The sequence below is a fragment of the Papaver somniferum genome, chromosome 8 (genome assembly GCF_003573695.1).
Source record: "Papaver somniferum cultivar HN1 chromosome 8, ASM357369v1, whole genome shotgun sequence".
Taxonomy (NCBI): Eukaryota; Viridiplantae; Streptophyta; class Magnoliopsida; order Ranunculales; family Papaveraceae; genus Papaver; species Papaver somniferum.
In genome coordinates this window covers 148,209,490-148,281,578 of record NC_039365.1, presented here as the reverse complement: position 1 = coordinate 148,281,578, position 72,089 = coordinate 148,209,490, and the positions used below count along the sequence as shown (strand labels likewise).

At 35.0% G+C, this 72,089-nt stretch overlaps 5 protein-coding genes, 1 non-coding gene and 1 pseudogene across 6 annotated transcripts; 3 read left to right on the top strand and 4 right to left on the bottom strand.

Moving 5' to 3' along the window:
* Positions 1-41,386: 41,386 nt before the first annotated feature.
* On the bottom strand, positions 41,387-46,651 carry LOC113303435 (annotated as a pseudogene).
* A 3,529-nt stretch (positions 46,652-50,180) lies between these two features.
* LOC113306176 (mavicyanin-like) lies at positions 50,181-52,968 on the bottom strand. Its single transcript, XM_026555146.1, has 3 exons — positions 52,917-52,968; positions 50,708-50,848; positions 50,181-50,617 (listed from the first exon to the last, which is right to left on the bottom strand). Exons 1-3 carry the CDS (start codon positions 52,966-52,968, stop codon positions 50,181-50,183), a joined length of 630 nt encoding a protein of 209 aa, XP_026410931.1.
* A 2,761-nt stretch (positions 52,969-55,729) lies between these two features.
* Positions 55,730-57,022, top strand: LOC113306175 (peroxidase 40-like). Its single transcript, XM_026555145.1, has 4 exons — positions 55,730-55,951; positions 56,092-56,283; positions 56,368-56,533; positions 56,619-57,022. The coding sequence occupies exons 1-4, from the start codon at positions 55,730-55,732 to the stop codon at positions 57,020-57,022; spliced, it is 984 nt and encodes a 327-aa protein (XP_026410930.1).
* A 492-nt stretch (positions 57,023-57,514) lies between these two features.
* LOC113303434 (zinc finger MYM-type protein 1-like) lies at positions 57,515-60,381 on the top strand. Its single transcript, XM_026552466.1, has 2 exons — positions 57,515-57,631; positions 57,761-60,381. Exon 2 carries the CDS (start codon positions 57,763-57,765, stop codon positions 60,253-60,255), a length of 2,493 nt encoding a protein of 830 aa, XP_026408251.1. The 5' UTR covers positions 57,515-57,631; positions 57,761-57,762; the 3' UTR covers positions 60,256-60,381.
* Positions 60,382-60,692: 311 nt separating this feature from the next.
* TRNAQ-CUG lies at positions 60,693-60,764 on the bottom strand. The gene has a single exon. It is a non-coding gene; the product is annotated as a tRNA-Gln (tRNA).
* A 3,922-nt stretch (positions 60,765-64,686) lies between these two features.
* On the bottom strand, positions 64,687-67,399 carry LOC113301752 (putative poly [ADP-ribose] polymerase 3). The gene is made up of 4 exons (XM_026550558.1): positions 66,119-67,399; positions 65,265-65,774; positions 65,126-65,183; positions 64,687-65,052 (listed from the first exon to the last, which is right to left on the bottom strand). The coding sequence occupies exons 2-4, from the start codon at positions 65,481-65,483 to the stop codon at positions 65,042-65,044; spliced, it is 288 nt and encodes a 95-aa protein (XP_026406343.1). The 5' UTR covers positions 65,484-65,774; positions 66,119-67,399; the 3' UTR covers positions 64,687-65,041.
* Positions 67,400-68,114: 715 nt separating this feature from the next.
* LOC113306174 lies at positions 68,115-69,900 on the top strand. The gene is made up of 2 exons (XM_026555144.1): positions 68,115-68,264; positions 68,635-69,900. The coding sequence occupies exons 1-2, from the start codon at positions 68,115-68,117 to the stop codon at positions 69,898-69,900; spliced, it is 1,416 nt and encodes a 471-aa protein (XP_026410929.1).
* The last annotated feature ends 2,189 nt before the right edge of the window (positions 69,901-72,089 follow it).

The window sequence follows — 72,089 nt, the reverse complement described above, 5'->3', positions numbered from 1 at the left end:
ATAGAGTCAGATCGCTACAAGCACAGACTTGTAAGGTCCTTAAACATGTTTGCCTGCTCTGATACCAATTGAAAAGGCGGGGGTCTAACAACCACACCCAATATTTCGATTAGCAATCTGTATGAACTAACTCCAATATACTTTTAAGAGAATCAATTAGACAGTCAGACTCAATCTTAATAAAAGTATATGAAAGAGTTATATCTCTCTTTCTCGATTCAATACTTACTCACGCAAATAGAAATCTGCAAGTCTAATTGAATACAAGATAAATCACTTGAACGGTACCAAATACCAATGTTCAAGTATCAATCAATTTCAATCAACAACCAAAAGTTGGATTTACCAATTGATTGATTCAAACGCACAACCTGTGATATTTCAATTATATAACAAAATATAATGCGGAAAAGAAATAACACAGACACCAGAAGTTTTGTTAACGAGGAAACCGCAAATGCATAAAAACCCCGGGGCCTAGTCCAGATTGAACACACATTGTATTACGCCGCTACAGACACTAGTCTACTACAAACTAACTACGGTCTGGACTGTAGTTGAACCTCAATCAATCTCACACTGATCCAAGGTACACTTGCGCTCCTACGTCTCTAATCCCAGCAGGATACTACGCACTTGATTCCCTTAGCTGATCTCACCCACAACTAAGAGTTGCTACGACCCAAAGTCGAAGACTTTAATAAACAAATCTGTATCACGCAGAAAAGTCTACGGTAATAGATAAATCTGTCTCCCACAGAAATAACTACGAGTTTTTGTTCAGTATTTTGAGAAATCAAGGTGAACAAGAACCAATTGATAAACCAGACTAACATTCCCGAAGAGCATCTCACTATTATCAATCACCTCATAATAATCTAAGTCTTATGATGGCGAAACTAGATATTATGGAATCACAAACGGTGAGACAAATATGTTTGTGGCTACTTTTATATCTTGCCTATCGGAGAAATCAATCTCAAGTCAATCCGTATGATTGTACTTAGTACGATGGAAATAGCAAGATCAGATCACACAACTACGAGAAAGTAGTATCGGTCTGGCTTCACAATCCCAATGAAGTCTTCAAGTCGTTAACCTACAGGGTCTCTGTAGAAACCTAAGGTTAAAGGAGAATCGACTCTAGATAATACAACCAGTATCACACAGGAGGTGTGGAAATTAGGTTTCCCAGTTGCTAGAGTTCTGCCTTATATAGTCTTTCAAATCAGGGTTTGCAATCAATGTTAGCTTAGTAACAAAGCATTCAATATTCACCGTCAGATGAAAACCTGATTAGATTCAAGCTAATATCTTTCAACCGTTAGATCGAAACTTATCTTGTTACACATAAATTAAATGCATGTTTATCTAGGTTTGTGTAAGTGTACCCAAACATGTACATCTAGTTGGTTCAACAGTAGTTAACCAAATGGTTAGCCATATGAGCACTTTCATATCAACCATATTCTTCTTTACCACAACTAGTTCAAATGACTCAAATGAACTAGTTAGAGAGTTTTTCAATTGCTTATAAATTTATAATAGACACAATTGAAAAAAAACGATTTGATTCACTCGAATCGACTCATGAACTTTATAGTCACGGTTTGCAAACTTGCATACCTTAGTTTATATAAGTTTAAGTTCACGAATAATCGTTTTTAGAAAATAACAAACTTTAATACGTAGACTGGTATGCGGACTTAAGTACCCGGAATAAGTTTGTAAGAAGTTCACAAACTCCAGCAGATTTTCTGGGGAAGAGAACCTCCGACAGTACGCGGACTGGGTTTGCGGACTGAGTTCGCGGACTCTGTTCCGTTTTTCCTGAGCAGCAATGTACGCATGCTTGGGTTCAAGGAATAAGTACTTATACATGTATGAGTTACCACACAATGCTTATATCCAACAATGGTTATATAATCTAAACTCTCATCTCAATCATTGAAACATTCTTAGAGGACGTTATATAGTTGTTGTTCACAAACCATTTTTCGTCAAAGCCATTTTCAAGTGATTGAAACTTAACATGACTTTCGTCACTAGTAAAGATGAACTTGGACAAAGCGGAAGCTTACCAACACATATTTCTAGAAATAGATAAGCGAGATAAACTCGGCTCGAAATAGCAAATGTGTATAATCAAAGTCTATATAGCAAAACGACTTTTGTCTCAAGATAGGAGATAGAGTAGTTAAACTTTTGAGTGATAGATAAGTTCAAGTATCCACATACCTTTTAGTCGATGAAGTTCCAACAGTTCCTTGAGTAGTTCTTCGTCTTTGTATGATGATCTCCATGGAGTCTTGAGCTCAACTACACTTTTTATCCTAGTTTGAGACTTACCTAACAGCAGATTAGAAATCAAGACTTATAATTTTGATCACTAACATTGACAACCATGCTTGAGATAGCAATGCATGCGAGTTCGACCGAGTAGTGTTCTAACACCTTCATAATACTGAAGTAGCTAACAATATTATCTTGTAGATGAGTGACTGGAACAGAACTAGAGCTATTCAATATAATAACATTGTTGAGTCCAATGTGATTAACAAAAATTGGGCTCCTCCAGTCAATCGTGTTTACAAAATAAATTTCGATGCTTCTCATATAGATAAATATGTGTTTTCAGGATGGGGTCTAATATATGTAGAGATTTTGCAGGCATCAGTAATGGACTGCGAGGATGTGCATCTAGCCGTTGTTCCAAAGCAAGATGTAGCAGAATCGTTACTGGAAGAAGTACTATGGGCACAAAGAAATGGTTGGAAAACCATACATCTGGAGGGTGATTGCTTGAATGTGATATCAGCTATTAATGGAAAGACAACGTCAATAAAATGGACAACATGCAATCTAGTCCAATATACCCTTAATATTTTGAATTCTTTTGAATTTTTGGTTTGCACTTATGTACACAGATATGCAAACCACTTGGCGAATTCTATAGCTAAATTTGCATGAACTCATTCTGTTTGCTTTAGTTGGATTAATAATGAGCCTGACTGGATTACATCTTTGATTCAGCAGGACAAAACAAATATATAATCTTTCGTGATTAAATGAATTATATTTTCCTATTAAAAAAAAAATCTAAATACCAACCAATCTCTAAAGTTGCGCATACAAATCAACATGATGAAGATTAACAAAATTCCAGAAAGCATTAGTGGAACTAAATTGAGGATAGCTGTAGGCGGAATGCAAAAGATATTCAAACATACTTTCAAAGTTGAAGAAGGAGAGAAACTATTGAAGGCATCCCTATGTTATTTATCAACCACTGCTGGTCCGATTATGGGTTCACTCTTCATATCAACCGAAATAATTGCATTTTGCAATGAAAAATCTCTCAAAACGGAGGATTTATTAGAACACCTTACAAGGTAGTAATACTAATAGAGAAAATAAAGAGAGTAGGAGAAACTCAGAATATTGGAAAACCAAATCATAAGTACATGGAAGTAGTCACAGTTGATCATTTTGATTTTTGGTTTGTGGGTTTTGTTAACTATGACAAAGATTTCAAAACTCTTCAAAAATCCATCAACATATCTCAACAACAGCAGTTTTAACGAGGATGTCATGTTTTTGTACATATATCATCACGGGTTTAAGTAGTGAAACATATACTAGCTACTCAAGTAATTGCTTGTATCAGTACAAATTTATAGTCCACATTGTATTTTCATCCCTTTTTAATAAGAACATTTTATCATGTTTCCAAAATAACGATTTTTTTTTATTTTTCAGTTTCATTAGTATAGGTATAAGAAAATGAATAATTAGACAGATGAATCTTAGATCCAATATTACTCACAAACAAATGATTCATAAACATATAAACAATCTAGCTAGAGCATTTTGTAACATTCCTCGCTAATTGGCATTAGGAACCAAAGTCTTGCGAGTGAAACTATTGATCATCCACGGATCATACTACGGAGGAGCTTGTTGGCTCAAATTTTCAATTTTTTAATTCTCAAACATCGTCCACGCATTAGATTTGGCATGAAAATGTTATTTAGTAGCTACAAACATTGCGATGAGGCGGTATAATTTGGTAATGGCGAACAAAGAAAGAACTTGAGAATTTTTGTTACAGTTTGACTAACCCTTTCAGAAATAGAGCTGATTTTTTGTAAAGTGAGTCATGAACTGAGTTTTTCTTGCCGCCCAGTTGTCACCGAGACTCACCACCAATTAAAGCATGTGACCACCATTCCTAGTTGGCCACTATTTTCCAATAGTCTTGTAGCCATTAATATTTGACAAATTTCAATGCTTTTATTTTATTTATTTTTGAAGCAGCTTGAATAATTATCTTATGTTATGACATAAAAAAATTTCAAGGGGAAATTGATAAATTTGGTGGGAGAAGATCTTTGAATTTGATGATCCCCGTACATTTTTATATTCTGCAGCCCAATACGAAATCTTAATAGACAAAGAAAATGATGATTCAGATTCATGGTTGGCGTATCTTCCATATCTTATCTGTATTGACACTGACTCAAGATTCTCGGTTTATCTGTATTTAGGATTAATTAATATGTATCTATCGATACCGATAATATCTGTGTGGTATTAATTTGTATCTGTACGGATATCTCCTGATACTTACGATTACAGAATATAAATGACATAAAAATGAAAACACAAACGAATTGGAAATACATACAACTTGTTAATTGGGGTATATCTAGACTAATCGGGGACTGTAGAAATTTATGTGGACTTAGAAGAAAGGTTAATAAGGGTAAAACATGGTAGAATCACCTTATTTCCCTTTACCTAATTATACTTAAAACTAGCCCTTATTTTCTTAAATCATTTTAACCTATAAGTAATACTTGTCCTCTTCTTCTTCATTCCTTCAACTTCCATCATTTCTCTCAAAATCGTAGTATTTTAATCTCCTCAAAATGAGTGATCGTGAACAATCAAGTAACAATCTAATAGAGACTACTGATCCCAAAATCTCCAAATCAACAGAAAAAGGTAAGAGAAAAGTTGAAATCAATGAACCTAAGTATGAAATCCCTGAAACTGTTGAAATAAACCCATCATCAGCGAAAATAAGATTGTAAGTGATGATGTAAACTATATCCCGTTACTCATTATTTATATTATGATTGTTATATTAGATTAGATTATTGAAAATGGTGATTTTCAGAATGTAGGCCGTCATGGTTTATGTATTATAAACATGTGACGTTTGATTTGATGTCTACTAGAAGTCATCATGGTCTCAATATGAAGAATATGACGACTTTTGATGGGGTTAATGGTGACTGATAAACCAATACCTAGGGTCGTCATGGCAATAATCAATTAAACATGACGACTATTGATAGTTGGTTTGGTCGTCATGTTTTGGTTACCTAGAACATGATGACTTAATGCCACAAAAATATTATTGGTTATGTGTAAATTTTAGCCATACTCGTCATGGTATGAAAAATTAAGCCTGACAACTGTGTAGCAATGGTGGTAGTCGGCGCTGAAGATTCAAATACACTGGGACAATTGATACAACTTCAACTCTCTTTTATGTGTTTATAACTTGTACTTGTGTATTGATTTATTATTTAGGTTCCAACTGAATAACAAAGGAAAAATAAAGGCTAATCCTCCCTTAAGATCTCCTCGCAAAATAACTTGAAAGGAAGCTATAGATGAAATTATATTTAGGATGGTGAATAATCCGGAGTTTGTATGTTGGTTGAACAGTGATCAAAATCCCCTCGACTATATTGAACAAGAGGAATAATAAGGGGATTATGAACCGAGAATGTTTTTCAGGGAACCATACTTTTCAGGAGTAAACCCTTATTTCAACGAAAATGGTAACTACATAGGTCAAGACAAGGATGATTTAGAAGAGCAAGTTTTTGAGAAGAAGTTGGAAGAAGTTGTTGACAAAAAGGTGGGAGGATGTGATGATGATGGCGACGAAGCTGGAACACGAAGATGACGTTGATGGTATTGATCCATTTTAATGACTTTGATGTGTTTGCTTGAGTAAGTAGATGTTGTTAGGTATTTATAAGACATTTTAGAAATTGTTATGTACTCTCATATTGTGGTTGTGGTTTGAGATATTTTAGCTTATATTAATTTCAGTTTCAATCACTCTTGAATTTTAGTAGTCATTATAAAAATTAATTGTAATTTGAGACAATATTAGATTAATATTCGTTGTCATCTTACCAAAGTAACTACCTTGACTATTGTTTCTTAGTCATATTGTTACTAAAGGATATCCCCAGACGACCTCATTTTAGTTGTGAAGATACAAAAGTATCCACCATGACGAGGGTAGTAGTGTTTTAATTAGAAAGTATATTGAGTACAATGCTTAACAACTAGTATTTTCTAATATTATCAGTTGAGTATTTTGTTAGTATAAAAGTAACTTCAACCTAAACTTTAAATTTATCGTAACCAAGATTTAAGAATGGCAGGTTCAACTCCACCATTACCAATTATATGTAGTCTTTGTACCTTATCTAGTCATTTTGCAAGTAATTGTCCTTTTGAAGGCAGAAAATACACCATTACTAATTAATTGTAAATGGTTCTTATTTCTAATGAAAACTGCAAAAGAAGATCCATATAAACCGTATGCTTCAAATGCACATCTTGTAGATTTTCTATTGGGTAGATGAGTATGTAGCTTAGAATGAATATGAAGTTGCTAAAAATCAACATTTTATCATGCACGTATCCATTTTGCGATGGTAAGATGAAGTTAGTTATCTAACCAAAACAAGTTGTTAGAGCATTTCTCGGTTGAACCCGCCAATCATTGGTATGTTTAGTTCCAAAACTCAAGGTCGCTTGATTAGATTACCAAAGTCAACTTCGTTAGGTTAGACTATGAATTCTAGAAATTTTGAGAGAAATTGGTGTTACACTGAAGAACTTGAAGACGTATCGACTTCAACAAAAACATCATCCCTCTGTTCGAAGTTAGTAATACAAGACTAGACTTGTTCCAATTTCTATCTACGTTACTTTCAAGTCATTTATATTGAAAACATAACATATAAAGTTATATTTATGGATCTCTAGTATTAGAGGCTTGATCATTCTATTATGATCAAAGTGTCAAGGAAGAATATACAAGTTGTATATAAGTGTCACAAAGCTTTATCTTATATATCAACATTATGTTTTGTTTGTTTACAAATTAAGGAAAGTTAAAAAGATACTAAATAGAATTTTAAATATACTCGTTATGTTTAGTTTCTAAATTAATGTATTTGATAACCATTAGTCTATGGTTCAACATGTTATTTTTTTCTCGTATAATCATCATAATAATTCGCATTAATATCACCACCTATAATAAACACAAAATTTTGAGATTAGAAACATTTAATTATATTTTAATAAAATTTACCCATTTTTTGAATAACATAAATCGACTTTCAACTAAGGATTTTCCAAAACCCAAACCCACTTTAAAATTTTTGAAGAAAAATGGCGCACTAAATGTTAGTTTATATATGCGAATTGTATGATATGAATCTTCTATTTTACGTAAAGTTATTTACAAAACTATTATTTTTTTATTTTATTTTTGAAAATAAGTTTTATTTTATGATAAAACTTTTTCTGTTTTGCCCGTGATTATTTGGTAATAGTATTTGTGTTATTATTGTACTAAAAGAATATTTTAAAAAATAATCATGAAAAACACTAATGATGCATTCGTAGTATCTTAATATACAAACTTAGAATATTAATACAAACTTATTATGAAAATGTAACTCACGTATTGAAAACATAATAAAAAACCAACTAACAGAAGATTAACAGAATTCCAGAACGTAATAAAAAAATCAACTAATAGAAGATTAACAGAATTCCAGTAAGCATAATCGGAAGATGGAGGCGAAATGCAAAATATTTTCAAATAAAATTTTGAAGTTGAAGACGGAGAGGAAATACTCACGGTGTCTCGATGTTATTTATCAACCACAGCTGGCCCCATCACAGGTTTACTCTTTGTATCAACTAAAAAGATTGCATTCTGCAGTGAAAAATCTCTCACCATATAGTGAGAAGATAAAAAGAGTAGAAGAAAGCCAGAATATCGACAAACCGAAGCATAAGTATATAAATATAGTCACAGTTGATCATTTTGATTTCTGGTTTATGGTTTTTGTTAACTACGACAAAGCTTTCAAGACTCTTCAAAAATCTATCAACATATCTCAAGAAAATCTCATGTTTTTTTTTACATTTAATCATCATAGGTTTGTTTAAGTAATGAGAAACATATGCTAGTTAAGAAATTACTTGTATCAGTAAAAAAATCCACACTGTACTTTTCATCCCTTGGTAATGGAAACATCTTATCATGTTTTCAAAATTACAATTTTTCTTTTCTCCATTTTTCTCTTTTCAATTTCGTTAGTATAAGCAAATGAACAATTATCCAGATGAATATTTGATTCAATATTACTCACAAATAAAAGATTCATCAGTCATAGAAATATAAACACTCTAACAAGAGCGGTTTTGTAGCATTCCTCGCTCATTGCTGTTAGGACCCAAAGTCTTGTGAGCGGAACTATTAATCATCAATGTATCATATTGTGGAGGAGGTTGGTGGCTCAATTTTTCAATTTTTAAATTCTCATACATCGTCCACACATTATATTTGACATGAAAATGTTATCTAGTAGCTATAACCTTTGGGGTGAGGCGGTATAATTTGGTAGTGGCAAACAAATAAAGAAAGAAAATGGGAACATCACCTGATTCCATGAAAAGAAGTACTTGATAATTTGTGTTACAGTTTGACTGATCGATCTTTTCAAGAACGGGTACGGATTTCTACGTAAAATGAGTCATGGACAGAGTTTTCGCCTTTTTTACCGCCCAATTGTCACCAGGACTCACCACCAGTTAAATCATGTGACCTCCATTCACATAATGGGAAATCATAGTCGGTCATTATTTTCCAATGATCTCTGTTTTATGTAGCCATTAATATTTGTTGATTTTGATTGCTTTTCTTTTATTTATTTTTCAAGCAACTTGACAAATTATCTTATCATATGATATATATATATAGGGCAGACTAATAAAGTTGGTAGGAGAAGATCTTTAAATTTGATGATCTCCAGATATTTTTGCTATTATGCAGCCCTACACGAAATTTTAATTGATGAAGAAAATGTTAATTCTGATTCATGGTTGGCGTATTTTTCATATCTTATCTGTATTTATTAACACTGATCCACGATTTTCGGTTTATCTATATCATAGAATAACTAATATATATTTACCGACGGTATCTGTGTGGTATTAATTCGTATCCGTCGATACGTACGGAAATCCCTCGATACCGACGAATATCAAATATAAATGATGTATAAATGAAAACACATAATAATTGGAAATACAAACAAAATTGTTACACCTATGTTAATATTACTAGTCGGACTGGTGTATATCTAGCCTAACTAGGGACTGCAGAAATTTATGTGGACTTAGAAGAAAGGCTAAGCGGAGATAAAACAGTGTAGAGTTACCTTATTTCCCTTGACCTAATTAGGCTTAAAAATAGCCCCTATTTTCTTAAATTATTTCTTCCTAAAACTAAAAAATTTCCTATTCTTCTCTACTCCTTCAACTTCCATCATTTCTCTCAAGATCGTAATCTTTTAATCTCCCCAAAATGATCTTTTAATCTCCCCAAAATGAGTGACCAGAAATAATCAAGTGACAATCCAGAAGAAACTATCGATCCCAAAATCCTAAATCAACATAAAAAGATAAGATAAAAGTTGAAATCAGTGAACCCAAGCATGAAATCCTTGAAACTGTCGAAATAAACCCATCATAAGTGAAAAGAAGATTGTAAGTGATGAGATAAACTATATCCCATTAATCTTTATTTATATTACGATTGTTATGAAAATCACCATTTTCATAATGTAGGTTTTCATGGTTTGTATATTATACACATGCCGACATTTGATGTTAACTAGAGGTCGTCATGGTCGTGGGATGTAGAATATGACGACTTTTTGTGGGGTTAATGGTGACTGATAAACCAATATCCAGGGTCACCATGGCAATAATCCCTTAAACATGACGAATTTTCATAGTTGGTTTGGTCGTCATGTTTTGGTTACCTAAAACATGACGACTTTATGTTACATAAATATTATTGTTACTGTGAAAATTTTAGTCACACTCGTTACGGTTTAAAAAATTAAACCTGACAACTATATAACAACACTTGTAGTGGGCGCTGCCGATTCAAATACACTAGGACGACTGCTAAATCTTCAACTCTTTTTTATGTGTTTATAACTTGTACTTATGTATTAGTTTATTATTTAGGTTCCAACATAATAACAAAGGAAAAAGATACTTGTGTATTGCTGCATTATTTAAGTTCCTACTGAATAAAAAAGGAAAAAGTAAGGCTAAATCCTCCCTTAAAGCCTCCTTACAAAATAACTCGAGAGGCAGCTATAAATGAAATTCTAGTTAGGATAGTGAATAATCTGGAGTTTGTACGTTGGTTGAACAGTGTTCAGAATCCCCTCAACTATATTGAATAAGAGCAAGAAAAAGAAGGGGATTATGATCCGAGACTGTTTTTCAGGAAACGAGACTTTTCAGGAGTAAACCCTTATTTCAACGAAAATGGTAACTACATAGGTCCAAACGAGGAGGAGTTAGAAGAACAAGGTGCTGAGGAGAGGTTGGAAGAACTTGTTGACAAGAAGGTGGGTGCTAACAAGAATGTGGGAGGAGCTGATGATGCTGACAAAGAAGATGGGACAAGAAGATGACATTGATGGTATTGATCCATTTTAATGTCTTTGATGTGTTTGCTTGAGTAATATTTCTCAAACATTTTAGAAAATGTTATGTACTTTCGTATTGTGGTTGGGGTTTGGGACATTTTAGCTTATAATAATTTCAGTTTCACCTTGAATTTTAGTAGTCATTATAGATATTAATTTCAATTTGAGACAATGTTAGATCAGTATTCGTTATCATCGTACCAAAGTAACTACCTTGACGATTGTTTTTAGTCGTATTGTTACTTAAGGATAGCCAGTGACGATTGCATTTTAGTCGTCATGATACAAAAGTATCGACCATGATGATGGTAGTAGTGTTTTAAGTAGAAAGTACATTGAGACTAATGCTCAACGACTAGTATTTTCAAATATTATCCGTCGATTTATTTTTTTTAGTATAAAAGTAACTTCAACCTCAACTTTACATTTATTATAACCAAGATTTAAGAAAGGTAGGTTCAACTCCACCATTACCAATTATATGTAGTCTCTGTACACTATCTAGCCATTTTGCAAGTGATTGTCCCTTTGAAGGCAACAAATACACTATTACTAATTGTAAATGGTTCTTATTTTTGATAAAAACTGGAAAGAAAAAAAAGATGCATATCAATCGTATACTTCAAATGCACATGTTGTGGATTTTCTATTACTTAGATGAGTATGTAGCTTCGCATGAAGATGGAGTTGCTAAAAATCAACTGTTTAGCATGCATGGATCCATTTTGTGATTGCAGGATGATGTTACTTATCTCACCAAAACAAGTTGTTAGAGCATTACTGCTCGGTTGAACCCTCCAAGCTTTGGTATGTCAAATTTGGTTGCCATATTTTAGTTGCAATACTCATGGTCACTTGATTAGATTACTAGAGTCAACTTTGTTAGGTTATACTAGAAATTCTAGATCATTACTAACCTCAACGGAATGGTTGATGCCATCATTGATGTCGATACGTCTTCGGAATCTTCAAAGTAATACTTGTAAGTCTCAACATTTCTGACTTCCTAATCTAACCTAACGAAGTTGACTCTAATAATCTAATCAAGCGACTTATGAGTTTTGATACTAAAATATGATACTCAACATCGAAATACCAATCCTTGGTGGGTTCAACTGAGCAGTGCTCTAATACATATATCATCATAGATTTGTTCAAGTAGTGAAACATATACTAGTTAAGCAATTGCTTGTATCAGTACACACATCCACATTGTATTTTCATCCCTTTGTAATGGCAACATCTTATCACGTTTTCAAATTTACGATATCTTTTATCCATTTTTTTTCCAATTTCATTAGTAACAACCTCCTCACATTAGGGTGGGCCCCGCCGTCCTTGGAATTAGCAGAGGATCCACTTTTGGGCCTCACAATTGAAAGTTATGCAAGAAGGTTGTTTTGGGGTTATTTAAACAGGCGGTATATTAAGAATTTTTTCTCTTATAGCAATGAGATTGCTATTTTTTAAAGGATAAACTAGGAAAAACGTAAGAAAATTTTTCAATTCTTATATGAAACCAAACAAACCTATCTTTTTGAAACAAAGGAGCATTGATCTATTTCTTTGATCCTAGACTTCCAAGTTCCAAGGATGCCTTCCTATCGGGGCTTATGTCTATATACACCTGCTACGTACTTATACACATCAACTTCCGAATCCAACTCATCATATCACTCGAAGGAGACAAAATAAAATGATCGATATCCTCTTTGAGGCTAAGTCTTATGGGCTAGATTTGGCCTCTAGATTAGATAAAAAGCTTTGCAAATTCTTCTCAAAGCGTTGTATATTCTTCAACACTACTTCTCTCTCCAGATATATCTCGAATGTCAACTATTAACGAAATAGTTTCGTTGTTCCATTCAGCGCAACCAAAATTCTACTTTTCGCGGAATGGTTCAGCAAGATTGTTTTATTTTTTGATCGGACGGCTGAGACGGTTGCGTTGTTCCATTCAGCACGACCAAATTCTACTTTTCGCGAAATGGTCCAGTGCATCTAGATGCTAAATTGGAAGACCATAAGACTTGTATGGGTATTCTATCTGACGTGGACTTCCAATCTAGATGCTAGATTGGAAGACCATAAGACTAAGTCCAAGGCACCATTTAATTTACGTCCCTGCTTATCTCTTATCACAGATAAGAACTTGAAAAGGAAAAAAAGAAAAAGTTATGAAAGAGCTGACCATGAACCTACGCAACTCAGCTGCTGCACCCACATGTTTGTGTCTGGTTGAAGGCTTGCAAATGGTGTTGGCTCTAGGCTCCGGCCCCAAGTAGGCAATAAGACACCTTATCTGCTCTAGCCTTTTCCAAATCAACACCAACATATTTTTAACAAAGAAAAACAAAAGAAGGCCCATGATTCATCGAAGAATCGCTTAGTATATGCCGACCAAACTTTTGTGACCAATACTAATTATCTTTTTTATTTTCTTTCGTTTTAGACACATCAGATCATGTTATGTTTCTTTACTTTATGCCATGTTGATGACTCATGGATGACTCTTCAGAACACCTAGGAATTGACGTTAGTGCATCACTAATGACCAAACCAAGCTTTAGTGTCCTCTATAAATATACCCTACTCATTCAATCGTTTCGTTCACCATCATCCATAGTTTCAATCTCATTTCTCTGCATAATATTCCCAACTCTTAATTAGACACTAGGTATACTGGTCAAAATATACGACCATAAATCAATATGATGAAGATTAACAGAATTCCAGGCAGTGTTATGGGAATTAAATTGAGGCTAGGTGGTGGCGGAATGCAAAAGATCTTTAAACAAACATTTAGAGTTAAAGAAGGAAAAAAATACTCAAGGCATACAGATGTTATTTATCAACAACAGCTAGTCCAATTGCTGGTCTACTCTTCGTGTCGACCGAAAAAATTGCATTTTGCGGTGAAAAAGCTATCACCATCTCTTCAAAGAACGGAGAATTTATTAGAACACCTTACAAGGTAGGGATACCAATATAGAAGATAAAGAGAGCAGAAGCAAGTCAGAATGTTGATAAACCGAAACAAAAGTACAATGAAATAGTAACAATCGATCATTTTGATTTCTGGTTTATGGGTTTTGTTAACTACGACAAAGCTTTCAAGACTCTTCAAAGATCCATCAACATATCTCAGCAACAGTCACAATGAGGATTCCTGAATTTGTACATATACCATGGGTTTTAAGAAGTTAAAATTTGGGTTAGCAGTACAAATAGTCTTTATTGTACTACACAACTCTTTGTAATGAAATTATCTACATTGTGGTAGTAATTCAGTAATCGTACTTCTGTTCTTAAGACAGATCGATTAGCATACGACATAGTTTCTTTTCTTTCTCTCTTCTTGTTCATTCACTTTTCGAAATGACTAATGATTACCAAAAATGAGCGAACTGGGAACCTGGATTTCAAAAATACACTTGAAAGCAAACTATATGTACCACAAACATACTGAAATGCCTAGCTGTAGGGATTGCATCTCCTCCTTATTGCTATATTGTGAATGAGCTTGTTGGCTGGAAAGGTGTTAGGCTTAAAGTTTTTATTAAAAGGAACATTTTTTTCGAATTTCCCAAGATTTAGCATAAATGAGCAGACTCCGAGTGCAATCTTTTGACAAGGTTTTTAACGTGGTCTTCTTTTGCTGAAAAGAAAACACGAGCAAACTCTGCTGAAGTTGTCTTGGAATATCATGAACATCATATAAAGCAATAAGAAATTATTTGGGCGTGAAATTCACAGCTCTGCCAAGAAATTTAGTTACAGACCTGACCTATAATAAGTGCGCTATTCATAAATTATAAGATACATATGTTAACCATGAAAAAAATAAGGAAACCAGATAAGACAAGTGAATTGCAGAGCAGAGTGCATAAATGACATCTTTAATTATTGCAGCATACCCATATCTGAATAATTCTTAGAAAACTGGTAATATCAAAAAAATATGTTGGATGGTGCCATCATCGCTCAGGGTCGTCTTACACTTTCTGGAGGTTCCAGGCGTGCCTCTAAATTTGAGTCTTTTAGGCACACCTATATATTATAATCTTTTCTAAAAGAAATTTAATAATCATATCTATAAGAAATTAAAAATTAGTATTTGCACACGGAACGACTTTTGAAGCATATTTACCCCTATTCTTGTATGTTATTGTCATACATATCACTAAATGTAAGGATATGTAATATTTTTTACGAAACAACATTTTAATTTTACACTCTTATGAATATTTATCTATATATAATATAAAAAAAAATTGTCATCTTTGTTTCTTGGGATTAGAGAGAATAAACAATATTTTAAATTGATATTGTTTTTATATAGATTATTTGAAATTAAAGAAAATTATTTTTTTTCTAAATGTTTACCAAAAAGTCCATAATAATGTTTAATATGAAAATAATGTTTAAACGAAAATACAAAGAATCGGCTCCGGATCGTCTAGACCAAAAATTCACATACACCTCTGCCCCTGCCAATAAATGGACGCCACATGTTCATTTTCCACCGTACCAAAATAAGATCTTCTCAGTATATTAATGTTGTTAAAACTAAAAGATTTTCACAAAGATAAAAATGAAAAATGTTTATCTTCCCTTAATTATCTCTTCTCACTACCGTATCAAACTGAAGGAGTCTATAAGCGATGATCTCAATTCTCAAACATAACTCTCCTTTCTTAAATCACTCAACTTTGATGTTATTGAAAGTGAAAACGAAAAGAGCAGCTACATGATATATTTGCTGAAACTCATTCTTCCAATACTATAAACAGAAAAAACAAGAGTTCCAAAGTCTTTTGGCTGCATAAAAGAGTACCAGCCTGTGAGATCAACCATTTTTTTTGCATACTATCATCTCTATAAATGTAGAAAACTAATAGTTACAGTAGCCGATTTCTATCAGGCAGCATTTCGATATGCAAGTCATTAACATAATTTTCATTATAAAGCATCTAATGCTCATGCCTTCACAAAAGAGAGGAGCATGCTAAAGGTTAATTGTTTACAGAGAATAAAACAAAAAAGTTCTTCATTATGATGACAAAAGACGGAATGTACTAAAATTTCGTGTTGATGGTTTGCAACCATCAGCACCACTGGTATTTCCGTATTTGGTATAATCAAACAGTTTAATAGGCCCCTGTTATCTTCTTTATTCGATCTCTTGAACTTCGTCCATAGTGTTCGTCAATTATCCTAAAGACTACGGTACAGTATACGGAGATATTTAAGGGAGGATAATCATTTCCTATTTTTATTTCGGTGGAAATCTTTTAGGTTTGACAACTTTAATATACTGAGAAATTTAATTTTAGTATGTTGAAAAACGAATATATGGCGTCCATTCATTGGAAGGCGCAGAGGTGTAGAGAATTCTTGGTGTAGACGATCCGGAGCCCAAAGAATCATATTGTACTAGAAAAATTATATGTAATAAGATTTTATTACAAATTGCGTTTTTAATACATGGGAAACATTTTGACAATTAAATTAGTAGTAATGCATATAGTAAATACTTTAATGAAGATAATTGAAGGCATTATCGATTACTTTCTTCATTTCTGTTTTAATTTTTTATTTTTTTGTAATTAATATTAATATTTACATAGTAATAAATTTTCAGCAGCAACTATTTGTTTATATTACCGTCTACGAAATTTATTTAGTTAAATTCTCCGTTGAAAATATTTGCAATAATTGGTCTTCATGAATCTTATATGTATTGTTTTCCATGATATTTATAATCTGCCATTTTTTCATTGTGGCCGATCTCATGATACTCTTCAATAGTTATGGTTATAACTCTCATGTTCTTCCATCAATAACTAAAGATGAATATTTTTGACGATTAATCCATGTCTTGTATCTTCTAGTGAGATTTTTTAAAATTAGATAAAATTATTTTCTAGTAAACAGATCGCCTTAGTTGTTCTATTTTGAGAATAATATAAATGGAGGTGAGTTCTTACAATTGAATTGGCGTTTAATTAACATATATTTGGAGGGGAGTGTGTTTGTGGAATTCAGGAGAGAAAAGTACCGTTAATCTCTTTAATGTGAAAGAAACTAAGTTGTGAAACTTAGTGGAATCATCATTGACGATATGATAAACTCTTAGTGTCAATTGTTCTCCTAATGGCTCAATTCAAGAGAAACCGAATTCTCATCACCTCTGTCAACTTTGTGACAAAGAGGGTGAGAAAAAATAATAATTTACTACTAATGATATATGACTTTTTGAAACATTATCTTAAGGGGTGAGTTAATTAATATGTGTGTTCATCGTCCTATCTAGCAAAAATTGACATGTAAAAGGCTACGGGGGAGTACATATAAAAATAAGAAGTAGTATCTCTATATGTTTGAAAAAGTATATTGTGCTTAGAAGTGACAAACGATACTACTCATTGGGATAATAATAATAGTGAAAATAAAAGTCATCCATATGAAAATTCTAAAGGGTAGGAATATTAAAGTTGTTATCTATCACCGTCGAATGTTCAGTTGCTTGTACTCAACGAACAAATGAAGAACCGTAGAAGAATAAAATTGAACTTTCAAGAAATCAAGAAAGCATCATGGCGTTTGTACTAAAAGTAATACTTGTCAAAGTCCATATTATTTCAAAAGTTTTATCACCAAAATTGATAAAAGGGATATTGTTAGAGAGAATGAGGTTGAACCTCCACGCATTGATATGGGAAGTATGTTGTCAAATTTTGATGCCAAAATTATTTTTTAATTAATAACCTACTAAAGTTAGATTCGGTCTAGATATATTAGGTTCTAAACTCTTAGGTTCATCCAAGCTACTCGCAAAGATTAAAGATTGAAGACTACATGAAGAACTTCATCAAAGGTTAGTAAAAAAGATTGATTTTTCTTTCAGATTGCTTTTCCTTCTATCTATCTATCATAACAAAACCGAAGACTTTAACAAAGATGGTTCTTGTCATAAACTAGATGTTCGGCCAAAGTTTTGATGCCAAATTCATGTTGTCGTTTTTTTAGAAACTAACATCAAGTAATTATTATCTCATGAGTTTCGAAAGTATAGGTTCACAAATATATTCAAGAAATTTATTTGAAATTTGAAATTTATACATATTAGATTGCGTACCTATTTTTTAAGTTCGTAAAACTTGAAGAGAAAGAAATTTTCCTGAACTCGGCTTGGTTTGAGTTCGTGAACCTATATTTTGAGTTGGCGAACCTAGTGGAGAAAGAAAGATTCTTGAACCTAAACTTACTTAATTTCTCGAACCTAGTTTTTGAGTTTGCAAACCTTGATTAGAAAAGATTCTCCTGACACTTTTCTAATTGAGTTCATTAACCTAAAATCTTAGGTTCGTAAATCTAAAGGTACAAAATGTCTAAAAACTTCTTTTGACAATTGTTGTACTTTTACTTTTAGCATGGCGCATGCTAAACGATGCGTCATTTGAATGAGATGAAGCGTCATTTCAATATAATCTTGCGAGCTAAGAGGAATATTGTCCAAGGGCCAATATCACATCATCATGGTGCATTACGCAGGTTATATTGACCAAGAGATAATATCGCTCATGGTGCATCACGTCAGTGGTGGATGCCCGAGGAAATGTTGCACCATCATGGCGCATCACTCCGTTGGGTGACTGGCCGAGTGCGATATTACATCATGATGACGTGTCATTCAAGTTGGCCGTCGGGCCAAAACTGGATTTTGCACCACCATGGCGCATTTCTCAGGATGCATGGAGAAACGACCATCAATAGTGAATCAAGAATGTCAACTAGTTCCCAACTTTTTAGTTATAAAAATGTCAATAATACATATATAGATAGGGGTAGTTGGTTGAAGGTGCATATAGCGTAGATGCACTGGTAAGATTCAAAACTTAGTCGATAATGCGTATATGATGCGAAAGCATCATTATGGCGCGTTACTTACTCGAAAGAACTTCTTGATGCTTAAGCATAATTATTGCGGCATTGAGAAACTAAGGATCCACCATCACGACAAAATGAAGAAAAGGCCAATGATGCATATTCTTGCTTAGCATTTTCAGAAGATCATTTGGCATAAGCTGACTAGGCTATGCTTGGACTTTGGCCTTGCAATACGATTTGGATTAATTTAGTTGCTTGTCCCGAATCCCTTCTTTGTAGGTTACGTAGGCAGCCACAATTAGTTGCAGCACCAGTGGTCCAACATTTTGTCGCCCATATCATCTAATTGGGGATATGATTGGGATATTTCGGTAACTCGTATCACCTGGCTCGGTATTACGATGCAATAGATGATTATTTCCGTGCTTGATGAGCCTGAATGATACACCCTTGGATCGAGCAAGACCAGTGTATGCTTTCTTCTCAATGCCAAAGCGAAGTAAGGAAGCCGAAATAAGCTTGCAACGGTCTTTGCGCAAGTCCAAGGCATCCATTATGCCTGGACGTTACTCGGAAGCCAGTGATGCATGCCAAGATACATCAACACCATCCTTTAAGACATTACACCCTTCGTGGAACAATGGTAAGTTACAACGATGAAAAGCTAAGTATGGAAATACACTTAAGGCAACATGCTTGGGAAGCATGCTTGCAAAGGAAAATGAACATGCATTTTTCTGGTGCAATCCTTGAGTTCAACCTACGATGGTGTCCCCGTCAAAAACAAGCCCTAAATCGCAGTTAAAATAACCTATTCATCCAATTCTTGATGGATTGATCTCATATTTACTAAAAGCTCTCTAATAGCATAAAGTGTATCTCTAAATACGAAAATAAATCAGATAAACAAAAAAACTGTGTTTTTCTTGTTCCTCTTAATTGCTTTGATATGCATCACAAAGTACTTTTGATCTAAATGGATGACCAAGTTCAGTAATCTTTGTTCAGTTGCGAGAAAGAGATCTTGATTTCAAATACTTGATACTTGACGTTTTGGTTTTTTCTAATTTTGATAACTTTTATTGTACATATTTTTTCTTTTAGTTGTAACATCAAACTAATAGTGAGAATTTTCTGCAGGAATTTCTCAACTACCATGATCGTAGCCATGTCACAACCTCTGGGAATAATAACTATTTTAGTTGAGATATATGGAGCATACTTATGGTGGTTAGAACAACAACATACGATAGACAAAAATCTGACTCAGAAAAGCTAGTCAATTTCATCATCAGAAGGATCAAGACAGAATGGTATTTGTGGCATATGATCAAAATGAGAGACATACTGCAATCCTTTCAACATCATACAACACACTACATGTATAGAGAGGCGAACTAGGCGGGCTTTGCACTAGCAAATAGGACAGTAGACAGAAGTTATCGGGGATTATTTGAAACCACCTTTAGGAATATCATTCTTACAAAAACAAATGTGTTTTTCCCGATCCAACGGTCTTGATTGTGTCATTTTGAGGGATCGACGGGTTAGGATTTATTTCAAATTACTCTCTTTGCAAAAGACAAATGGTGGCTGAAAATGTTTCCCTTTTTCACGCGCTGATCCTACGTCTCAGCAGTGCTTCGGGTAGGTTTCACTTTGGTTTTTTCTTCATTCAATTTTCATCAGTTATGCATATCAAAAATCCCCATTACCATTTACCATCTAATATCTATCGGATTTTCATACGTTATAGAACAAAAAAAAATCCTCATCAACAGGTCCATTATTTCTCTTAATAAATTTCTAGAGATGTTAAAAAGAGGTTATTCTTCTGAGGGGTCTTAGTTTCTTTCTAAATCGTTTTCTTTCAAGATTACGTTGTTGATGCTTCGTGAGTTTGATTTTCTGGACGTTTTTATTTTTCTTTGGTTTAGTTGTTTTTGCGAATTTCTTGATGTATAATTGCATATTACGCTGAGAAACCATTCATCTCAGGTAAATCATTTATATCAACATCCAACTACCCATATTTGATTAATGTGTTACTTCACATGTGTAAAGCTTATTTGTGCAGGTCTTTAATATATGGCTTTGTATTTTCATTTTTCAGTATTAATTATTTGGTGTTTGGGTTAGAGAAATTAATCAAAGAGGATCTTCATGTACAGGTAATTTACATTGTGATCGAAGACTTTTGCTTTCGGTTGCATCTTATCATTAGTGAATTCTTAAGTTTTATCAGTGTAGTTATCAATAAATCCATGAAAGTAATCTACCTATGTACTAATAAAACCTCAGATTGGATGCTAAGGTTTCGGTGTGTTCTGAGTCTCTGCGTATTTTATTTGGAAATTCCAAGAAAAAATCTTCTAATTTCGATTTTTATGTTGTACATTTTGTTAGTTTTATTTGGTGCTTTACCACAAAATATTCATTGATTCTGATTTTGTTTTTGCATATTTTTGTTGGTGCACAGCAAATCATCCCATTAGGTAATGTCAATTGAATTCTGGCCTAATAAAAAAGGTTAAGATGTAGGAAGTAAAACACTGATGAACTTTGGTTTCAATTTGATTCTCAATTTCGTTGATATAACATTTAAACCACTCACATACTATGAGAAAGTGGAATTGAATGCAATAGCTTAAAATAGAAATGAGATTTCAGCGTATAAGTGGATGCAATCAAAATAATTTCTTCCTTTCAGGTATGATTAACTTCTGCAATCTTAATACTTTGGCTTTGATTCATTTCTCTTACAAATGCGCTTCCGTTATGTAACTTGAAGATTCAGAAACTATACCTTGATCACGATTGATAGAATTCCTTTAGGAGAAGTGATACTGCCATTAAATAATTTTCTTTTGTTGATGGCAGAGCCCTAGATTGTGTTGTTTTGTGCTACTCGCATCTAGGGCTTTTATGTAACAATTACAAGGCATAGTCTTAGTTTCTGTCATTACCATTTGCTGCCCATATTTTTTATCATTGGTTTTTTCCATATATTAATGGAGAATATCTATTTTGATTTTGGAATAATTTTCTCGCTCACCAGTTATGCTTTAGTGGGTATAGTGGGTATACTGAGATAGAATTTTATAGAGTCGAATTGACCAATTAATTAATAGATCCAAAAGTGTTGTTTTGTTAATAAAGTAAATTTGAGTTTGTTCTTTATCATCTTTTGAAGAGCAAAGTTGTGTTGGTTTGTTAATTTCGGTAACTAAAACTATCTTCGATAAAAGTTGAAAGAGGATGGCAAAGAGATTGTGGTCACTGCTCCAAAGATTTTAATTTTGAGTTGATTTTGTGTTCAATCCAAATGTGTCTTTCTTTCTTGGTATTGTGTTCTCATAATGAGACAATTTTGGTTTCTTCATAACAAAGGTTAGTGTAATTACCTTGATGACAAGTTATACTTGAGACGATTTTAAGCTCTTCCTTGCAACGATCGCACACCAAATTTTACGATTATTTCTGGTGAAAAATATAGTATACCTCATTCTCAAGATTTCCATGGTTTCTTTTTGCAGATTTTGTATAACGTGCCTTACTCCATTTGTGAAGGTTATATGCTCAATTTTCCCAGGTTCATTGTCCCATTTTCATTCAAAGGCAAACTAAAAATAGCATTCATAGATTGACTATGGTGAACCAGAAAATGCCTTTGAGATGATGAGTTCAGTATCTTGTGAGAATTTTGAGGATTACCATGCATCACCATTGTCGAAATTCCCATCTACTAATTGTAAGTAATTAGAAGCTCATGCAAAACAACGATTTTCAGGAATATCGAGCAGTATCACAGGGCCTCCAAAATGGTATTCTGATCGTGGGATGTCACGTAAGTAACCTAGCTACATACTTGAGTCATTTGGATATCTATGTTCTACGCTCCATGCACGTTCATATATCACCGTAAATATTATCTTAGATGATCCTTATATGAAAAATATGTACAACAAAAGAACCAATATGTAATAAGCATTGGAAGTTTGATTCGTATAACTTCTCCATAGTATAACTTTCATGAGGTATATAAATATCTAGAGATCTCTTTGAACTTTCGCCAAGTGAAATATGACTTCCATAAATGATGGTTTTTAATTTTGGTTCCTGTAGGTTTTTTGGTATAATTGGGGAGATGAGCTAATAAATTATCTATTGCCACAAATTTCATGGACGATGGTTGGTTATTGCCGCAAATGAAAATAATTCGTTACACTTAAAGAGAGGTTGTTTGTTTGTGCGAGGGTTAATGCATCTTGAATGGTGGCTGATGTTGGGGTAGAAAACAGGTCCTCGTATTCCAATTATCCAAGCTAAACTAACTTCAATTTTCTATTAGTTGGAAATAATTAAAACAACCAGGTGGTGGTGCTGCATCCCATGATCATACTTGAAGCGGTTAGTTGATTTCTAATCCCAATAGAGACTTAATTAGTAATATGCTTATGTTTGATGCATTTTTGATTATAAGATGCATTATTTGAGGAATTTTATGTTGTATTTCTTATTTGTTACAAAAGTATTCCAACTGACTACTCATTGATTTAGTTTTTTTTATTGTGCAGTCTATGTAAAACCTTTCTTTGATGTTTATAGTTTGAGGTTTCATGGAATCGGAGGAGTTAGACAATTTGGATTTTATGAGATAGTTTCTACAATTCGAATATTGCAATACGAGGGAAGCTGTGATAGGACTGGAGGGAAATGAGAAGAGTTGGGAAATTCAACACCTTAAATGGGTTGCGGTAATGTGGGTTTTCTTTCACCATTTTCCTTTGCTTTTTCCTTTAATCATCAGATGTCGGGTTTTATGTGAGTATGTGAATTATTTATATACCGTGACTTTCACTTATTCAGGAGAGAAGTTGCACATAGTTATCCCCAGGAACATCACATTTGGAAGTTTAATAAGCAAATTTGAGAAAGGAGTTTGTATTCTTTTGACAAAGTGCATTTGAGCATTGAATAAATTAATTTTTGTCAGATCAACAGTGATTAAAGGGAATTTTGTAGGTAGAAAATAACTGTGAACTCTTTGGATCCCTATGTTGCATGCGTTCCCCTTACAAAATTCTGTTTCACCCAGTTTACAGACTTGGAGTTGAAACTGCAACATCTATCTTGCCAGTTTGAAGACATGTTATCGATACCCGACTCAAAATCGATTCTAAACCCACATTATCACCATCATCTATCTATGTTACTCTGCAATAAGTTTTGCCAACAATTGCAAGCTTTTTTTACTTAGTTTTCCCGGTAAAAAAAGTGCACAAGTTTTGTATTTTTCTAAGCTAATGATAAATGATCAATGGTCACCTCTTAGTTCTTCTACTTCGCATCTTCTTTGTCAAATAACCGAAGTTTAACTGATTCATTTGAAAAAGTTTCCTTAAAATCTGTCGCCACAAAGTTGATTTGGTCATCACATGTCGGCATTTTTTTTTAATCTTTATTGGATGAAATCTGTCCTCAAGGATATATAAATGCAAGTTGATATCAGCTGTAAATGCACCAGTTCCGAGCCGTTGAAAGACTTTTTTTATACGTATCTGAAAATGGGAAGAGAAGATCTATAAATCTATACAACGGATTTAAGTGCACCCTAATAAAATATAAAGGATTATTCCACCATTATGACTGCTTTGGTCCCATATGGCTAGCCATTATTGCATTATCTTTTTGTATGTGTACGAATAATACCTGAACTGTATAGTGTTATGAACACATATACAATTTCTACATTAAACAAGTAATTACAAAGGAACAAAAGGCATTTGTTACAGATAAAAACGTGAATGAGTCCAAATTGGCCCATTCAGTGATGCATCGTGCATGTTAGGAGTCTAAATTGAGTGAACTGGGTGCATGTTAGGAGTCTAAATTGTCCTTAATGTTGAGGTTTACGACTCTGTGAGCATAAACAAAGGAGATAACATCTTATGAGTCATATTTGTTCGCATGAGTCATTTAATTCTCAAAAAAAAAAGCAACACACCAACACAAGAATCAAAACCCGTACCATTACGGCACGGGGAATATCCTAGTATATATATAAAAACGTGCTTTTTTAATACTATAAAAAGAAGTGGTGTTTGTGTAGACTGATAAATCCTACCATCGATTTCATCATCCTACGGGGCGGATCGATTTGTTATATGTTCTATATAGACGTCCGTCGGATCCTTTAGGTTTCCTATGAAAACTCACAGCACTTTTATTTTAGAGCGTTGGATTGGAAGACAAAACTCTGTTTCTTAAGAAGGGCCGAACATCCAGTTTCCGTTTATTGAACAAACACCGAAATTAATCGTATTTCCTAATCCGTGCTTTGGGTTCTTTGGTCCACGCTCTATATATATATATATATATATGAAGTCTTTCCATGTACGACTACAACTTGATTGGCATCTTCTCCAGTTCTTTGTTTCTGTATCTATCTTTGCTGGCAGTAGATAAGGAAGAAGTGTGAGTCCTAAAATATCGATAGCCTGATTAAGCCATTATGGGTTTGTTTTGGGTTCAGATTCTCCATATATGATCGAGAGATATGGGGGGATTGCTTCGGGTGCGAATTCTTTGCAGGGGAATCGATTTAGAGTAACTTAATCGAGCCATAAAGAGATAAACAATACAACCAATTGAAATACACACAAAGTGTTTGAAAGAAAGCCTGAACCGTTACCAGCTTACTTCCACTCCATCGCTGCCATGAGTACGGTTGTTTACAAAGGGTTAGAGGTAGAATTTGAAGTGGATATGGATATTCACTGAACTGGAGATCGGAATTCAATTGAAACAAAAAACTGGAGATCGGAATTCGATTGAAGTGGATATGGATGACAAGTTATTCTTGAGACAATTTTAAGCTCTTCCTTGCAACGATCGCACACCAAATTTTATGATTATTTCTGGTGAAAAATATAGTATACCTCATTCTCCAAGATTTCCATGGTTTCTTTTTGCAGATTTTGTATAACGTGCCTTACTCCATTTGTGAAGGTTATATGCTCAATTTTTCCAGGTTCATTGTCCCATTTTCATTCAAAGGCAAACTAAAAATGGCATTCATAGATTGACTATGGTGAACCAGAAAATGCCTTTGAGATGATGAGTTCAGTATCTTGTGAGAATTTTGAGGATTACCATGCATCACCATTGTCGAAATTCCCATCTACTAATTGTAAGTAATTAGAAGCTCATGCAAAACAACGATTTTCAGGAATATCGAGCAGTATCACAGGGATAATATCGCATTACGTAACCTACATCATTATGGTGCATTACGCAGGTTATATTGACCAAGAGATAATATCGCATTATCATGGTGCATCACGTCAGTGGTGGATGCCCGATGAAATGTTGCACCATCATGGCGCATCACTCCGTTGGGTGACTGGCCGAGTGCGATATTACATCATGATGACGTCCCATTCAAGTTGGCCGTCGGGCCAAAACTGTATTTTGCACCACCATGGCGCATTTCTCAGGATGCATGGAGAAACGACCATCAATAGTGAATCAAGAATGTCAACTAGTTCCCAACTTTTTAGTTATAAAAATGTCAATAATACATATATAGAGAGGGGTAGTTGGTTGAAGGTGCATATAGCGTAGATGCACTGGTAAGATTCAAAACTTAGTCGATAATGCGTATATGATGCGAAAGCATCATTATGGCGCGTTACTTACTCGAAAGAACTTCTTGATTCTTAAGCATAATTATTGCGGCATTGAGAAACTAAGGATCCACCATCACGACAAAATAAAGAAAAGGCCAATGATGCATATTCTTGCTTAGCATTTTCAGAAGACCATTTGGCATAAGCTGACTAGGCTATGCTTGGACTTTGGCCTTGCAATACGATTTGGATTAATTTAGTTGCTTGTCCCGAATCCCTTCTTTGTAGGTTACGTAGGCAGCCACAATTAGTTGCAGCACCAGTGGTCCAACATTTTGTCGCCCATATCATCTAATTGGGGATATGATTGGGATATTTCGGTAACTCGTATCACCTGGCTCGGTATTACGATGCAATAGATGATTATTTCCGTGCTTGATGAGCCTGAATGATACACCCTTGGATCGAGCAAGCCAATGTGTATGCTTTCTTCTCAATGCCAAAGCGAAGTAAGGAAGCCGAAATAAGCTTGCAACGGTCTTTGCGCAAGTCCAAGGCATGCATTATTCCTTGACGGTACTCGGAAGCCAGTGATGCATGCCAAGATACATTAACACCATCCTTTAAGACATTACACCCTTCGTGGAACAATGGTAAGTTACAACGATGAAAACTAAGTATGGAAATACACTTAAGGCAACATGCTTGGGAAGCATGCTTGCAAAGGAAAATGAACATGCATTTTTCTGGTGCAATCCTTGAGTTCAACCTACGATGGTGTCCCCGTCAAAAACAAGCCCTAAATCGCAGTTAAAATAACCTATTCATCCAATTCTTGATGGATTGATCTCATATTTACTAAAAGCTCTCTAATAGCATAAAGTGTATCTCTAAATACGAAAATAAATCAGATAAACAAAAAAACTGTGTTTTTCTTGTTCCTCTTAATTGCTTTGATATGCATCACAAAGTACTTTTGATCTAAATGGATAACCAAGTTCAGTAATCTTTGTTCAGTTGCGAGAAAGAGATCTTGATTTCAAATACTTGATACTTGACGTTTTGGTTTTTTCTAATTTTGATAACTTTTATTGTACATATTTTTTCTTTTAGTTGTAACATCAAACTAATAGTGAGAATTTTCTGCAGGAATTTCTCAACTACCATGATAGTAGCCATGTCACAACCTCTGGGAATAATAACTATTTTAGTTGAGATATATGGAGCATACTTATGGTGGTTAGAACAACAACATACGATAGACAAAAATCTGACTCAGAAAAGCTAGTCAATTTCATCATCAGAAGGATCAAGACAGAATGGTATTTGTGGCATATGATCAAAATGAGAGACATACTGCAATCCTTTCAACATCATACAACACACTACATGTATAGAGAGGCGAACTAGGCGGGCTTTGCACTAGCAAATAGGACAGTAGACAGAAGTTATCGGGGATTATTTGAAACCACCTTTAGGAATATCATTCTTACAAAAACAAATGTGTTTTTCCCGATCCAACGGTCTTGATTGTGTCATTTTGAGGGATCGACGGGTTAAAATTTATTTCAAATTACTCTCTTTGCAAAAGACAAATGGTGGCTGAAAATGTTTCCCTTTTTCACGCGCTGATCCTACGTCTCAGCAGTGCTTCGGGTAGGTTTCACTTTGGTTTTTTCTTCATTCAATCCCCATTACCATTTACCATCTAATCTCTATCGGATTTTCATACGTTATAGAACAAAAAAAAATCCTCATCAACAGGTCCATTATTTCTCTTAATAAATTTCTAGAGATGTTAAAAAGAGGTTATTCTTATGAGGGGTCTCATTTCTTTCTAAATCGTTTTTTTTTTTTGTTCGTTTTTTTTTGGACGTTTTTTTTTTTTTTTTTTTTATTTTTCTTTGGTTTAGTTGTTTTTGCGAATTTCTTGATGTATAATTGCATATTACGCTGAGAAACCATTCATCTCAGGTAAATCATTTATATCAACATCCAACTACCCATATTTGATTAATGTGTTACTTAACATGTGTAAAGCTTATTTGTGCAGGTCTTTAATATATGGCTTTGTATTTTCATTTTTCAGTATTAATTATTTGGTGTTTGGGTTAGAGAAATTAATCAAAGAGGATCTTCATGTACAGGTAATTTACAATAAAAAATTATACATTGTGATCGAAGACTTTTGCTTTCGGTTGCATCTTATCATTAGTGAATTCTTAAGTTTTATCAGTGGGGTTATCAATAAATCCATGAAAGTAATCTACCTATGTACTAATAAAACCTCAGATTGGATGCTAAGGTTTCGGTGTGTTCTGAGTCTCTGCGTATTTTATTTGGAAATTCCAAGAAAAAATCTTCTAATTTCGATTTTTATGTTGTACATTTTGTTAGTTTTATTTGGTGCTTTACCACAAAATATTCATTGATTCTGATTTTGTTTTTGCATATTTTTGTTGGTGCACAGCAAAGCATCCCATTAGGTAATGTCAATTGAATTCTGGCCTAATAAAAAAGGTTAAGATGTAGGAAGTAAAACACTGATGAACTTTGGTTTCAATTTGATTCTCAATTTCGTTGATATAACATTTAAACCACTCACATACTATGAGAAAGTGGAATTGAATGCAATAGCTTAAAATAGAAATGAGATTTCAGCGTATAAGTGGATGCAATCAAAATAATTTCTTCCTTTCAGGTATGATTAACTTCTGCAATCTTAATACTTTGGCTTTGATTCATTTCTCTTACAAATGCGCTTCCGTTATGTAACTTGAAGATTCAGAAAGTATACCTTGATCATGATTGATAGAATTCCTTTAGGAGAAGTGGTGGCTCTCTAAAAGAGTCACAGAAATGATACCTGCAAGTGCACAGGGTCAGTTGCAGTGAGTGTGCAAGCAGGGTTTGTCCACAGGGACAAGGTGGGCATATATTGCTATTTTTGGTTTCTTGCTTCTTTTGCTAACTTGTTCTTAGGGGCAGTGAACAGTGAGGTTGTGTGGTGTTATTAACACCACAGTGGACAATTGATGGGCTGTAGAGACAGCAATGGAACAAGAGAAAAAAATTGAAGGAAAACAGAAAAATAAAAGTGGACAGTGAAGGTGGATGAGTGAAGATGTTATGGATGAAATAGGTGAGAACTAGGGGTTTGAATTCACCCTAGCTTAAGCTATGCATTCTCCTATAGACATGTTAAACTCAACTATGTTCTATTATTTCCAAAGCACTAATTGTCTTTCTAAGGTACAACTAGTCAAAAGATTATGAATTCAGCTTCAGTTGCAGCTTATCAACAGCTCATGAACCTAACTACAAAGTATACTAGGCATACATTGTGAGAGTGATATGTCACTAAACTAAGTTCATTCAAACTTGCTTAACATTCAGGAATACTACACAACAGGGCTAGGGCCTCGTCAAGTTTTAAACAGGAAATTAAACTAACTAACATGTGAGAAACAAAAATTGAAAGATGGAATTAAACAGCAAAGAACAAACATGAACAGAAATTGAAGAACCCTAAATATTAAATTGAAAATTAAAACTAAAATTAAACAGTGATTAACCCAAATTTGGGGGTATCTCGGCTAACCAAGATCACCCCGAAATTGCTCTACACACTCTCTATTTATAGCATACAAAATACCCAATTTTTGTGAACCCTAATTTTGAAATTAGGGTTTTGAAAATCCGAAATTTACTCACCAACTCTCTGATTTCGCCTTGACCCATGCTTCATCTCTGTTTCCTGTTCTTATCCATGCGCCTATTGATGCAATTGCTCCCTAATTTGAGGTGTTTTATCAACCCTCACCTAGGTCAGTTGGTGAGAGGGGTTAAAGCACTTCGAATTAGGGGGATGGGTCGTGTCCGGTTTGGTGAAGATGTGATAGTACTGCAGAGGTGAGGTGGGAGAGATGGTGGAGTTGATGGAGGTGGTGCAGTTGCAGACGGGGTATGGGGGTGAAGAAGATGAAGGTCGGCTGGAGAAGAAAACGATTTGGGTTTTCTTTTGGTTTTGTTTGGGAAATAGGGTAAGGTAGATTCGGTGTGATGCGGATCATCAAGTTTCGATGTCTTGCGATTCTTAGCCGTGGATATGAAGCTGATAGAATGATCCAACGGCGATAAATGATGAGGCTAGTAGCGACCGTTGGATTGTGTGATACAACGAAATCAACGGTGCGAGATGGAATTAGGTGATGTAGTGTTAAACGGAAGTATCGAGATTTGATGCACATGCATAGGAGCGACCGTAGGATTCAAATGCAATCTAATCTGAAGGCTTGGAATTTAAGAGCTATGGTGTTTGACAAGGACTTCAGATTTTGATGCATGATGAAGGAGAGACCGTAGGATTTCTATGTAATCCCATCTAACGTCTGAGAATGGAGGCGGTTATGGATATAGAAAATGGGTTTGGGTAAGGGTTTTGGGCCTTGGGTATGCCAAGCCCATATCTTCTTTAAGAACAAATCTTCCTTCTTGAGCCCATTTCTAGTCTTTTGGGTTTATGCGCACCATTCTTTGCGGCTTCCTTGCGTAATTTCTTCCGGCTTTTCACTACTTTGCTGCTCTTTTCGCTCCGCAATTCATCCAAACTTTATTTATTACCTAAAAATATAAAATTAAGTAAGAAAAATATTTATTCTTGAAAACAATGAAAATACAGAATATGGGATAAAATGTAGAATTAACGCACAAAAGATGAGTTAAATGCCAAGAAAAATATATATAAATATGCACTTTTTAGCACTCATCAAGAAGTGGTACTGCCATTAAATAATTTTCTTTTGTTGATGGCAGAGCCCTAGATTGTGTTGTTTTGTGCTACTCGCATCTAGGGCTTTTATGTAACAATTACAAGGCATAGTCTTAGTTTCTGTCATTACCATTTGCTGCCCATATTTTTTATCATTAGTTTTTTCCATATATTAATGGAGAATATCTATTTTGATATTGGAATAATTTTCTCGCTCACCAGTTATGCTTTAGTGGGTATAGTGGGTATACTGAGATAGAATTTTATAGAGTCGAATTGACCAATTAATTAATAGATCCAAAAGTGTTGTTTTGTTAATAAAGTAAATTTGAGTTTGTTCTTTATCATCTTTTGAAGAGCAAAGTTGTGTTGGTTTTTTAATTTCGGTAACTAAAACTATCTTCGATAAAAGTTGAAAGAGGATGGCAAAGAGATTGTGGTCACTGCTCCAAAGATTTTAATTTTGAGTTGATTTTGTGTTCAATCCAAATGTGTCTTGCTTTCTTGGTATTGTGTTCTCATAATGAGACAATTTTGGTTTCTTCATAACAAAGGTTAGTGTAATTACCTTGATGACAAGTTATACTTGAGACAATTTTAAGCTCTTCCTTGCAACGATCGCACACCAAATTTTATGATTATTTCTGGTGAAAAATATAGTATACCTCATTCTCCAAGATTTCCATGGTTTCTTTTTGCAGATTTTGTATAACGTGCCTTACTCCATTTGTGAAGGTTATATGCTCAAATTTTCCAGGTTCATTGTCCCATTTTCATTCAAATGAAAACTAAAAATAGCATTCATAGATTGACTATGGTGAACCAGAAAATGCCTTTGAGATGATGAGTTCAGTATCTTGTGATAATTTTGAGGATTACCATGCATCACCATTGTCGAAATTCCCATCTACTAATTGTAAGTAATTAGAAGCTCATGCAAAACAACGATTTTCAGGAATATCGAGCAGTATCACAGGGATAATATCGCATTACGTAACCTACATCATCATGGTGCATTACGCAGGTTATATTGACCAAGAGATAATATCGCATTATCATGGTGCATCACGTCAGTGGTGGATGCCCGAGGAAATGTTGCACCATCATGGCGCATCACTCCGTTGGGTGACTGGCCGAGTGCGATATTATATCATGATGACGTGTCATTCAAGTTGGCCGTCGGGCCAAAACTGTATTTTGCACCACCATGGCGCATTGTGCAGGATGCATGGAGAAACGACCATCAATAGTGAATCAAGCATGTCAACTAGTTCCCAACTTTTTAGTTATAAAAATGTCAATAAGACATATATAGAGAGGGGTAGTTGGTTGAAGGTGCATATAGCGTAGATGCACTGGTAATATTCAAAACTTAGTCGATAATGCGTATATGATGCGAAAGCATCATTATGGCGCGTTACTTACTCGAAAGAACTTCTTGATGCTTAAGCATAATTATTGCGGCATTGAGAAACTAAGGATCCACCATCACGACAAAATGAAGAAAAGGCCAATGATGCATATTCTTGCTTAGCATTTTCAGAAGACCATTTGGCATAAACGGACTAGGCTATGCTTGGACTTTGGCCTTGCAATACAATTTGGATTAATTTAGTTGCTTGTCCTGAATCCCTTCTTTGTAGGTTACGTAGGCAGCCACAATTAGTTGCAGCACCAGTGGTCCAACATTTTGTCGCTCATATCATCTAATTGGGGATATGATTGGGATATTTTGGTAACTCGTATCACCTGGCTCGGTATTACGATGCAATAGATGATTATTTCCGTGCTTGATGAGCCTGAATGATACACCCTTGGATCGAGCAAGACTACTGTATGCTTTCTTCTCAATGCCAAAGCGAAGTAAGGAAGCCGAAATAAGCTTGCAACGGTCTTTGCGCAATTCCAAGGCATGCATTATGCCTGGACGGTACTCGGAAGCCAGTGATGCATACCAATATACATCAACACCATCCTTTAAGATATTACACCCTTCGTGGAACAATGGTAAGTTACAACGATGAAAAACTAAGTATGGCAATACACTTAAGGAAACATGCTTGGGAAGCATGCTTGCAAAGGAAAATGAACATGCATTTTTCTGGTGAAATCCTTGAGTTCAACCTACGATGGTGTCCCCGTCAAAAACAAGCCCTAAATCGCAGTTAAAATAACCTATTCATCCAATTCTTGATGGATCGATCTCATATTTACTAAAATCTCTCTAATAGCATAAAGTGTATCTCTAAATACGAAATTAAATCAGATAAACAAAAAAACTGTGTTTTTCTTGTTCCTCTTAATTGCTTTGATATGCATCACAAAGTACTTTTGATCTAAATGGATGACCAAGTTCAGTAATCTTTGTTCAGTTGCGAGAAAGAGATCTTGATTTCAAATACTTGATACTTGACGTTTTGGTTTTTTCTAATTTTGATAACTTTTATTGTACATATTTTTTCTTTTAGTTGTAACATCAAACTAATAGTGAGAATTTTCTGCAGGAATTTCTCAACTACCATGATCGTAGCCATGTCACAACCTCTGGGAATAATAACTATTTTAGTTGAGATATATGGAGCATACTTATGGTGGTTAGAACAACAACATACGATAGACAAAAATCTGACTCAGAAAAGCTAGTCAATTTCATCATCAGAAGGATCAAGACAGAATGGTATTTGTGGCATATGATCAAAATGAGAGACATACTGCAATCCTTTCAACATCATACAACACACTACATGTATAGAGAGGCGAACTAGGCGGGCTTTGCACTAGCAAATAGGACAGTAGACAGAAGTTATCGGGGATTATTTGAAACCACCTTTAGGAATATCATTCTTACAAAAACAAATGTGTTTTTCCCGATCCAACGGTCTTGATTGTGTCATTTTGAGGGATCGACGGGTTAGGATTTATTTCAAATTACTCTCTTTGCAAAAGACAAATGGTGGCTGAAAATGTTTCCCTTTTTCACGCGCTGATCCTACGTCTCAGCAGTGCTTCGGGTAGGTTTCACTTTGGTTTTTTCTTCATTCAATTTTCATCAGTTATGCATATCAAAAATCCCCATTACCATTTACCATCTAATATCTATCGGATTTTCATACGTTATAGAACAAAAAAAAATCCTCATCAACAGGTCCATTATTTCTCTTAATAAATTTCTAGAGATGTTAAAAAGAGGTTATTCTTCTGAGGGGTCTCAGTTTCTTTCTAAATCGTTTTCTTTCAAGATTACGTTGTTGATGCTTCGTGAGTTTGATTTTCTGGACGTTTTTATTTTTCTTTGGTTTAGTTGTTTTTGCGAATTTCTTGATGTATAATTGCATATTACGCTGAGAAACCATTCATCTCAGGTAAATCATTTATATCAACATCCAACTACCCATATTTGATTAATGTGTTACTTCACATGTGTAAAGCTTATTTGTGCAGGTCTTTAATATATGGCTTTGTATTTTCATTTTTCAGTATTAATTATTTGGTGTTTGGGTTAGAGAAATTAATCAAAGAGGATTTTCATGTACAGGTAATTTACAATAAAAAATTATACATTGTGATCGAAGACTTTTGCTTTCGGTTGCATCTTATCATTAGTGAATTCTTAAGTTTTATCAGCGGGGTTATCAATAAATCCATGAAAGTAATCTACCTATGTACTAATAAAACCTCAGATTGGATGCTATGGTTTCGGTGTGTTCTGAGTCTCTGCGTATTTTATTTGGAAATTCCAAGAAAAAATCTTCTAATTTCGATTTTTATGTTGTACATTTTGTTAGTTTTATTTGGTGCTTTACCACAAAATATTCATTGATTCTGATTTTTTTTTTGCATATTTTTGTTGGTGCACAGCAAAGCATCCCATTAGGTAATGTCAATTGAATTCTGGCCTAATAAAAAAGTTTAAGATGTAGGAAGTAAAACATTTATGAACTTTGGTTTCAATTTGATTCTCAATTTCGTTGATATAGCATTTAAACCACTCACATACTATGAGAAAGTGGAATTGAACGCAATAGCTTAAAATATAAATGAGATTTCAGCGTCTAAGTGGATGCAATCAAAATATTTCTTCCTTTCAGGTATGATTAACTTCTGCAATCTTAATACTTTGGCTTTGATTCATTTCTCTTACAAATGCGCTTCCGTTATGTAACTTGAAGATTCAGAAAGTATACCTTGATCACGATTGATATAATTCCTTTAGGAGAAGTGGTACTGCCATTAAATAATTTTCTTTTATTGATGGCAGAACCCTAGATTGTGTTGTTTTGTGCTACTCGCATCTAGGGCTTTTATGTAACAATTACAAGGCATAGTCTTAGTTTCTGTCATTACCATTTGCTGCCCATATTTTTTATCATTGGTTTTTTCCATATATTAATGGAGAATATCTATTTTGATTCTGGAATAATTTTCTCGCTCACCAGTTATGCTTTAGTGGGTATAGTGGGTATACTGAGATAGAATTTTATAGAGTCGAATTGACCAATTAATTAATAGATTCAAAAATGTTGTTTTGTTAATAAAGTAAATTTGAGTTTGTTCTTTATCATCTTTTGAAGAGCAAAGTTGTGTTGGTTTGTTAATTTCGATAACTAAAACTATCTTCGATAAAAGTTGAAAGAGGATGGCAAAGAGATTGTGGTCACTTCTCCAAAGATTTTAATTTTGAGTTGATTTGTGTCCAATCCAAATGTGTCTTGCTTTCTTGGTATTGTGTTCTCATAATGAGACAATTTTGGTTTCTTCATAACAAAGTTTAGTGTAATTACCTTGATGACAAGTTATACTTGAGACAATTTTAAGCTCTTCCTTGCAACGATCGCACACCAAATTTTATGATTATTTCTGGTGAAAAATATAGTATACCTCATTCTCCAAGATTTCCATGGTTTCTTTTTGCAGATTTTGTATAACGTGCCTTACTCCATTTGTGAAGGTTATATGCTCAATTTTCCCAGGTTCATTGTCCCATTTTCATTCAAAGGCAAACTAAAAATGGCATTCATAGATTGACTATGGTGAACCAGAAAATGCCTTTGAGATGATGAGTTCAGTATCTTGTGAGAATTTTGAGGATTACCATGCATCACCATTGTCGAAATTCCCATCTACTAATTGTAAGTAATTAGAAGCTCATGCAAAACAACGATTTTCAGGAATATCGAGCAGTATCACAGGGCCTCCAAAATGGTATTCTGATCGTGGGATGTCACATAAGTAACCTAGCTACATACTTGAGTCATTTGGCTATCTATGTTCTACGCTCCATGCACGTTCATATATCACCGTAAATATTATCTTAGATGATCCTTATATGAAAAATATGTAGAACAAAAGAACCAATATGTAATAAGCATTGGAAGTTTGATTCGTATAACTTCTCCATAGTATAATTTTCATGAGGTATATAAATAGCTAGAGATCTCTTTGAACTTTCGCCAAGTGACATATGACTTCCATAAATGTTGGTTTTTAATTTTGGTTCCTGTAGGTTTTTTGGTATAATTAGGGAGATGAGCTAATAAATTATCTATTGCCACAAATTTCATGGACGATGGTTGGTTATTGCCGCAAATGAAAATAATTTTCGTTACACTTAAAGAGAGGTTGTTTGTTTGTGTGAGGGTTAATGCAGCTTGAATGGTGGCTGATGTTGGGGTAGAAAACAGGTCCTCGTACTCCAATTATCCAAGCTAAACTAACTTCAATTTTCTATTAGTTGGAAATAATTAAAACAATCAGGTGGTGGTGTTGCATCCCATGATCATACTTGAAGCGGTTAGTTGATTTTTAATCCCAATAGAGACTTAATTAGTAATATGCTTATGTTTGATGCATTTTTGATTATAAGATGCATTATTTGAGGAATTTTATGTTGTATTTCTTATTTGTTACAAACGTATTCCAACTGACTACTCATTGATTTAGTTTTTTTTATTGTGCATTCTATGTAAAACCTTTCTTTGATGTTTATAGTTTGAGGTTTCATGGAATTGGAGGAGTTAGAAAATTTGGATTTTATGAGATAGTTTCTACAATTCGAATATTGCAATACGCGGGAAGCTGTGATAGGACTGGAGGGAAATGAGAAGAGTTGGGAAATTCAACACCTTAAATGGGTTGCGGTAATGTGGGTTTTCTTTCACCATTTTCCTTTGATTTTTCCTTTAATCATCAGATGTCGGGTGTTATGTGAGTATGTGAATTATTTATATACCGTGACTTTCACTTATTCAGGAGAGAAGTTGCACATAGTTATCCCCAGGAACATCACATTTGGAAGTTTAATAAGCAAATTTGAGAAAGGAGTTTGTATTCTTTTGACAAAGTGCATTTGAGCATTGAATAAATTAATTTTTGTCGGATCAACAGTGATTAAAGGGAATTTTGTAGGTGGAAAACAACTGTGAACTCTTTGGATCCCTATGTTGCATGCGTTCCCCTTACAAAATTCTGTTTCACCCAGTTTGCAGACTTGGAGTTGAAACTGCAACATCTATCTTGCCAGTTTGAAGACATGTTATCGATACCCGACTCAAAATCGATTCTAAACCCACATCATCACCATCATCTAGCTATGTTTCTCTGCAATAAGTTTTGCCAACAATTGTAAGCTTTTTATACTTAGTTTTCCCGGTAAAAAAAGTGCACAAGTTTTGTATTTTTCTAAGCTAATGATAAATGATCAGTGGTCACCTCTTAGTTCTTCTACTTAGCATCTTCTTTGTCAAATAAACGAAGTTTAACTGATTCATTTGAAAAAGTTTCCTTAAAATCTGTCGCCACAAAGTTGATTTGGTCATCACATGTCGGCATTTTTTTTAGTCTTTATTGGATGAAATATGTCCTCAAGGATATATAAATGCAAGTTGATATCAGCTGTAAATGCACCAGTTCCGAGTCGTTGAAAGATTTTTTTTATACGTATCTGAAAATGGGAAGAGAAAATCTATAAATCTATACAACGGATTTAAGTGCACCCTAATAAAATATAAAGGATTATTCCACCATTATGACTGCTTTGGTCCCATATGGCTAGCCATTATTGCATTATCTTTTTGTATGTGTACGAATAATACCTGAACTGTATAGTCTTATGAACACATATACAATTTCTACATTAAACAAGTAATTACAAAGGAACAAAAGGCATTTGTTACAGATAAAAACGTGAATGAGTCCAAATTGGCCCATTCAGTGATGCATCGTGCATGTTAGGAGTCTAAATTGAGCGAACTGGGTGCATGTTAGGAGTCTAAATTGTCCTTAATGTTGAGGTTTACGACTCTGTGAGCATAAACTAAGGAGATAACATCTTATGAGTCAGATTTGTTCGCATGAGTCATTTAATTCTCAAAAAAAAAAAAAGCAACACACCAACACAAGAATCAAAACCCGGACCATTACGGCACGGGTAATATCCTAGTATATATATAAATACGTGCTTTTTTAATACTATAAAAAGAAGTGGTGTTTGTGTAGACTGATAAATCCGACCATCGATTTCATCATCCTACGGGGCGGATCGATTTGTTATATGTTCTATATAGACGTCCGCCGGATCCCTTGGGTTTCCTACGAAAACTCACAGCACTTTTATTTTAGAGCGTTGGATTGGAAGACAAAACTCTGTTTCTTAAGAAGGGCCGAACATCCAGTTTCCGTTTATTGGACAAACACCGAAATCAATCGGATTTCCTAATCCGTGCTTTGGGTTCTTTGGTCCACGCTCTCTATATATATATAAGAAGTCTTGCCATGTACGACTACAACTTGATTGGCATCTTCTCCAGTTCTTTGTTTCTGTATCTATCTTTACTGGCAGTAGATAAGGAAGAAGTGTGAGTCCTAAAATCTCGATAGCCTGATTAAGCCATTATGGGTTTGTTTTGGGTTCAGATTCTCCATATATGATCGAGAGATATGGGGGGATTGCTTCGGGTGCGAATTCTTTGCAGGGGAATCGATTTAGAGTAACTTAATCGAGCCCTAAATAGAGAAACAATACAACTAATTGAAAGACACACAAAGTGTTTGAAAGAAAGCCTGAACCATTACCAGCTTACTTCCACTGCATCGCTGCCATGAGTACTGATGTTTACAAAGGGTTAGAGGTAGAATTTGAAGTGGATATGGATATTCACTGAATTGGAGATCGGAATTCGATTGAAACAAAGACACCATTTTTTTCCTGTACCAATGTAAAGAGAAGCTGTAGAAATTCTAACAAGAAATTTGATCTCTGTTAACGCTAACATGAATACTTCTATACTGCACAATACTAAAACTATTCATGTGAATTATATCAAAGGTAATTGTTATTTGGTTTTGGTCTAGGTCTAATTTTATGTTTGATCTGCCATTGGTTTTGCTGATGCTTAAACATATTTTTCTTTGGGCTTTTCCTTCAATTCCAGGGTTCGAGGATGGAACATAACAATGTTTTAAAATTGGAAGATTTTGGAAAGAAGAGATTAGAGATGAGGAATTGCAGAAACTACTCAAGTTTCAATTTGAGAAATTTCTTCAATTGGGTTATCAATCATCTCATCAATATCAACTCTTGACTTCATTAAATGTATAATTTCTCTTTTTCCCCTCCCATGAATTCCTTAGCTAACTGAGACATCTCTTGAAGTTTAAACCGGTAACTTATGCAGTTCAAGTGATACAGCTTGTAATTTATGTAGTCCAACGACCTTGATTTCTTTTGTTTCCATGACTGACGAGTTCTCATGCACATGCATATGGTTTTACCATGGTTTCTTCACCAGATATATTTTCCAGTGTTGGATACCCTGTTTCCTAATATTGTCACGGTACCAAGTAATTGTCAAGGTACCAACTCCCAGCAGTAAATCGGTTTCTTAGTATAATACAATTTCTTAAAATAACACTACCAGCAGTAATCTAAATTATGCTATGCTTAAAAAAAAAATCTAAATTATGCCGCGGCCCTTACCAAAACTAATCGCAAGCTAGACATGGTTTTGAGCTTTGGCTTTGCCCGACCACCAAGTTGGGAAATAATTGAGGATTCCATATGTGTGACTCTGCCGACCATCTAAAAACACTTATTTTATTTTATTATTCGACAAAAAGTTAAATTTTTGTTCAGTTTATAAACAATACCGAATTAGGTTTTTCGGTGCGTGAATATTCAACGTGTTCTCATCCTTCCACCGCCCATAATTACAAATCATGTTGGATTGTAAGAGGCATTTATCCTCCATCTATCTTTTCTTTCCTTTAAATTATGCTTTAACCATTATATATATACTTCTTTCATCACATTATCAGTAGTTTTTCTATACAATTAAATTTTGAACAAATTTGGTGATGGTATTCTGCTAAAGTCTTCGCATTTTCGTTGTTTTTGTATAACAAAATCAACATGCTGTTCGTACATACTTCGGTTTCCTAATAACAGACACAATATGGAACTTTCCTCATTCCATAGGTTCAACCCTCAAGATTTAAATCTAATCACGGCTAATTTTATTGCTGGGATTATGTTTGATTCTAGATTTTCTAATCCACGGCCGGGGCCATAGGCCCCGGCTGATTTGACCCGACCAACAAAACGGCGCGCCGCAGGCCCCAATTAATCTACAGGCTCAAATCCTAGATGACCCGACTAATTAAACATGCTACTATGACCAGACTAACTTACACAATATATTCTGGGACATGACCAACTAAATACGGCCCCGACCATTACAGACTCATTAAATTTTATGGGAGGATACTGACCGGCCGACCAAACAACCAACAAAAATCGAAAAACATTGAGCCCCGACCGTAGCCCAGGGTGATACCTAGTATATATATATAAATACGCGCTTTTTAAGACAATATATAATTGATGACTCCATGAATGTGAGGGTAACGTACTCACATATTATTTCATTTTAGTTTAGATTAATATAATATGCTTTAGAAAATAGTGGGACTTTGTTAGAATATGATCTTTTGTCAATGGTGTTCATTATATTTTAAATGGCCTTGCCGAGAAGGAGGATATTTAAATTAGTTTAAAGAGAATTTTTTTTTTTTTTTGGCTAATGGAGAGTTTTCTTTTTTCTTTTATCAATCAACAATTTCAATTTATTCAAATCAAAATGTTATAAGAATAACAAAAACATCAAAATACAAGATAATAGTAACCCTAATACAAATAAAGATATCAATTACAGGTCAGTCGCGAAAAAAAATGCCATATATCATAAAGATACCCAATTTTTGTAAATGTGATATAGGGAAGGATGATGATAAATATGGTAAATTCTGATGTTCTTATATAAAAGTGTACAAAAATAAAATAATGACTAAATGAAATTGGGAAGCAATACAAACCGGTTATAAAACAAACGGTTTTCAATAACAGCTAAAAAGATCAAGAATAAAGGTCGACACTACGTCGCAACACTACTTACATGGTACAATAAAAAAATAAGAAAAATAATTTTTTTGGGCCTCTACAAATTGAGGCTCTAGGCAACAGCCTAGCTGGCCTAGTCCATAAGACAGCTCTGTCATCGCTTAACCCATTGGAAGCTCTTTCTTGCCTTTGCCATTCCTGGTTTCTTCCTTTCAACCACACGTGAGTCCCTCGTCAAGAAACCCTCTGGAATATGATATACGAAACATTAGCTAATAGCAAAGAAAAGATCAAGAAGACGTGATAAATGACCGGTCAGGAACTAGTTGGAATGCTCCAAATATCATACAATGGAAAAACAAATACCTTACACCTGCAGTTGGATTATTCGGTTCTACCAGAGAAAAAAAAAATCCAACTAACTAATTTTGTTGTTTTAATCTGAAAAAATTGGAGGAAAATGATGAAGTCCAGTTCAGCAGCTTTACCAGTTTTAAGGTATGGACGTAGGCTAGGCTCCCAGTTTTGCAAGGCTCTACTGATACCCAACTGTATGGCTCCAACTTGACCTGTTTTGCCACAAACATTTTTTTAAAGATCTCAAAAATAAAGAGAAGAAAAAAGCAAATAATGATGTTATGAATGTTAGCATATAGGGTTTTAAGGGAATTCAGTATCTGATTAAGAGTATCTCACTGCTTTTGTCATATTCTACCAATTCTAAATCAGACAATGTTTAACCAGCTTATGTTGCAAACAACAATTCACGCATACTTTTTCACCAACTCATGTAACAAAATTGACATCTGTGAGACATTTCACTAGTCAAATTACATTTTTCTGACAATTGATAATATTACATCAAATATGGATCAATTGATCTGAACTTTTTATGCAGCTACTGCACTAAATCGTGCATGTCTATCTTTAAATTCCAACAAATGAAAGCTTATCTGTAGGTAGAGACACCATGGTCTCTTCCATCGACTTAAGTTGTGTACTCGAAGAATGATCACACGATAGTATACAACTTATGTAGATGGAAAAGAGTAAGGGGTATATACTTCCATATAAGTTCCAACTGTGAAGTTTGAAGATGTGCATACACAGTTTAGTGATCACATACATCTGTTTAACAGAAAAACTCGGGTTGGTTAAGGACACTAAGGTCCCATTTGACAACTAAGAATATGAAATGCAACAATTGTTAAATATAAGAAAACCCCAACATCTTTTTCACACTTCTCCAAGACAAACTAAAGTCAGCAAATGCAGATTCTTGTAGATTAAAGAGTTAAACCTAATCAAGATTTAAAATCAGAAATCAAATCATTACCTGAGAGACCACCGCCTTGCACGGTACATTTAACATCCCAAATGCCCAGGGTCTTTGTCTCAGAAAATGGTCTAAGAATAGCCGCACGATGGTCAAGAATAGGAAAATAAACGTCAAATGACTTGTCATTGATACTAAACCTTCCATCCCCAGGTTGGACCCAGACACGTGCTATATTCCTTCTTCCAGTACCATAAGCCCTTCCCTTGTCATCAACCTGCCTCACTCGTGCTTTGGCAACTTCCTCTTGTTTTCTGCGCTCTATCTCGGCATTCGTGGATTTCCTTGCACTTTTCTCATTCTTCGGCATATCTTTTAACTCACTTAAAGGGTGCAACCCCTAAACACCTTTCAAGTCCTTCAGAAGAATCATACTTTCTATCATCTCTTCAGTTATGCCTGATGCAGCAATTAGGTTACCAAAAGCACGGTCTGGGCCTACAAATGATAATAAAGAATATGATCTCTTCGTTAGTAGTTTCAAACTTGAGAACCTTTCCACAGTAAAACCTAGCTGAAAATTACTAACCAAATTATTAAAAAAGATACAACAACTAGCATAAGAAAGTTTAAGAGATACATGGCATGATGTTTTCAAAACAGGACATTGCCATATTTTGTCCTGATATCTTCCTTACCTACTAACTAATGAGTGTATGCTATATGCTTTCCATGAATCCTATAACACCAGAATCGCACCGACAGTGTCTGAATATTAACAGAATAAAAACATCTAAGGGTCCAGTGACTTGGGAGAAAAGATTGTTGATGTTTTCAGTTCTTAACCATTCTTAACAGGTTTATCCAGCAGGGTAGGTCGCAAGTAGTTTAAGCTGCCGTTCCGGATATATTTTACAGGCTAAAACTGTATGGTGCCATATCTAATTTGAAAACAAATAATCTACACTCCACTATATTTTCCGTCAACACCATGATCAGTGTTGGTTTAGGATGCGAGAATTAGTAGCCCAAGAGATAACCCTTGTATCATTTCCAAATTGTTCTTAATACTTAGAATGGTAGTACAGTATGGGACCAATAATAGCTCACAAGTGTATACCATGTGCAATTGAGGCTTATCCTGCCAATTAAAATGGATCTAATCAACAAGAAACAAGTACCAGCACTACCCTGTTTTGCTAACAACATGGTTTCAGTATCGTTAGACCTAACTCATATAACAAGAACCTTGTCAAGATTAGTTATACATGCACATAACATGTTCTTGCTTAATTTTTTTGGAAGGCGAGTGAGGTCATCAATGATACGAACAAACTCTAAGACTAAGCGGGAATTATATCCAGTTCTAAATTACACAAACCACATTCTTGCCTAGCTCACATTTGCAATAACCTAGACATTCATCATGATCAAAACACGAGCTGTTGTCTGCTAATGTAATTCATGGAAGTAAGATACAAACAGTGAAATTTCATCATAAAAATTAAAACTTCATAGATAATTTTAGAACACACTTTACAAAATCCATCCAATTCACACAAAAACACCACAAATGGAGTTTTTATCGAAGATAAGTTTTCACTGTCTTCCTTTAAACCCTTGCCTGCTATCTAACAATCCTTGAATAAAGACATTTAATCTTCACTTGATGCATACAAGTCATCTGAGAATGGAAGTATTTTTTTGATCTTTATTTATGTACTATGAGTGTTATTAGCTTAATCTGATGCATAATCCAAGATCTTATATAGCTAATTACTTTAGAATTGACTTGTTTTTTTCATTTCAGAGTGTAAATATCCCTGAACAAAATTCTTAATAGTCGTTGGAGGCTTGGAGCTTTACCTGCTGGCCTAGTGGAATCTCTTCATTTTAATTTCATCGTGCTTGAAAGAAGGCTCTACGTTCACTACTTTGCAAGCCTTTGAACAGATAGGCTCATGCTTAACTTTGGTTCTGATTCTGCTAATCGCTAAAATACAGGATAATGTGGCTTGATAAATAGGTGATAATTGCAATTTCACAGCTCAAAACTTACCTGTATCCCCTATCTACATCTTAAATATGTATCTAAACTTCAATGAAGTTGAAATTTATTTTGATTATTTTATCCATTGAAATTTATTTTGATAATTGCGTGCAGTGGTTGGAGCACCATTGAAATTTCAGGGAACAAATCGTTGATTCAGAAACGGGCTTATTTATTTGACCTTGATCCCATCTTATCCCTCAACATGATCAATAACTCTTTGCAATAAATAAATGTTTTTTTGATGAATGCAGCACTTTCAAGTTACTGCTGCGTTATAGTCGTGCCCATACATACTCATAATTTGAAGAATCAAACTAGCTCAGCCACTGGATTGCTGCCATACAAGAACCATAACAACAGTTTTCAAAGTGAAGTAGATGAGCAAACTAACTACAGGGGCTGCATCATGGGGCATTGCACCATTGACAAATTTAATAGTTGGTGAATCTGTAGACTGTAGTCTTTGTTGAACATCAACAAGAACAATCCAAGCTTTCTGCAGATTAAGCTAAGTATCAGCTTACCTGTTTAATCCATTCGTAACCTGGGTTGATTACAATGTCCTAACTTAACTTTTAGGCCCTAAATTGCTTCCAATGTTGCCATAGCATAGTAACCATTGCTAGTTGATGCACCTAGAGAAACTCAAGTTATACTCATGACTGCCTTTATCAAATCCATATGTCACTGTGAAGCAGCAATATCCTAGTGTTCAACTGCTAATCTTTGACCTGTCTAGCTGCAACTATAACTTAAAATTGTTCTTCTAACTATGAGTGCTTCCTCTATAAGATTAGCATACTGCACCTTTGACAAAACAAACAATTTTAATTTTCGATACTCTTCTCAACCAAAACTAACTGCTCATCATTCTATCCATAATGAGATGTTTCACTCCACGCCTTATGACAATTTGAACCTCAAACAACAGATTCCACAACAAGAAAAACAACATAAATTAAACAAGCCGCGAAAAGATTAAAACTTACCATTCAATTGTTGAAGAAGATTTTTCTTCTCAATCTCAAGAAGCGCATTAGCTGCCGCCTTCTCATTCTCATCCATCTCCTTACCATCATCTAATAATTGTAATTGCTCTTGGTTCCTCACTTCTTCTAATCCCAAATTAAACACATCTTCTTCGTCATAAACAAAACTCCAAGCTTTATTACCACCAGCACCATCATCACCACTAATAACATCTCCAAAGAAATCAGAAGAAGAATCCTTTTTACCCCACGAATTTTCATCATCATCTAACAATCCACCAGTAAATAATGAATCTTCATGAAGATTGTTACTGTTAGTTCTACTTCTACCATTCTTCTTATTCTTCTTTGATCTAATAAAATCACTATTATCTCCTCCAATTCCTGAAGAATCTTTACCCCAAGATTCATTAATATTACTAAAAAATGAATCTCCATCATTATTATCATCAGTACCTAGTTTCCATAAATTTGAGGCTGAATTAGGGTCTGTTTTATCATTTCGATTATTACTAGAGAAATATCGAGAAAGGAAGAAGGGATTCACATTAGGGTTTTGAGAAATGGGATTTGAAGAAGAAGAAGAAGAAGAAGAAGGAGAAGCGGAAATGAATGAATTAGGGTTTGATGATGATGAAATTAGGGTAAGAAAACGTAGATGAGAAGAATAAGTAGTAGAAGATCGAGAAATGAATCGAGAGAGCATTGCTTTTGGGTGGATTCGAGAAGAACCCACTTTCAATTATTTCCAGTTAAGAGTCTGAATATTGGAAGTAGGGTTTAAGTTTTAACAGTAACGAATCTCTTGCGCATCGCAGTCCATGTTCGCGTTGGGTTAGAGCAAGCACTACGATGCTCTTTTTCTTGGACCCGCGGCCACAATGTAGCTATGGCTAGTGGACGCTGCTGCTGCATATATGCAGCATGCGAAACTGAGTTTCAGGCCCAAATAGCCAAGGGTTAGAGTGGCAGGTCCACCCACTAAAGCCCAGTAATCGGAGGTCCATAATAAAAAGAAAATAGAAAAATGGACCCAATTTTTTAAGCCCTGGTCCTGCACACATGTGGAACATATGGGGACGTATTTTTAAATACCGAAAACACCCTCAAGTATATAAAAGCAGTAACCAAATCCATTTCTTCTTCATTTTCTCGATCTATTCTTCTTCTTCTTCTTCTTCATTTTCTCATCTGTGGTTCGGTGAAGAGCTCCGGCTATGAAGATCTTCTGAGGTGTTGATCAATTCGTGAACTCAAACTAAGATTAATCTGTAGGTTCACTTCCTTACTGTTTGTATAGTTTAGGTTTTCATTTTTCCTTTCTTCTTCAAAAGCTTATTTTAATTTAGGTTTTTTTCTTCTCGGATTAGAGAAATTTTCATGTTTATAGCAAAATCTAATGTTTAGGTATTAGATCTGATGTTGATAGTAAAATGGAAGAGTTTACTTTCGTCGATTTGGTATGATCTCTGAGTGTGTTTGTGTTGCACCGCGTTTTTTAATTGATTTTTGGGTTCGATCCATGAGTATGTATATGTAATACTGAAATATCTTCTTTGATTCGGTTATATTCAGAGTTTAATGGATGTTTGATTATGTTTTGATCTCCTTGTTTGATTGTTTAATTTATTTTATTAAAAAATAGTTCAGATCTATATGGATAATCATGTTTTTTTGTCAATTTCTTCACTAGATCTGATCATATCAGTTTCATTTTGTTGGTTTTAGATGTGTTTCGGTTTATTTTTGTGTATGAACCAACAGTACGTATCTGCAGTACTGACAGAAACCTAGTTTTGAAGACCTTTTTTTATTTGATTCAGAAGTACATATATGGAATATTGAAATAGAAGTGTTTCAATACTGTTTTTTCACGGATTCGTTAATTATTTTTGACATGCAGCTGATTGTTGTGTATGAACCAACAGTACGTATATCCCGTACTGACAGAAACCTAGTCTACTTTTAAGAAGAACAAGATGGTGCATCGTTATGATTTACGAGGAGAATATTTGTTTTCTGTTTTCAGGTATGCTTTCTAATCATCTTGTTTGATTATTTTGTTCGGTTTTTCTTCTTTTGATTTGTTTTTTTGATTGTATTCTGATAATCAAATCGATTTGATTGACGCTTTTATGGTATTTAGGTCTGTTACAGTTGTTTTTCGTGTATGAATTGACAGTACATATATGGCGTACTGATATAAAACTCTTCTAATTTTGTTTTATTTGAAGTTTTTCCCATTTTTTTGGTTCGATCCATGAGTATGTATGTATAATACTGATAGGAAGTGTTATTTGCTGTGTTTTTGCTCCTTTTTTAGTTTTACCCTTCAGTACTTATGTGAAATATTGTAATATGTCTTTCGATTCTCTTATTTTTCATAGATTTGTCACATGTTGTTGTCATACTGTTGATTTGTAGTTCATGAATCTTCAGTACATATATCGCATACTTATAGGAAGTGCTCCTTGTTATGTTTGATTCAGTACGTATATGAAATACTGAAATAGATGCTCTTTGTTACGTTTGATTCAGTACTGGAATTGATATGGAGATGATCTGGAGCTGCAGTTCAGAACTTATTGCAAGAAATGACAGATTTTGAATGATAGGAACAGGAGTTGTTGTTGGTTCAGATTTGCAAGCTTGTGAAATTGGTGGTGGTCTTGATGAAGTTACAAATTGGTTGTGATGTGTGTTTGAAAGAAGGTGTGCTGCAAATGGATTTGGAGGAACATAGAAGGTTGGGTTGCTGATGTAAACTGAAGATACAGATGAGATAGAGGAGGAATTGTAGGTGGTGATTACTGTGAACAAAATCAGTGGATGAGATGGTCGTCTCAATGGGTTTATGAAGATGGTAGTGCTGTTTAAACAGGGAAGAAGAACAAGTCTGTGTTGCAGCTGAATTGAAATGACAATGGTGTTGATGTAGCTGTTGCAGTTGTGGTTTAAGCTAAGAAGATTGTGATGCAGCAAGATAGAAGATTATTGAGAAGATGGAGCTGAAGGCAGTGGTGAATGGTTGATTGCAGAGGTGCTGGTGCTGCAATAAAGTAAAGTGAATTGAGGAGTACTCAGATTCCTAAGTAGTGTAGCAGATATGTACTCATATTTGTAAGTAGTGTGGCAGATATGTACTCAAATTTGTAAACAAATCTATGGTCCTTTATATGTTTTAATTAAATTTGGACCTCCAGATAAATAAAATCCCGATTTGGTAGAAGTATGTTATTTCACACGTACTTAACAGTGGGGTATATTAGTCATTTCCATGTTTTCAAATAACTTTGGACCTTAGAATAAGAGTAAAATCTAGCTGGACCCTGTTATAAATAACCTTATGGGCTTAGGACCAAACAAGAAATTTTCCTTTTTTTTTTCTTTTTTTTTCCCTAACCTTGGCTTAGCACATTTAGAGTTTCTAGTTAAGCCAAGATGCAACATAGTGCTCGCTCTTGTACTAAGTTTATTGTCTTTTTTCTTAGCTTAGTTCTACTGATTCTTTTATGAATCATATCTTTCCCTTTTTTTCTCGTAAAACAACCCAAGGCAAATGACATGCCGATAGAGCAAATCTATTTCCTATCCTACCTGAGTAGGAAATATCTCAATAGTTGAATTAAAAATTAGATGGGTTCTTCCTTCTTTCTGCTTTCCCATGACGACTAGAAACGGGCAAATTAAAAATTTCACTTCGAATTTCGAACCTCAACATCCTGATGCTCATCTTTTTCCCTTATTTTATTTTTAGCAACTCCTATGTTCGAAGCAACCTGCTGTCTGATTAGACCACGAATTACAAATGTCTGGAAAAGCTCTATTGCTATTTCGCGGGGTAATCCACATCGATGTAATGAAAGCGAGGGGCCATTTTTCCATATATCGTTATGCAAAGGGATTTTAAATATTAAATATCCATTTCAAAATTATATTGGATTACAGTAATGAACTATATTAAAAAGAATCTTTCAATCAAACAAAGAAAATAGATGCAAGGAAAAACTAGAATTGGGGTGTTATTGAGTTTTCGGGTGATAGGAATTAGAGTGCAGTACCACGTTTACGTTTATTGTGGGCTCTGCCAATGGCTGGCTAGGTGTGCAAAAGTCAAATATACATGCATAGGAAGCAAGTTACTAGGATGTTGTAAATTGAAGTTTGCATATGTTTTATGTAAGCCATTGTTGCACTATTATAAATTAGTGCATTGATTAAACATGAATAAATACCATTAAAATCCTTATCGAACTTTAAAAAACATAAGAAAAGCTAAAAACAGTACAAATCTAATACCCCGACAGACATAACTTATAACCAAAGCCTAATGCATCAGAAACACGACAGTGACACCTGTTAAACCAATAAAAAGACTGCTGGAAAGAAATTTAAATGCAGAAGATGTAGTTGTGGGTGGACTAAATATCATAGATGAAGGTGGGGGACGAAATGAAGGGGTTGGAAAATAAGGGGTTCTGGGAAATGAAGGGGTAGGAGTTGAAGTACAAGGATCTGAATAACAACTAGATCGACTCTTGGTTGCTTGTCCAAGAGAATCAGAAACTTGAATGTCAACCTTCTGACCAATCTTGCAGTGACCAGGGACACCGCAGATGAAATAGTAGTGAGTATCATCTCCCTTTATCTGAATAGAGTCATTCCCTGTAGTGTAGGTAGCTAATGGAGATGTTGTGGTACACGATTCATAATCTTGAGATGTCACTTGCAAGACATTGTGGTATTTTGGGTTGTAGACAAAACCTATAACACACACAAGCATACATGTTAAGAAAAGATTATACAAAGTTAAAATTACAGTTGAACAATAATAATCGAAAGACGAAAACTTACGGATTGTGTCTCCAACATGAATAGATTTGGAGGAAGACCACTTATTGTAATCGATATTACCCATGGTGGTCCAACCAGAAGTGTCGCCAACATCATAAGTTGAAGCCGTTGATGAAGAAACATTGAGAGCTGCAACTATAACTACAATAAAAACTAAAGCTGTGCTAGTAAAACCAATCTTAAGAAAACTTGGCAACGCTAGAGGTTGCGGGAGGCTAAGCTTATTTATATTTATAGCTTTATATCTAAAAAAGACCTAAGGAATTGCATTGTAAGTTCTTTGGTTTATAAGTAATGAAAATTAAAAAATTTCATTCTTTTGCTTCAAGAAAATCACTGAGTCTGATTGTTTACTATTTACTTTGAAATTTTCCTAAATTATGGGATACCACTTTACATAATGAGCTTAATGGCAACTGCAAGATGAAACTTAGCTTATATAAAGACAACTCTCTTTATTGATGTTTAGAAAATCTCTCAAAACTAAACATAAGCTCTAATCTTGCTCATATGATCAACCACAAATTTGGTGATCATATATATATAGAACTATGAATTCTTTTTCCTAGTCCTATTACCTTATTACATGTCTTTCCTTTTCTTAGAACTAGATGACTTCTAATTCTCTTAGGATTACATCAATTTCCTAATCTTGTCCTAACCAGCTTGTTAGTGACTTCTATGTTGAAGTTAATCAAACATTCTCCCCGTTAAGCTTCAACCTTACCCGTGACATATCTTGTACTCCAATCAGTTGTCTCATTTCTTCAAACTTGATCTGAGCTAATGTCTTTGTCAATATATCTGCTTTCTGCTCAGTTCCTGGTATGTGTTCTACGTTAATGACCTCCTTCTCGATGCATTCTCGTATGAAATGATACCTTTTGTAAATGTGTTTCGTCTTCCCATGAAACACTGGATTTTTAGTGAGTGCAATTGCAGACTTATTATCAATCTTGATGAGAACTTTTTCAGGTTCTCTTCCTTTGATTTCACCCAACAGTTCTTGAAGCAATATTGATTGTTTAGCTGCTTCTGTTGCGGCCATAAACTCAGCTTCACAGGATGAGAGGGCTACAGTGTCTTGCTTCTGTGAACACCATATAATAGGTGCTTCTCCTAGATAAAATATATGACCAGTTGTACCTTTTCCATCATCTTGGTCAATATTATGACTGCTGTCACTATACCCAACAATTCCTTTTGATCATCCTCGACCATACTTCAATCCACAGCTGATTGTTCCTCTTAGATATCTCAATATCTGCTTTATTACATCACCATGAGGCTTGCGTGGACTCTGCATATAACGACTTTCTACTCCCACAGAGAAAGCCAAATCTGGTCTTGTGTGTAATAAGTATCTTAGGCATCCAACATTTCTTCTATAACTCGTTGAATCAATCTCTGCTTCTTCTTGTGCCTTTGAAACTTTAAGTCCAAACTTCATTGGTATCTTCGTTGGATTACAAGTTTCAAGTCCTGCTTCTTTCAGAATTCTCCTTGCATAAGCTTCTTGTTTAATCTGAATCCCATCTACTCCTTGATGGACTTCTATGCCAAGGTAATAAGTGAGTTTACCGAGGTCTGACATCTCAAACTTTGATGACATTTCTCTCTTGAACTCATTGATCACCTTAAGGGAGTTTCCAGTCAAAAATAGATCATCTACATAGACTGCAATCACAAGAAACGTTCTATTTTCTTCTCTTCTGTATACTGATGTTTCTTTAGAGCACTTAACAAATCTGATTTCTCTTAACATTTGATCTAACTTTGTATTCCAGGCTCGAGGAGCTTGTCTTAGACCATATAGAGCTTTTGATAACTTATAAACCTTATGCTCTTGTCCTTTTACTTCAAAACCTTCTGGTTGTTCAACATACACATCTTCTCGCAATTCACCATGTAAGAATGTTGTCTTAACGTCTAAGTGGTGAATTTCCCATGAGTTTGATGCAACTTCTGCTATTAAGAGACGAATTGTCTCTAGTCTAGCAACTGGTGCGAAAACTTCATCAAAGTCTATGCCTGATTCTTGAACGTATCCCTTAGCTACAAGTCTTGCCTTATATTTGTTAATAGTTCCATCAGCATTTCTTTTAACCTTGAAAATCCACTTAAGACTAATCACTTTTACCCCACCTGGCTTATCAACTAGAAACCAAGTCTTGTTTCTGTTGATTGAAATAATTTCTTCTCTACATACTTGTACCATTTATGCGAAAGCTTTGCTTCCTTAAAGTTTCTTGGTTCGTCATTAATGGAAAGTAGCATAATCTCACATTCTTCTGCAGATTGAAGAACATAATCCTCCAGATACTGTGGCTTTTGTATCTGTCTTGTTGATTTTCACAGTGGAATGGGTTTAGTTATTTCATCGATCTCCTCTTCTTCTTCTTCTTCTTCTTCTTCTACTTCTTCGTTATTCTCAGTGTTTTCATTATTCTCTTCTTCTTCTTGATTAACATTATTGTTTCCATTGGTATTGATGATTATGGGTCATTTGCTTTCATCAATTACTTGACCCCATCTCATGTGAAACATTCCTGGATCCCTACTTGGTCCATCATTAGTTTCTTTCCAGTTCCAGTTTGCTTTTTCATCGAATACCACATCTCGACTCACTATTACTCTTTTCGTTGTTGGATTGAATAATCTGTAAGCTTTGGATCCAGGCTCAATTCCTAGATGCACAAGAGTCTGAGATCGATCATTCAGTTTCTTAAGAGTTGCAGAATCAACTTTTGCGTATGCTTTGCAACCAAACACTCTTAAATGATCTATGTTTGGTTTTCTCTTTCGCAAACTTTCATATGGAGTCATGTCTTTCAGAGCTTTCGTAGGTATCCTGTTTATTAGGTATGTGGAGTGTCGTACAGCTTCTCCCCATAGATAATTAGGCACCTGCATAGCCTTTAAAGAACTTCTTGTCATCTCCATTAGAGTCTTGTTTCTCCTCTCCACCACTCCGTTTTGTTGTGGTAGCCCTCGAACCATCTTGTTCTGAGACATAGTTTTTAAGGTTCTGAAACTTATGTGTCCTAACCTTACGTGCCACTTCCATGTCTGATCTTCCAGTCTCATATTCAGACACAATGACCTTCCAATCACGAGACTTATCTTGTAGAGTCTATTCTGTGAGCGTGAGACTCTAAATAAAAGTCTTCCACTTGGGTCATGAACTGTTAGATAATCTTGTCGCATTCTAACATCACATCCAACTTCTGTAGCTTGTCCTAAACTTAGAATGTTGCTTTGTAAGTTTGGGATGAAGTAGATGTTTGTGACAAGCTTCTGTTCTCCAGTCTTGCTCTGAAATAGAATTGATCCTTTCCCTTCAATTTCTACAGAAGATCCATCCCCAAACTTCACTTGTCCTTTGATTTTCTCATTGAGTTCAGAAAAGTAGTGTCTCTTACCAGTCATGTGATTGCTGGCTCCATTAACTAAATACCAGATTCCTTCTTCTCCATCCTTTGATTCGTAGTTCTTTGGTATTAGTTTCCCTTCGTTTAAGAATACAACTTTGTGCATGAAAAGAGTTGTATCTGCTTCCCTTGTTTCATTCTTGTTTGTTTCTTCCATCTTTTGTATTCTTTCAGGGCATACAGAGGAGAAGTGTCCTGGTTTATCACATCTGTAACAAATAATGTTTGATCTATCCTTCTTTTCTTTCCCTTGGTTTTGATCATTCTGACTTGTTGTTATATCTTGTGAGTTAAACCTTCCTCCCCTTCCTCGGCCTCTGTTTCCTCTACCACCTCTTCCACGACCTCTTCCTTTTGTCGCAAAGTTTTGTTGGTAAGAGTTTGTGTACAAGAGTTTTCCTTGAGTTTCTCCATTGTTTTCTTCATCAAGGATTCTCTCTTCATATGCTTTCAATCTTCCAATTATATCTTCATACCTAGTCTTCTTTAAATCTAAGACTTGTTCGAGAGAAGCTATGATATGAATATACTTGGATCTTGGTAAACTATTGAGAAACTTCTTTACCAGTTTATCTTCATCAATGGATTGTCCAAGTGACGCAGCTTTTGAGGCTATCTCTGATAGCTTTCCTGCAAAGATATCAATAGTATCAGTGTCTTTCATCTTCACTCTTTCAAATTCAGACATTAAGGTTTGCAGACGGGCATCTTTAACTCGATCAGCTCCGAGATTACGTGCCTTTATTGCATCCCAAATTTTCTTTGAAGTTTCCTGTTCACCAACTTGTAGAACAAGACATTCTGGTATTGCTTGAAAGAGTAATCCAATGGAAACATTGTTTTTGTCTGGGTCCAATGTACCAGGATCAATTGTTTCCCAAACTTTGTAGATTTTCATCAGTACCTTCATTCTCATGGCCCATACTGTGTAGTTTGTGGCGTTGAGGATTGGAACTTGTATTGATGGTGGCGTGAACTGTTTTGCACCCACAATGGTGGTTTCGTTTTCCATGGCTCAGAAACAAGCTCTGATACCAATTAATGACAACTGCAAGATGAAACTTAGCTTATATAAAGACAACTCTCTTTGTTGATGTTTAGAAAATCTCTCAAAACTAAACACAAGCTCTAATCTTGCTCATATGATCAACCACAACTTTGGTGATCATATATATATAGAACTATGGATTCCTTTTCCTAGTCCTATTACCTTATTGCATGTCTTTCCTTTTCTTAAAACTAGATGACTTCTAATTCTCTTAGGATACATCAATTTCCTAATCTTGTCCTAACCAGCTTGTTAGTGACTTCTATGTTGAAGTTAATCCAACAGAGCTTATTTACCCTTTAATGGAACTTGACGTTTTAATGAATTCATGTCCACATTTCTGTTAAGATAATTTTTGCAAGATTTTTCTATTATGGGTGATTTTTCTAATAAAAGAAAGATAAATTCTTTCTTTTTAAGACTTTTTTTAGGCAACTGTGATCATAATAATGCTCAATTCTTCTTCCTCTTCTTGGCTTCAATCACAAAGAAACCTATCAATTCACAGCTCTAGTATTGCTAAGACTAAAGCTTATTTGAAATATGATGATGACAGTTTTACTTTGTGTTTTTCTCTTGTTTGCTTCCATATCTAAGTACCCTCTTGCACAAATTGATGCCACTCCTCTCCAAGTAAATTGGTATCAAGATACTTGTCCTGATGCAGAACGGATCATCTATGCATGGGTGCAGAAAGTTGTGACTGATGAACCGCCGATGGCGGCGTCACTTCTTCGCCTCCATTTTCATGACTGCTTTGTCAATGTAAGTTCATCCATTCTCATAAATTTACTTATTTGTCATTATATATTTGTCCATGAATAGTCTGCATGTGTATGTATAGCGAGTTCTTGAAGAGTTAAAAACTAAAAGTCTTTGTATGTATGTATATATGTTTGTTGCAGGGTTGTGATGCTTCTGTTTTGTTAGATGATACAGATACGTTAACTGGCGAAAAGAATGCAGATCCTAATGTCAATTCTCTGAGAGGGTTTTTGGTGATCGACGCAATAAAAAGTGACCTTGAGTTTGTGTGTCCTGGGATAGTTTCATGTGCTGACATTCTAGCAACTGTGGCGCGAGACTCTGTCGTTCTGGTAACTTATTTTATAAGTGTATAAGCCAGGAATTGATACCATCGCAGTTTGTTTTGAACGTACTAACAATGTGTGTAATGGCAGTCTAACGGACCAGGGTGGGATGTTCAGATGGGAAGAAAAGATAGCTTGACTGCTAGCTTTAACGATACAAATAACAACCTTCCATTCCCAAAAGAAGACTTGAACGCCCTCATCACCAAATTCCAAAAAGTTGGCCTTGACATAGTGGACATGGTTTCTCTCTCAGGTGATATGTTTTTTCCCTTACTGTCCATCTAAATCATCAGATTCTTAATGCTAATGAAAAATTCCGTGCAATCATCTGTTTACAGGTGCACACACAATTGGTCAAGCTAGGTGCTCAACTTTCAACGCCACTCTCCAGGATCGTAGTAGCTCTGCTGAACCAGGCGACCTAGATTTTCTAGCATCTCTAACACAGTTTTGCTCCAACTCTCCGGATAGCGACAATCCTCTAGCACCTTTCGACCTGGTGACGCCAGCAACATTTGATAATCAGTACTTTATTAACCTCCTATCAGGCGAAGCTGTTCTACCATCTGATCATGCCCTTGTAGCTGGAAACAGTCCTACACTGGAAATTGTTGAAGTATATGCACGCGACCAACAGTCTTTTTTCACGGATTTCACAAGATCAATGCTTAGAATGGGAAGCTTGATTCCACTTACGGGAGAAAACGGTCAGATCCGCCGCAACTGCAGGGTCATTAACTAATACTAGTACAGTATCTTTTAGTTTAGAACTTATTGTAGATACTCATACTGGTGTACTTTAATCTGGTTGTGTCGAGAATATTAGCTTAAAATTATCCCATGGCCATTTTCACATTTTTGTGTATGCAGATTGCAGAAGCTAGTTTATGCTGATTTTTTTTATGATTTTCACTCTTATTTCTTTTATTTTCACTCTGCGGGAAACCTGTCAGCCTAAATTCGTATTATCAGATCATCGTCTGTTTTCTTTTTGTTATGGTTAAGAAAATCTGCTGCCATGGTGCTGAATTTCATCGCCAGTGATAGTGTATCCTACAAATATTATATTCCGAAACTTTGGGTTCAACTTAACCAAACAAGCCCATAAACAAATCCGCGCGAAAATTACCGCCCAAATGAGAAAAATTAGACTGACATACCTAAACTATCCTCGCCACGTATTTTAATTTTCTTAAAGAGCCCCCTCAGTGAGTAACCAACCCCACTAGTTCACTACACTTGCACGTTCAGAGGTCTCTCCGTTTCTCTTTAGGGTTTCACACAAAATCCCAAAATCTTAAACCACTTGGGAAAAAAAAACTAGAAAAGATTTCCTCTATCAGATTTGCAGGTAAGTCATGTTCGATTTGTTCTTCATTTTTTTTTTATTTGAATCTAGGGTTTTTAAATGAAAAAATCCCAGTAAAATTTGTGCAAGATTAGGTGTTGTTTTTGTTGATTATGTGTTTGTGATTTGCAGAAATGGAGAGATATTTCAAAAGGAAGCCTGAATCCGAATTATCGACGCCACCGAAAAAGGATTCTAAGAAAACATGTGCTGAACTCAATTCGGACGACCTTCCTGCTGCTGCTGATCCGCTATTACTAGTTCCCAAACAAAGAAAAGAGCCGGTGTTACTAGTTCCTCTTTCAGAATACGATCCTACTGATGTTGCAGATCATCAAACAACAAGCTCGAGAAATACTTGTTTGGAGTTTAATCCTGCAGATCTTCCTACTGATCCCGCGTTAAGAATTCCAATTTCAGAATATGATCCTGATATTCGAGATCAAGTTAGAAGAGCTTACTTGAAAAAGGGTCCTTGTCAGCCTCGTAACCATAATTTTCCTTTTAAGAATTTTGGGAAGAACTACTCAAACTCTAGGAGGTTTAATCCTGCTTGGTTTAGTGAATATCCTAACTGGTTGGAGTATAGCATTACAAAGGATGCTGCATTTTGTTTGTTTTGTTATCTATTTAAACCAAACAATGGTAAACAAGCAGGTGGCGATGTCTTTGTTGATGAAGGGTTTTCTAATTGGAAAAAGAAAGAAAGGTTACAGAAGCATGTAGGAGGTGAAAACAGTGCTCACAACCAAGCTTGGAACGATTGTCAAGCTTTGTTAGATGAATACCAGACTATTTTGGATGATGTGTCCCTTGATACGCTGCGTTTGCTACTTCGTCAAGGGCTTCCTATTCATGGCCAGCTTGAAAATGAAGGTAATGATGGAAATTTCCTTGAATTGTTACAGTTTCTTTATAACAGTCACGAAGATGCAAAACCAGTCGGATTGGAAACTGCTCTCGAGAATTCAAAATCGATAACCACTGATGTTCAGAAGGACATTGTAAGTGTTATTTCAGATGAAATTGTCCGTACAATTACTAAAGATATTGGTGACAGACTGTTTTCCATTCTTTTGGATGACCATAACGTACATTCAGAGGATAAGATAAGCGTTGTATTTCGTTATGTGGATAAGGGTAATGTAGTTGAGCGGTTTGTGCTTATTGATCATGTTGCCAAGATTACTGCTTCATTTCTCAAGACGTCTGTGGATAAGTTCTTTTCGGAGTATGGATTGTGCATATCTAGGTTGCGAGGTCAAGGGTATGATGGAGAGAGTAACTGTCGAGGTGAGCTTCATGGTCTTAAATCTCTTATTCTGAAGGAAAATGAGTGTGCCTATTACATTCATTGCTTTGCTAATAAACTTCAGTCAATTCTTGTTTCTGTGGGAACGGAACAATTTGAAGTTTACAATTTGTTCAAATCGGTTGCAAAATTGGTGGATATTGTAGGAGCAGTAGCTAAACGTTATGCTAATCTTCAAGAGAGAGATGTTGTTCTAGCTTTTGAGGAACTCAAGAATAGTGGTTTTTTATATGAAACGAAGATAAAAGCGTTCGCGTTCATAGGAGACTCAAATCTGGAAACTACTCTTATATGGTCTAGTGTTGCATGTGAGGATTCTCACTACAACACCTTAAGCATCTTAATTACCATGTTTGCATCTGTAGTGGATGTTCTTGATGTTATCGAAAGGGATGGATACAGTGGTGATGACAAGTTTAATGCGTCAGGTGTCTTGGATACTATCTTTTCATTTCCTTTTGTTTTCAGTCTACATTTGATGAAAACTATACTAGGAATCACAAGTGATTTGTCAAAAGCATTACAGAGGAGAGACCAAGATCTTGTGAATGCCATGAAACTAGTTAAACTATGTAAGGAACAACTTCAAATGATGAGGGATAATGGTTGGGATTCTCTATTCAAAGAAGTTTGTTCTTTCTGTGACAATCATCAAATGGAAATTCCAAATATGGACGATATAGTTCCCAGACAGGTGCGGTGTCGAAGAAGCGATGAAACTCAAGAGATCACGAACATGCATTATTATCACGTTGAGTTATTCCAAGCTGTCTTAAATATGATACTTCAAGAGCTAAATAATCGATTCTCCGAGACGGACACTGAGTTGCTTCTTTGCATCGCATGTTTGAGCCCAAGTGATTCGTTCTCTGCATTCAACAAACAACAGTTGATTCGCCTTGCTCAGTTTTATCCTGTAGACTTCTCTGCTGCTGAAATCATGACACTTGCAGATCAACTTGAAAGCTATATATCTGATGTGCGCTCCGATGTCCGGTTTTCAGAACTGAATGGGATTGCTGATCTTGCACAGAAAATGGTTGAAACAGAAAAGGACAATGTTTACAATCTAGTGTACTTGCTTCTGACACTGGCACTAATCCTCCCAGTTGCAACTGCCAAGGAACAGAGGGTCTTTTCTTCTATTAACCGTGAGAAGGTAAGGGTAGAAACTGATCTAGAAGATGAATGGATGAGTGATCGCTTGATCCCATACATTGAGAGTGATATTCTTAATAGCCTTGACAATGAGACTATTGTGCGCCGAGTTGAAAATCTGAAACTTAGTAAAAGGGATATTGTAGCTTTAAATTGATATGAATTGATATCAAGAGTTTTTTGTTATTTTCATTGCTCATCTTGTGTCCTTACTGTTAGCTGCCTTAGGTGACTACCTGTAATCCTTGATCTATTTTCTGTTGAAATTATGGGGTTTTTTGTATGTGCAATGAGATAAAATTACAGGAGGATTTTCAATCCAAGTCGAAAACGTCCTAATAAATTTAGCCTCTTTCGCAAGCCTGTCTGCGACATTAACAAAAGCACCCAAAAGAAAAAGAGATAAACTCCTTGGGCCTTGGTTGAGCTCGACCAACAGTTACATTTTTACGATTTGCGAGAAAGTGATATAATAGGTAGTTGCTGAAGATCGTATTCATATCAGTGTTTCACCGTTTGCTATTCATCGTACAGGTGCAAGACAACAAAAGAAAGAAAAAAAATCCACCGAGAAAATAAGAAGAAGCAAAAAACAGGTTCCACCGAGAATTGAACTCGGGTTACCAGATTCAGAGTCTGATGTCCTAACCGCTAGACCATGGAACCATACCTGATCGTTTTCCCATGGTCTTTCAGCTCCACCTATCAGTTTCAACTGATGGAAAGCGGCAATAACAAAGCTGATTATTTATTTTTATTTTTATTTTTTTAGTAAAAATTATATATATTTTTTTTAATTTACTTTTCAATTATTATGAAAAAAAATTATACAAAATTTTTGGTTGGCAACCTAGCAAAAAGCTGGGCTCCAATATCTTTTTTAGTAAAACTTTAATTATATTTATTTAACCGATTAAAAATCAGGTTCATTAGGGAGTTTGCTAAGTTCATAACACTCAAATTCCTCCCCCAATTGACTAATACTCCTATCATTATAATTTTTTCATTTAAACTATAGTTCCAAGAGAACAAACCCATATCAATCGGCCAACTTAGTTTTGTTTGAAACAAAGCAAAACTATCTTGCATCATTACACAGAGTAACAATGGAATCTTAAAGAGATCCGGCCAGGGTGTTTTATTAACTTCCACATCAATAGGCCAAACATGTTTCGTTTTTTTTGCATCATAGGGTCTATATCCCATGTATTTATATAGTTTATGTATAGACTTGTCTATCAAGTAACTTGGGAACAAAGATATCTAGAAACTCCTGGCTTGACTAGCGGGTTTTGTGGCTATTTTATAAAAGGTACAAACGGAAACATAAGTAACATATTACACAATATGGGAGACATTCCACCGACACACACAAAAACAAATTAGAAACAACGCATTTTTCATATGGTCGAACATGTTTTGATGATGATTGATACGACTAAAGGCCGACGGCTGATGCGAAGAAGATTGTGGAATTCTTCCTAGAATATCTATTAGTTTAGCTCGCTAATAATATTATGAAAAAAAAAATTATACAAAAAATTTGGTTGGCAACCTAGCAACAAGCTGGGTTCCAATACCTTTTTTAGTAAAACTTTAATTATATTTATTTAACCGATTTAAAAATCAGGTTCATTAGGGAGTTCGCTAAGTTCATAATACTCAAATTCCTCCCCCAATTTTTGACTAATACTCCTACCATTATCATTTTTTCATCCAAACTATAGTTCCAAGAGAACAAACCCATATCAATCAGCCAACTTAGTTTTGTTTGAAACAAAGCAAAACTATCTTGCATCATTACACAGAGTAACAATGGAATCTTAAAGAGATCCGGATAGGGTGTTTTATTAACTTCCACATCAATAGGCCAAACATGTTTCGTTTTTTTTTTGCATCATAGGGTCTATATCCCATGTATTTAACATCAATAGGCCAAACATGTTTCGTTTTTTTTGCATCATAGGGTCTATATCCCATGTATTTATATAGTTTATGTATAGACTTGTCTATCAAGTAACTTGGGAACGAAGATATCTAGAAACTCCTGCCTTGACTAGCGGGCTTTGTGGCTATTTCATAGAAGGTACAAACGGCAACATAAGTAACATATTACACAATATGGGAGACATTCCACCGACACACGCAATTTTTTTTAGAAACAACGCATTTTTTCATATGGTCGAACATGTTTTGATGGTGATTGATACGACTAAAGGCCGACGGCTGATGCGAAGAAGATTGTGGAATTCTTCCTAGAATCTCTATCTAAGTCTTTTTTTTCTTTTTTTATCTCAGTTTTAATTTCTTTGATGTTCTTTTTTACTCTCTTTCTCTCTATTTTTATTAGCTCTTGATTCTCATGGAAAACTAATTCCTTTTGATTTGCAATACTCTTTTGTGTATTCAGTAGTGATCCAGTGGTGGTCGTTTGGTAGCAGTGGTGCATTTGGTTCCTCGAATCTCATTCAAACAGTGGTGTTTCATCATAATCATACTGATTATGGAATTCTTCAGATCCTCATCTAGTCATATGGTTCTAATAACAATGGTGTTATTAATACACATCTCGTCATGTTTGACCTACATACAAGTGGTGTATGCTACCATCCAAGATTCCTATAAACACATTCCAAAGGAAATCAATCATCCATTCTTTCATCATCATAATCATCCTCTGAAGAATATTGTTCTCACTATCAGTAAGGGTAACTTACGTAATTATGTGATTAGGATTGCGCTCCAAAGGAAAATTCAAAAATTTAAATGTCATATACCCAAATTAAAGCCTTATTTTCCTCCGTAATATCTCCCTACAGCTCATAATCCTAACCAAAAAAATCTAGATAAATTAGGAATTTTTTGTTATATCAACAGAAACCCTAAATTTATTACTGCCTATAAATCGTCTACAAAAAGCAAAAGAGATCATCACAAAGAGGAAAGTATTAACAACACAAAAATGTCCCAAATGTTGAAGCTTGCAGCACTTACCAAGAAGATGAGAGAAACAAATCTTACTGCGGAAAGCTCTAATATGAGGAGTAGTCTTATCACAGAGGAGGAAATTGAAACAGCTACCAACCAATGGTGCAACAGTCTCATAGGGAAAATTATCTCGAAAGATGAAATTGAGACAGATGCAGTCAAGAAAGAGGTGAAATTAATCTGGAGAAGACTCAATAAAGTTGATATAAATGTCATGGGAAGAAATCTGTATGTCTTCAAATTCAGGAGCCCGGAGAACTTGAATATTGTACTAAAAACACCTAATTGGATCATTAAGGATCATCTCATAGTCCTGCAAAACTATGACCCTGCAATTCCATTGGGGGATTATAAGTTCACCCATCATGTTTTTTCGGTACTAATCACAGGTTTGTGTTTAGAACACATTGATAATGGGATAATCATGAAGCTGCTTCAAGACATGGGTAAAATAATTTCTGTGGAAGGAAAAAGAGGATACACCGTTCGTGGCAGATATGTTTCAGCAAAGGTGGAGGTGGATTTGAGTATGCCACTCAAAAGGGGAAACTGGCACTACATCGAATTTAATGATTAGTGACGGTAAGTAGCAGTTTCAAAGTGAAGTTGCAGCAGTTCATCTCTGTTACGAAAGTCGGTGTTGAAAATTTTCGCAACGGCTCTTAAGCTGTTGCGAATTTTCAGTCGCAACTGCTTTTAGCAGTTACGAAACTGGGATTTCGCAACAATGTTTTGCAGCTGCGAATTTTTTGCAACATCAAAATAATAGTGGTTTTGGTCAGTCAAAACCAGGTTCAGAACTAGAATTTCTTGTACCAAAATGAAATTAACCCTGTTCATTTAAAATCAAATTAATCTAACAAAATCGAGTTACCCCTGTTTTAGAACCAAAACTACTAATTAATGAACTTCACAACAAATTCAATAGACAAAAAACAATGCTTTCAGCTACTTGTACACTTCCCCATTATGTTCCTTCTCCAATTCCTGGAAAACTATTCAAAAAGATAGTCAATTCTAAATAACCAAACCAAATGAGAATGAAGTTAGAAAGAAAACTTGTCAATTCAACCAGGTCAATCATCAGGTTTCAACCACGAATGTAACAATAAGCATAAAGCAAGGGCACTAAGACTACTATGCCAAAGACAACAAACATGCACAAAACAAAGGTTGAGGGGTGGGAAAAGAGGCAATCCAGAATAAGTATCCAACACCAAAGTTTTCTTGGGTGCTGAAGAAATAGAAATCTCCGCTGCTCATATGCATCAATAAGCTAATGGAAGAAACTAAAATAGATTCTCGTTCACCTGCTCATTTGCTTGTCCATCTCTCTTCTAGATCGAAAAGTGCATATTCATCATTCTCGAGTTTATTCTCCAGGCGAGAAGTAGTAGAAAATACAATAAGTTTTTGTACTGCAGAGAAAAAGAAACAAAAAAAAAAGGTTTCCAGCAAACAAGTAGCCTATCAACTTTATAAATCGGTGATCCTCCAACCTGAACCTGCACCAACAAACATAAGGATAAAGTTAGGATATGACTGAGGTCAGGGACAACAGCAAAACCATAAAACAAAAAACAAAAGGTTGTAGATAATAAGGATGGTAGTAGTTCAATAATGACAAGTAGCCATATATCTCAACATACAAACAATCCAACAAACGAGACTCCCTGCAATGTATAACAGAAACTATAAGCAAGTGGAAATTAAACTAAGAGTGAACCATCTCTGGCTGAAATCTGACCAAATTGCTTCATTATTCTGTCCAGTCTCCTTTGTCATTTTGAAATTGTCTATGAACTCGTTAAGAACTTCCTCACCTGAAAAGGTTATAACCTAGCATCTGTTACAACTTGGATGAGTAACAATTCATTCATGTACTTTGACACAAATTTTGCACACATCTGTCAGCATCCCCATAGACGAATCAGGCGAGTCAAGTCTCATCTCCATTAGTGCACACCTAAAAACAAATCCACGTCAGCCAACTTAAAAACGTAAATTCGTTAAGAAAGATTGTATTGGGTATCACAAACCTGTAAGATAAAACTGTCTGAGACCCAGACCACCGTGTTGAACATCGACACCATCACCCTGGCAACACCGTACACAAAAGAGTGAGTGAACAGTGTAATTCTGCTCAACAGATCAGTTGTAAGGACCAAGGAAATGCACCATGTATACAAGATAGAACTTTGTATGCTTCTTCTGGATTTTTTTCTCGCTCTCCCATTCGTTTCCTGTAACTTCGTTAAACAGCTGCGCAAATTCCCTGACTGCATCATCAACATTCTCCTTCTCCTCGACCCTCTCTTCAGCTTTGTCATCATCTCTCACTTGCCCCTTCTTGAAGTACAGATGTAACCGGTTTTCAGGCACCACAATGAGTTGCATAATACAATAGTTGCACAAGGGTAGATAAACTCAATTATGTTTAAGCCTTTCATCACCCAAAAGAGTACTTTATCTTCAACAATACAACACTCTCCATCACGCAAAGAAGAATAAAAAACAAAGAAATGACAGGAGAAAAAAAGTAGGCAATACTCGTTTAGTTCTCTTCCTTAATCACATAGGGAGAAAGCACAGTTGTAAAGGATTCCATATTTATCGAGGATTTCCCCACGCTCTTCCTGTAATCTAATCAGTGTCCTTATAAACTCCTCTCTTTCCATAAAGCTTTAGCTGCAAATACATACACGGCAGAAGAAAATCAAAAGAAGAGGCTTTATCCTTGACTATATATAAAGAGCGGATGGTAACTCCAAAAAAATCAACAAGGCAATCAAATGACCAACAATCAAAAATCAAATGACTAGCAATCAAATAAATCCAGTAAATCGAGGTCTACAACTCTCGGTGATGCATGGACATCATACCATCTATCTGGTGAAGTGCACAAACGTAAAAATTTCAGGCGACGTGTGTACATCATATCTTAGAAAATATATCTAACCTTCAGCATTATTCCACATAGCCCCACACATGGAATGACGTGTATACATCATATCTTAGAAAATATATCTAACCTTTGTCTCCAATATGCTCATTTGAAAATGCTCATTCGAATCAATCGAACCAGGGTTGGCACATAATTCCTCAATCTGACTTGAATCAAGTGATCTAAGTGTATGCTAACCAGGTCAGTTTACTTATCTCTTTTCTCCCTTGTGATTTTGTTCTTACATACTGGTGCTAGTTATTTTCAACACCTTCAAACTAAACCATCTCTTCATCTTCAAAATATCATCTTTCAAACTTAATATCCCATTGTTGTGTATCCATCCTTGAGCTGCAATCAACAATCAACATTAAACCAACTGACAAATGGCAAACTTAAGAAAACAAGTCATGAATCTAGCAGAACCCCCAAATCACGACATCAGATCAGAAATAATACATATCAAAAGGGTAAAATTCAAGAATAAACCTTCAAAACCCTAACTCATGAATAAATCAGGATTTTAGACATACACAGTTAGAGATGCAAGATTTAACAAGGAATCCACAAACTTCAATAATTGGTTCAAACTCAGGTTTCACTTTTTTATCTATAAAATCAGATCCTTCAACCGAATTAGCTCTTCACTTAACCTATTAATCTCTACCTTCACAACAACAAAAGCAATGAGAATTTATTCGCTTAGAGTCTGCAACATATTTTTAGCGTCAACATTCCACTTAACTAGAGCTAAACATGCTCAAATTGATTTTTATCACATATGACCTAAAGTTCAAACTTTTCACAAACCCATAGTTAATAACTCAACAACAGAAGTATCAAGAAAAACCCAAGTTCACAAAGCACGTAACCAATTCTCGAAATATCCTAAATTGAAGAATCTAGGTTAAAGTTTCACAAAATCGAACATCTGTTCTTGAAAATAATAAACTATTTTGACAGAAACCAAGATGATTAAAGACACAAGAAGAGAGAACAAATTAAATAGTTTACAGTTAAAGATTGAAGAAGAAAATGGTTCACAGTGAGATTGAAGAAAGAAAATTCTTATAGATCGAAGAAGATGGTTATAGATCGAATAATATAATACGAAAATTGAGATCGGCTCATGGTGGGACGATTTTACTTCCATTAATAGATCGAATCATGGTGGAGAATGGCGCTGCTAGGTCAGTCCTGAAGAATATAAAAAAATGGATTCGAGATTAGGGTTTGATTTGGGATTTGGTATATGTGAAATCAGCAAATCATTCGACCATAATCTCGGAGAGATTGTTGATTTAAGACTTCATAAATTATCATAAACCAGAGAAGTTAACCTTAATCATTATCGGAGAAGAGAACGAAAGAGAGAGAGAGAGAGAGAAAAGAGACTGAGAAGAGAATGAGAATGATATTTCTTTTGATACTAATAGTAAGACGAGTTAGTTTTAATCTGAATGGGCTGAATAGTCAACTTAACCAATTCAGCTAAAAAGTGTGGGCAGCCACACTCACGAGTCGCACGCGTACAACTCCAATCTGTTGCGAATTGTAACAAATTAGATCAGTTGCGAGTTTTGTAACAATGTGTAGTTGTTGCAAACTTTTGCAACAGAAATTCGCAACAGAGGCAAAGCTGTAGCGAAATCTAGTTACTAATCAAGGAAAATGGTGTAGTGTGGCTGTGGAATGCGGCAAAGAAAAAAATATGGGTCAAGTACCGTTTTGAAAAAAAATCAAGAAGTATCTGTCCCGATTGTTTTGTCATTGATCATCATGCTGAAAAATGCGATGAGCGTGCATGAAATATTTTCATTTTCAGAATGACAGATGAACAATTCAAAGAATTTTATGAAAATAATGCTCATATGGTAGAAGCCATGCAAAATCAGGAGAGTAGTGTAAGCAATAATGTGCCTCAAGAACCTAATGATGATGGGCCGATGCAAGAATAAGATGGGTCGGATACTAGGAAAAATAAAAGAGTAAGGGGTGATGGAATCGAAGATAACTATGTCATTCTTGATAACCCGACCTTCTCACACTCTCAAAACCATAGTCAGAACTCTTCTAATCTTCTCATGGATGGTAGTGGTGGTCAAATGGATATTCAAGACAAAGTTGTATGTGATGAGGATCTGAACATGGAGGAAGTTGAAAATGGAGCAAGAGGACCAAATGAAACTCACCATGCTCCGTCTATTGATTCGCAAATTTGTAACGCAAATCAGGTTCTTTCTACTCCCCTTCTTTCAAACCTTATAATTTTGAACTCTTTAAACCTTCCTGTTAAAGCTCACTGCCATGAAGTTCGATACAATTCTAGGGTTTCGTTTCAATTAATTATTGTGTTGATCCCCCAAATTCATTGCAATTTGATATAAAATTAGGGTTTCCAGATTTAAAGTTTTGATTTTTAGTTCCATTAGTAGTCTTCCTATATTGAAACTTAATTGTTTTATTCATAAATTTGATATTGGCTGCTTGAGTAATTATTCTTATATCCAAAAGTGTCGTCTGAATTGTGATTTTGTTTGTAGCATCTTGGTTCAGTTTGAGTGTTGTTTTGAGTCTTATATTTTGTCTATTTGTAAAATTAAGCTATCTTTAGCTGATTCTCATTTCTCTCCAATGAGGATTTTGTCATGGAATTATCAAGGATTCGGCAACCCTACAACCAGAAATTCACTATGGAATTTGATCAGAGGTCGTGCTGTGGGTATTTCTTTAATTTGGAAAACTGGGTTTCAATGTGAAATTATACACAATACTGATAAGATGATAAATGTTATAATTTCTGATAATCCTAGTAAACCTGAATTTCTAGCCACTTTTCTTTATGGTTCTGTGTACCATGAAGAGAAGATGGAACAATGGAAATACATAGGAGAAATTGGTGCTAGAATAGATCATCCTTGGGTTATCATAGGTTATCTCAACATTACTATGCATGACCATGATAGGTCTACCTACTCCACTCCAACTACAACTGAATATCCTGAAATCCAAACCATATTGGATAACAGTGATCTCTCTGATTTAGGATATATTGGTAATAGGTTTACTTGGAATAATAGACAATATGGTAATAACTGCATATATGCTAGATTGGACAGGGCATTAGTAAATGGTCACTGGCTGAATCACTATGGTTGTACTCCGGTACATCATATTGACACAATTGGCAGTGATCATATACCTATAATCTTGGAGACTACTTCTGTGTCTTTTCAAGGTAGCAAGCCCTATAGATATTTCAAATGTTGGGGTAGTGATCCATCTGTAAGAGAAGTTATTAAAAATGCTTACTCTAAAGATGTTAGAGGCTCCTCTTCTTTTCAATTTACTAATAAGCTGAGATTTGTTAAACATGATTTAAAACTTTGGAATCATCAGCCTTTTGGTAATATTGATCATAAAGTTAGAACTTTTAGCGGTCAACTCCATTATCTTAATAATCTTCCTCATTCCTCAAATAATGTTGAATTGATTAAACAAGTAGAGTTTGACCTAGAACACTGGCAAAAAGTACAAGAGGACTTTTATGCTCAGAAATCTAGACAAGAATTATTTAAATCCTTTGACAAAAATATTGGGTTTTACCATAATTATGCCAATAGGAGGAAGTATTTTAACCATATAAGTGCACTTAAATTGGATAATGGGCAGTGGGTTAATGACAGAGCTGATCTCGAAACCTTATTGGTAAACCACTTCAGTTCTATAGGAACTTGTTCTAAGCCTTCTAGAAATCTTGAAATTCTCAATTGTATTGATCCTTTCATTTCAAATAGTGATAATCAAAATCTTCTTAGACCAGTTACTAAGCAAGAGATCATTGATACAATTAACCAAATGACTCCTTAGACTTCCCCAGGGCCCGATGGTTTCCCCCCAGGGTTTTATAAAGAAAATATTGATCTCTTAATAGATGATGTTTGGAAAACTGTTAACAGTTTCTTAGATTCCAAACATCTTTTAAAAGAGATGAACCATATTTTTCTGTCTTTAATCCCCAAAACTAATAATCCCTCCAGTCCTTCTGATTTTAAACCTATTTTTTTGTGCAATTCTAATTACAAAATCATTTCAAAGATTCTTGTAAATAGAATGAAGCCACTTTTGAGAAAAATGATTACCCATATCAGGCTGCTTATGTCCCAGGAAGACATATTCAAGAAAATGTCAACATTGCTCATGAGTTGGTGCATACTATGAAAAGAAAAAGGAAAAGGGACAAATGGGGTGTCATGGGCCTTAAACTTGATATGTCTAAGGCCTTTGAAAGAGTAGAATGGTCTTTCTTAAGAGACGTTCTTAGATATTTTGGGTTATCTGAACATTGGTGTGATCTTATACACCAATGTATCAGTACCACTAGCATTTCCATCATATTAAACGGTTCTCCTTGTAAAACCTATAGACCAACCAGGGGTCTGAGGAAGGGTGATCCCCTGTCTCCATGCATGTTCATCTAGGTAATGGAATCATTTTCAATATACCTTCTCCATGCTGAAAATTGTCAGCTGATTCATGGTCTGAAAGTTACCAAGGAAGCGCCGAGTATCATCCATCTGCTGTTTACAGATGACTGTCTCATTTTTGCTAAAGCCTCACATACTGAAGCGCAAAACTTATTGAGTTTGATTAAAGATTTTAGTTATGTTTCTGGTCAAGTGATTAATCTACAAAAGTCAGGCTGTTTCTTTAGCAATAACGTCCACCCCGACCATGCGGTTTCACTCATAAATGAACTTAAAGTTAAAAAGATTGCTTTAGATGAAAAATATCTAGGTATTCCTATATTCATATCTAAATCTAGAACTGATTCTTTTAATTATCTCAATGAACACTTTGATAAAAGAGTAGATAAATGGAAGGGAAAACAATTTAACCAGGCAGGTAGGTCTATCATGGTTCAGAATGTATTAAAAAGTTCACCTATTTATCATATGAACACCTTTACTTTCCCTGATAGTATCATTAACAGCATGGAATCTTCTCAAAGAGACTTCTGGTGGGGTAAGTCTAGTCCCGGAGGAATCTACTTAAGGGGTTGGCCACGTATTTGTACCCATAAATATCAGGGAGGTCTTGGATTTCGTAATCTTAAACATGTCAATATCTCTCTCTTGACAAAAACTGCTTGGAATGTTATTCATAAACCTGATTCTCTGTGTGTAATCATTCTGAAATGCAAATATTTTAAAAATTGTTATCCTCTTCACATCCCCAAAAAGGGTGATGTTTCTTGGGTATGGAGGAGCATTAGTCGTGGTATGAATATTATCATGCATAATTCCATTTGGGAAGTTAGGAACGGTAAATGTGTTTCTGCTTTTACTGATAATTGGATACCAAACGCTAGTGAGCCTAGGTTTGTATCAAATCCTAATCCTAATATTTCTGTTGCTGCTTTTATTGATGAAGGAACTAAATGTTGGAAACCTGAGCTTGTCAATGCTTTCTTTACACCCCCAGAATGCTAGGAAAATACTAGACATTAGAATAACTTTATCAGGACTTGACAGCCTTATTTGGCCACGTACAAAAAATGGCATGTTTTCGGTGAAATCTGCCTATAAAATCATCTCTGGTCAAAATGCTTTTATGTCTAATTCTCAGAATAGTAATCCTTTTTACAAAACCCTGTGGAAGCTTCCTATTTTACCAAAAGTTCAATTTTTCGCTTGGAAATAGCATGAAAATATCCTCCCTGCTAAATTTGTGATTAATAGATATTCTAATAGTCATGATTCTACTTGTAACATGTGCAATTTGGGTATTACCGAAACTCCTGAACATGTTATTCTAAATTGTGAGTTCTCAAGGTCTGTATGGGCTCTTACTCCATATGCAGACATTATTGAGCAGGACTCAGCCTCCAATATTAACTTGCAGGAATGGATTAGTAGGTTGCTCTCTGATGATAATCTGAAATCTAAAGCAGGGTCTATTTTATCAATTGCTTGGACCATTTGGAAAGAGAGATGTTCTTGCACTTTTCAGGAAAAGAATCTTAATCATCATGCTACAACTAGACTTGCTCTTAAGTT

Excerpts from the sequence above, each read along its gene's own strand:
- LOC113303434 (XM_026552466.1), top strand. The coding sequence starts at position 57,763 with ATGGAGAGATATTTCAAAAGGAAGCCTGAATCCGAATTATCGACGCCA.
- LOC113306174 (XM_026555144.1), top strand. The coding sequence starts at position 68,115 with ATGGATGGTAGTGGTGGTCAAATGGATATTCAAGACAAAGTTGTATGT. Across the intron at positions 68,265-68,634 it reads AAATTTGTAACGCAAATCAG|CTATCTTTAGCTGATTCTCA; the intron begins GTTCTTTCTACT and ends TGTAAAATTAAG.
- LOC113306175 (XM_026555145.1), top strand. The coding sequence starts at position 55,730 with ATGATGATGACAGTTTTACTTTGTGTTTTTCTCTTGTTTGCTTCCATA. Across the intron at positions 55,952-56,091 it reads TTCATGACTGCTTTGTCAAT|GGTTGTGATGCTTCTGTTTT; the intron begins GTAAGTTCATCC and ends TGTTTGTTGCAG. Across the intron at positions 56,284-56,367 it reads CGCGAGACTCTGTCGTTCTG|TCTAACGGACCAGGGTGGGA; the intron begins GTAACTTATTTT and ends GTGTAATGGCAG.
- LOC113306176 (XM_026555146.1), bottom strand. The coding sequence starts at position 52,968 with ATGACGAACCAAGAAACTTTAAGGAAGCAAAGCTTTCGCATAAATGGT. Across the intron at positions 50,849-52,916 it reads CTTTCGCATAAATGGTACAA|TTATAGTTGCAGCTCTCAAT; the intron begins GTATGTAGAGAA and ends TTTTTATTGTAG. Across the intron at positions 50,618-50,707 it reads TCATGTTGGAGACACAATCC|GTTTTGTCTACAACCCAAAA; the intron begins GTAAGTTTTCGT and ends TGTGTGTTATAG.
- LOC113301752 (XM_026550558.1), bottom strand. The coding sequence starts at position 65,483 with ATGCAACTCATTGTGGTGCCTGAAAACCGGTTACATCTGTACTTCAAG. Across the intron at positions 65,184-65,264 it reads AGTTCTATCTTGTATACATG|GGTGATGGTGTCGATGTTCA; the intron begins GTGCATTTCCTT and ends CGGTGTTGCCAG.